Source organism: Lupinus angustifolius, chromosome LG19, assembly GCF_001865875.1.
Source record: "Lupinus angustifolius cultivar Tanjil chromosome LG19, LupAngTanjil_v1.0, whole genome shotgun sequence".
NCBI classification, from domain to species: Eukaryota; Viridiplantae; Streptophyta; class Magnoliopsida; order Fabales; family Fabaceae; genus Lupinus; species Lupinus angustifolius.
In genome coordinates this window covers 7,804,133-7,875,533 of record NC_032027.1, presented here as the reverse complement: position 1 = coordinate 7,875,533, position 71,401 = coordinate 7,804,133, and the positions used below count along the sequence as shown (strand labels likewise).

Here is a 71,401-nt window from a genome sequence, read left to right as displayed (position 1 = left end):
ATACCTTGTTCTTCAGCTTGCTTCGATAGCGTACGGTGTCGTCGTCCTCCGCCAATTTGATTGCTGTTGCCGCCGTTGAAGTGGACATAGAGGGAGGAAAGGTGAGTTAGGGATTTATTCCCTCTGTTCTTCGTGAAATGAAGGGGTAATACCCTTTTGCCTATTCCAAGTTTTATTATTTAACCCCTTTTTCATTTATTTGATTTGTTTGTATTTATAAAATTTCCATCGTCATTTTTTAGATTTCATTTTTTTCTTAACTGTTAACTAATGGTTGTATAGTGATCCTAAATTACATATAATATAAAGGCACGTGCTAACAATAAAAATAATAATTAGAGAATAATTTCCAACTATCTCATTAAAAAAGGAATTCTTATAGTAAGGTTATGGTTCGAGTTGTCTCTAACTTCTCCGAAAATGAGAAGAAAGTCTACGACCAACACCGTCTCTAAGCTATTAAATTTCTTAGATAAAAGTGATTCATAACAGTTGTATCACCTAATTTTATATAGTGTCCCTAACTATTTTATCACCAAATTAATCATGGAATTGTTATAGTAAGGTTATGGTTCGAGTTGTCTCTAACTTCTCCGAAAATGAGAAGAAAGTCTACGACCAACACCGTCTCTAAGCTATTAAATTTCTTATATAAAAGTGATTTACCAAACAAGTTTTACGAGACTTTTATAGTGAGGTTATGGTTCGAGTCGTCTCTAACTCCCATAGAAATGAGGAGAAGGTCTACGACCAACACCGTTCCTAAACTATTAGTCCCATTAAATCAAAACCAATATATATTTTAAACAATTTTAAATTAAACAAACTAATATTTATAAACTTGTCGATATTTTCCAAAGCACTAACAATTAACCAAATTAAATAAACAATTTTCAAACTAGAACTACGTAAGCCTTTATCCCCTTAATAGGGGTACGTAGGACCAAAGTCAATATTGTCAGGCTCAATAATAAAAATAAATAATTTTAAATGAATAATTGTTAAGGGTATAAAAGTCCATGATATTAGCGAGGGTACCGTTTTAATACGGGCGGACGGGGTGCTAATACCTTCCCCGATCCGTAATCGACTCCGAAGCTCAAAATCTCTACTTAAAGACCATATTATCCTAATTAGGCTTACTATAGAGTTTTCTACGTTTTAACCGCAAAAAACGTAGTGGCGACTCCAAATCAATTGGAAGGGGTGGAAATCGAGTTCGCCTCCTCCCAAGTCGTAGGGTCGGTCTTCCAACCGAAAATCGGGTCGCGACACCCGGAAAGTTTAAATCTAACGTCGAGGTACGTACCCGTAAAGTTTAATTTTCATGTCGAGGTACAAGACCAGGAAAGTTTAGATTGCACTTCGAGGCACAAGACCCAAAAAGCTTAAATTTGAATGCTCATTCAGGTATAGGACCCGGAAAGATTAAATTTCACATCGAGGTACAGGACCCGTAAAGCTTAGATTTCACATCGGGGTACAAGACCCAAAAATTTTAAATTTCACGTCGAGGTACAAGACCCAAAAAGTTTAAGCTGCTCGTCGAGGTACAGGACCCGGAAAGTTTAGATTGCACTTCGAAATAGAGGACGCAGAAAGTTTACATTTCACTTCGAGGTACAAGACCCGGAAATCTTAGATTGCGTTCGAGGTACCGGGCCCGAAAAGTTTAAGTTTCACATCAAGGTACATGACCCGTAAAGTTTAACTTTCACATCGACATTTAGGACCCGAAAAGTTTAGATTGCACTTTGAGGTACAAGACCCGCAAATTTTAAATTTCATATTGTGGTACACGATCCGAATTTTTTTAAATTTCACATCGAGGTACAGGACCCAGAAAGTTTTAAATTTTCACATCGAGGTACAAAACCTAGAAAGTTTAAGTTGTCCATCGAGGTACATGACCCGAAAATCTTAAGTGACACGTCGAGGTAAAAGACCTAGAAAGCTTAGATTTCTCGTCGAGATAAATGATCCAGGAAGTTTAAGTTTTCACGTCGAGGTACAGGACCCGAAAAGTTTAGATCTTGCATCGAAGTATAGGACCCGAAAAGTTTAGATTGCACTTTGAGGCATAAGACCCAAACAACTTAATTTTGAATGATCATCAAGGTACGAGACTCAGAATGCTTAAATTTCACGTCGAGGTACAGAACTTGGAAAGCTTAGATTTGATGTCGAGGTATAGGACCCAAAAAGTTTAAGTTTTATATTGAGGTATAAGACCCAACAAGCTTAGATTGCACTTCGAGGTACAAGACCCGGAAAGTTTGATTTTGATGAATGTAAAATAATAGGTGAATGTTTAAGAGTATATTATGTGTGCTATTTTTCATGCATGAATTGTGAATGTGATGAAATAAAGGGTATAAATTATGTACCAATGTTCTAGTGCGATCATGAATTATCTTTGATATATAAATTTGTCTCTTTTTGTTGAGTTTGACAGAAATGTGAACCCAGATTTTAACTATTGATGACTGAGATGATATATTGATGGCTAATTGTCCTAGTGAAGTATTGAGAAGAACAATTATCTCAAGAATGTTGTTCCAATATAAGTTGTTTAAAACTTCACCCTAGGGAGATTGAAGTGTGATTGCTTGTTTTCCTTCGGAAGAAATAATTTGATTGTCCCAATTTGCTTAAACTATAATGGACATTTGCATAAGGGTGTTCATTTAGCTTTCCCTAATTTTTGCCCAAAATACCTAATGTAGGTATCTGTCGGGAATTCTTCCTTTTTGTAATGATAATAAATCGCCTTTTCAGGTTTTCGACTTAGTATCGCTCTCCTTTTCTTAGGTCGCCCTTGCGGGCTTTCAACCTAACACTCTTTTTGTGTTGTTTTGAATTTGTTTTTTACACCCTTATATAAAATTTGCCCCAATTTTGTGCTCCACGAAACTTTTCGATTCGAGAGAAATGGGACCCACCCGAAAAAATTGCCCTAGTACGAGATATTGGGGGTTATCCTTCTATTCAAGTTGTCGTGCTAGGCTTTAACTCGAGATGTCGTCTACAATAATCATCACGAAAAAATTGCCCCAAATTGAGGGACTCCTCCTCATTTGATTTAGTGATTTTTACTTCATGCACAACCCTTTAAAAATAAATACTAAAACAATGATCATGCAAATTTAACTAAGTGTTTGAACTATGAGCGGTGATGAGAGAACTAAATTTGAAATTGAAATTGTATTAGGTGTTTGAGTATTGATGTTGTGATTATGATGGTGATCTTTAAGAGGGAATGTATTTCATGCATTAAATATGAGATATTTTTATCAAATGTTCAGTTTAGTGGAGTCAACGTTTCTTTACCATGGTGTGAATCATAGGCAAATCGATCCTTAACAAGGTCTTTTGTGGCATGGCTAAGGGTTTCCAAGAAAATATATAAGGCTCAAATATGTTTTTCTCGCCCCCAACTTTTTACTTTATCCAATCTCCTTTTGTCCTCTTTTTCAATAGTTTTCTCACAGGACATTCAATTACTAGGATTCTATTGGATTTTTGTAATGTAATAGGTCAATGTTGTGGCCTTACCCGATAGGTTGTGAATATTTCTTATGTCGATCTTTGACAGTGATTTTATTTGCCCTAACTTTTGCCTGAGATATTGAAGATTCTCAGCAAGCTTTTATTTTCTATAATTCATTTTGCACTATGACCAAATGAACAATTTTGTTTGACTTTGATTTTTTATCCTTTGGGTCAAATAGGGTGAATGATGTATGTAAAGTTTATTTATTTCCTCATAACTGAATGTCATGGAAAACTGATGAAAAGCTACAATCCCCAGGCTATCGATGTTTTATGGGACAATCACACAAAAAATATCCTTTCATAATGCCTATGAATCAAATGGGGTGACTAAAGATATTTTTTTAGTGTTTGGGAATTATCGAAGAAGCCTTGTGTCATCGTAAAAATCTGCTTAAGGATCCACACCACCTTGGTCTTGCATCATCCTAAAAAAACTTATATTTCAGTTTAATGCATGAATTTATTTTTATTTTTTTGTTTTTTGGGTGAATATGATTTGTGGGATGGATTATGTGATGGTAAATTTGCAATATCAGTCCACTAGTATATACTTGTTAAAAATAAATGCTATGAAAAATAACTTTTTTATTCATAAGAAGGAAACATGAGATCCGTTATTTTGTAACCCTAAAGCTTGGGTGGAGCCAAGATAGTGTATTATAATATAGTTCTAGAGAAATATCACTTGGTCGGGATGAGTTCCTCACGAATGGAGTATGTTCCATGCCTTCCTCAAATCAAAGCATCTCCTTGAAACTTTACCAACCCTTCATTAAGTTGGTCTCGTATCTTGCCCTTTAATTGATTGCAACACTCTATCGAATGTCCTATTATCTCTCCATGATACATACAATGAGCATTCGGATTGAAACCCTTTGGAGTTGGAGGCACCACATCCTTAAAGGGAATGGGAGTTAGCAAATTCCTCTAAACAAGTTGTGGCAACAACTCAGAGTAAGACATCGAGATCACATCATAAAGACTATTTCTCTCTCGTTTTCGAGATGGTCCTCCTTGACTGTGAGTCGAAATATAATGTTGTTGGAGATGATGATGTCGTTCAGGTTGGTTGAAGTTTTTGATGAATAATGAATCATCTTCAATCATTTCACCTACAGTTTGATCTCAAGTTATATATTGAGTTGGATCTTTCATACCTCTACCACTTCTCATGCGATTTTCTATCTTTTCCCCTATGGTCATTAGTTGACGGAATCCCAAAGATAAGCATCCCAACATTGTATCATAGAATGGTGATTGGAGAGTGTCGATGAACATTGAAACACTATCTTCATTAGATATCTTGGGCTTCACCTTAGCGACTACTTCTGCCCACTTTTGGACATACTCACTGAAAGTTTCATCATCTCTCTTGATTATATTTTTGAGTTGTGTCTTATCAGGAGCTATATCAATGTTATAATCATATTGCTTGAAAAAGACATCACATAAATCCTTGAAACACGAAATTTATGAACGTTTAAGTCGCAAGTACCAAGTGGTGGCAACTCCAGTTAGGCTTTCTTGCAAGAAATGGATCAACAACTTGTCATCTCTGATATAGAGAGTAATCTTCCTAGCATACATATTCAGGTGGTCTTTAGGACAAGAAGTTTCTTGATATTTTTCAAATACTGACACTTTGAACTTTAGTGGCACAACCTAACCCGAGACTAAACATATGTCACTAACGTCCTTCAAACCATATGAATCGGCTTCTTCCATGGCTCTGATTCTTATCTTTATGACATTTATTTCCTCTCGATCATTTGGAGTGGTAGAGTGATTGGGGTTTTCTCGGTCAACTGGGATCTCCATATGGAAAATAGGTTGCAAACTAGCTTATGAGGATGGTGTATCAATCTGGGACACTGATTTATTTCCTCTTTCTGGATCACTTCAGTTGAGTCCAATTATATCACCTTTGAAATCAATCTTAATTCAAGAGCATCTTTGGCAATGGATAAGGAATGCATGTCACAAGTTTGGGTATGAAGTGTATGGAGGAGTGGGAGGATGGTGCATCAATAATGTATGTATGTTGTTTTTTCTTGGATGAATGCATTTGATGTTGTTTGAATAAATTTTTCTGAATAATGTGTGGTGTATGCAATTTATGATGTAATGATGTATGAAGTGTAATGCTTGAAAGATTATTTTTTGTCTAAGTATATGAATGTATGAATTCGTGAATAAATGATGTATTTTTTATATATGAATGTCTAAATAATATATAATTTAGATAAATGCTTGAATGGTTCAAAAATTTAAATGAGTGCATGCTAGGGTGCATGAACATGAGTTAAACGATTAATCTTTAAACTTATTAAGATGATAGAAAAATTATTCATAGGGCGTTGAGCTCATCGAAGGGAAATGAGAAGTATCCCTAAGGCATTGAGCCCGTCGAAGGGAATATAATGAAGGTTGGTCATCCTGGTGACATAAGAATATTATGAAATAATGGTACTCTTATGCCACTCACGCCTATGATTTATCTAACTTATGGATGATAAATGATGTGTATGGATAAGGAGTAGACATGGTGTGCTTCCCCTGTCCTAGGTAAGGTATATCTTAAAAGGTTTTTCTAAGGATGACAACCATATGGTGAGGTACTAGATCATATTTAAAGTGGGCCAATAAAGGCTCTAGACTTCTAGGCCACCAAATTGCTTCAAATCTCGAAAGAAAGGAGTCCTAATATTGTAGGTTAGAAACAAGAGGAGTCAAGCCCCTCGAGCTCCTAACTCACAATACCAAAAATGTCCCTCTTATTTTAATCTTAATCTCTAACAACCCGATTATAGAGTGTGTATGTGTGTAACTCAAGTGTACTGTGAGTGTGTGAGGAAGCAAATTTTTTTTAAAGTAAACCCCCCACACCCAAAGCTACATAAAACATGATGAATATATTCAAATAATTAATTGACTTGAACAAAATAAATGAATAAATAATTAAATAAATAAACGAACAAAGATGTAGAAAAATGTTTATGTAAAAAGAAAAGAAAAAAAGTATTTAAAAACAAGCAAAAAGTTGCACCACGTCTCACTCTCTAAAAAATCCCCAGTAGAGTCGTTAGTTGTCGCGCCCCGATTTTCGGTTATGCGACCTCTTAGAGTCGCCATTCCATTTTATGGTAAAAAAATGTAGAAAAAATCTTTTAACCCAATCACATTGGGCTTTGGATTTTGATATTCAGATTCAGGAGTCGATTACGGATTGAGGAAGGTATTAGCACCTCGCCCGCAACGCATCCCATTTCAAAGATGTTTGAAAATGATAATAATTTTTTATTGTTAATATAGGAATTAATCGAGGGAAAAGAAACGTCGTACTGCGACTATTCAAGGATGATATGATGACAAGAAGTGTTACCACAACGTGCCTCCATCATTTTATTAATTCCCAAAACGTTATAATTTTTATAGACACTAATAATAATGTTATATGAAGGTATTTTTGAATAAAATAATTAAAAGCCATTTTAAAATAGTAAAGGGTTATGATTTTTCTAAATAATAAATTTTTTATTTAATTACAGAAAAAAGAATTAATTAATTGTTAAAAAATTATAAAAAAAGTTTGTTTGTTGTTAGCCATATTAAAGATTTTTTTTTGTTATTACTAGTTATCCATAAAAAATTGTTAACATTCATCTTTCAAAAATTATTTAATACTTTTTATTTCATGTTTATAAAAAAAAATTATGTGTTATTATTATATTTTATAAAAAGTTGCACTAGAAAAAGAAATAAGTAAGATAAACATACCTACATAGGGTGCTGATTGTATATGAAGAGGTGCAAAAATTTCCAATGATGTGTCACGCAGTTAATGGTTGAAAAATAATGCAACCAATATAGTGTCATGTGGCTGTCCGTGATAGGTTGCAGTTGCAGGTGCACCAAGCCTTGAATGCACTCGGCCACACTAAATTGAACGCTAGGTGAGGTGTTGATCCTCTATAGTCCCGTGTATACGCGATAGGTGCACTTGCCTGATTGTCGCGACGTGACTGGCTCCTGAAGCGGGTGCACCGTGACTGGTCTACACTTGACTGTAGCAAATTGAACACCAAGAGAGGGACCCTGGATCAGCTATAGACACATCTATGTAAATGAGGTTACACTCGTCTGTGTGAAGTAGATGGGGCACGCAGCTTCTGATGGACTCACCTGCACTGAATCACCTGTCCACTTTTGCTTTTCTCTTTCATTCAGCACAGATCCCAAGACACACTCTCCCTCCCTCTAACCCCTTTTCACTAACCATAATACACCCTATTTATACTAAATGGAATTAACCTAAACACCTAAAATTTGTCTAACTAAATTATTTTCTCCTTAATTAAGGGATAAGATCCCACCAAACTTCCTCGTCGCTGGATCAGGTTTTTTGTTTTTATTTTATTGTTTATTTGAAATTCAAAATTGGATATTTGAGATATTCTTTTTTTAATTACTTATTTATTTTAATAAATTTTAAATAAATCATAAAAATAAATAAAAAAATAGTTTCAATTATTTTTAATATTTAATATTATAATCTCAAAAAATTTAAAATAAATAAAATAATTTGTTAAATGTTTTTTTAGGAAAATGTATAGTTTCTAAGAACTTATTTTCTAATTTGATATTTTATTATTGCTTTTGATTTTTTTGAGAAAGTGAAATAGGTTTCTAGAACCACTTATTATCTTTAGAAAATCATTTGTGCAATTAATTTGAGAAAGTACTTATTATGAAAAAAAGGTTTTGGGCCGGACAAAAATGAGTATTCACACATTGATATACCTTGTAATCTTTGAATCACTTTCAAATGCTTAATTAAGTTTTTTGTTAAAGGATATAGTTAATAATTTATGTTATCTACTTTACTTCCCTTTTAGTTAGTTAAATTGTTTTTGTGTTTAGTTTGCTTGTTAAGGATAGAGCACAATGCGGAAGCACAAGATTGAATCAATTGAGAACAAAAGAGAAGCAAGTAAAGGATAAAGAAAATAACACACAAGATTTAACGTGGAAAAACCCCTCAGTGTGAGAGGAAAAAAACCACGGGCGATCAAGAGCAAAATTCCACTATGTAAAAAAGAAGAGTACAAGAAATCCTCTTATAATGATGAGGACAAATGACAATATTTTTCTCACAAATACTCTCTCAAATGGAACAAGAATTCTCACCAAGAATGCACTCACAATATATGTGTAAATGAAAGAGATGTTGTGTGTTGTGAAGATGATTTTGAAGCTCTCTATATGTGTCCTTTTATAGGCAAGCAAAGTCTTGGTATCTTGGATATGAAGCATTGGATGCTTGGAAACAAAGCCATAAAAGTGACACAAAATGTCTTTAGTGTTAGGCTAAATTTTCTATTATATTGCTTGTACAAAACTCATTGTTCTTGTGTAAATTCATTCAATTTTAATCAAGGAAATTTATTCTTGCTTTCTTCATTTATTCTCTGAAGTCTAATATGGTATCAAATCAAATTTTTGAACCATTGGTCTTGTTTCCCTCGTTTTCAAAGCATCATAATTGTTTGATCATCAACACATTGTGAGACTTCAAGTTCATGTGCAAGATTCCATGACCATGACAAAAAGTAAACACCTTTGCAAAGTTGATACATCAAACTTTCGATGGTTGCAGAATTATCCTTTTCCACAAGTTCATCTATTTTGCTTAGTTCCTCAAATTAACCTTCTTTCTTTTCATTTATTTGTTGCTCTATCTTTTTATCATTTTTTTTATAATCTTCATATTCTCTCTTTCTCCTAGTTCTTCTTTTTATTTTAAAGCAAATATTGTTCATATTTCATCATATTCTTCTCTTGTTATTCTTGAGCAAGTATTGCTCATATTTCATCATATTCTTCTCTTATTATTCTTGGGCAATAATATCATTTGATCTCATTTCTATTGTGTTGGTTTTTAATAAACAACATTATTACTTTCAATTTCTTCTATTCATTCTTCTAGCTTTCTAGTTCAATGTGCTATATATCTGGGAATAAAGTGTCTCTTAGTATGAGAAAATAATTTATCTCCTCAAACTCATTCAATTTTTGACACCTATTTTTTTTTTTGCTTTTGTTTTTGTATGATTATTAAAAATTACAAAAACTCCTACCCACATAACTTCACCTTCATCCTCTCTTGCGTCTTGGGTATATCAACTCACCTTATGAATTCACTTGTATATGCATTCACCTACTCTTATAAATCATAGGTTGTATATGCATTCACCTTCTCCCACACATCAAATCTCATTGTGAGCCTTCTGAAGAGGGCACAGTGGATACATTCCCCCAAACAGACATTGTTGATGTGGTGAGTATAGAACACTATATATTCTCAATTGGATCTCTTCTAAAGACTACACGATTTTTTGTCTTCTTCAACAACTGCTACTATAGTAGTTAATAGTATTCACTCTCATCTTAAGGGAATGTTAAAGGATATAATTAGTTAATTTAATTATCCATTTTACTTCCTTTTTAGTTAGTTAGTTTTTCAGTTTAGTTTGTTAGGTTAAGCTGCCTCTTATGTTGCTTGTATAAAAGTCATGGATCTTGTATAAATTGATTCAATTTTAATCTAAAAATTTTATTATTGTTTTTTTCATTTATTTTCTGAATTTCAATACTTCTGTCTTTGTTACTATGTTACAACAGTCAAGATTATGATATTAGCAAAGACTAATATGAGTTAGTTATTTTAATGAGAAGTCAACACCTCGTGGAGACTATGTTTATACTTCGATTAGTTTTGTGCCCTTGTAATAGATATTGTAAGGTGCTCTAATTATACAGTACAACAAATTTATAGATTCATAGGCACAAACATAATCATTTTATGGTGGTCAGATTTTTAAGGCCACGAGATTAAGTATTCTCTAGTAACATTCTTCATGTTTATCTCAAAATCTTAAATTCTTTAAAAAAAATCCCATATCTTCTAAGTCTATATACATGTTTATTTCGAATTCACGTTTTCTATTATAATTATTTTTGTTCTAATATTTGGACCGGTCAAACACCAATTGAATCATAGGGCTATAACCCATCATCGAGCAAATAAGATCCAACCTATGTGACTGCTAGAGAATTGAACATGTTATTTGAACACTGTGAACTACCTTCTTTCATGCGGCAAGGACATACATAATATACAACTACAAAAGCCTGGACATACGACAAAATAACATACTCTCAATAAAGCATGATGCTAGGTAGAGCATAGGCACATTACAGCCGCATGACACATATAAGGTAGTGTATGCCAATTTGTGCTCACGTGACATAACGACTTATCATGATTAATGCATCTTACTATGGAATATGTTAAACTCAACCTAGGGATGACAAAAATATGTCATCTGGATACCCACTAAAATACTTGTAACGAATACTACAAAAATAGTTTGAGTGAGAATAACTATTATAAAACTCACATATTTATTAATCTATTTTATAGCGAATTTTTGTGATTAAAACATAATGGTACGTTTAACACGCAGGCACACACATACATACATATATAAATTAAGAAACAAATGTATACAATAACAATGTATGAGTTTTATATAATGTTATTGTATCATCCACCACTGATATTTAATTATGGTTGATTTTTCAAAAAGGTAATCCAAAAGAATGGTAGATGATGGAGTGCATGTACATAAATCTTTACACTAAGAGTGTATATATTTTACACTCATATAAATTTTAGAGTAAATATTCATTTCAATCTCTGATGTTTTTCAATATTACCAATTTGGTCTCTCAAAAATTGAAAAATCCAAAATAGTCCTAAAATTTCAAATGTGAATCAAATTAATTATTTTTAGTATGGGTGGCAAATGGATGAATTTTGATTTGGATGCTAATAGATGGATGAAAAGTCATCTATTAATCAATATAAATTTATTTAAATTACATTTTAAGTTATCCAATTCATCCATATCCAATGAATTCCAATCCATCCAATTTATCCCTGACTCCCTTTTTATGAATTTGGATGGATGATTATCCAATCTATTTGATTTTTTTATTGGAACTAAAAAAATCTATTGAAAAAAATCATTATTTTAAAAAGTAATATTTCAACTAAACATTTTTTAAAATCACATTTTAAAAAAAAAACTTCTAAAATCATTTAGAAATCATTTTTTTATAAAAAGTGATTTTTTGAACTTTAATAGAATTTTTTTTTATAATTCTATGATCATGTGTCGTTTAAGGTTTTACGTGTAAACTATTTAACAAATACTTTTAGAATGTAATACATATGCACTGTCAGTATAAAGATTTATACATAATTACTATATTATTCACCATTTGTTTATATTACTTTTTTGAATAGTCAATGATAATTAAATATAAACGATGGATGATGTAGTAACAATGTATAAAACTTAAACATTGATAGTGCATACATTTTTATCATACATATATATGTTATGTACTTAAGAATAAAATTTTAATATTAACTACATACACATTTCCTATAATTAATATCAATTTAATAAAATATTAAAAGTGAGAGTGAGAATCATGAATGAATTTGCTTGAATTTAGTTTTCTTAAATATTAAATGAAATTGAAAATGCAAAGAAAATTATTTTTTTTATTTTTATTTTTGGATGGATTGGATATCCATCCAAATGGATATATCCATGGATATCCATTGGATATAATGGATGAATTTGAATTCATATATTATCAACACTAATGGGTTTGGATAAATTTGGATGAATTGTGGATAATTTTGTCATCTCTAATCTTTAGAGTCAAATTAGTCTCTATTAGGTGTTGTAAAATATGCTATAAAAAACTAATTTGATCGACATTTGAAATTTTTGTGGACCATTTTTGTTTTTTAGTTTTTGAGGACCAAACTAGTAAGTTCGAAAAACATGAGAGACTGAAATGAGTATTTAATTTAAATTTTATTATTCATGTCATAATTATTTTTTATATATTGATTATTATAAAATTTATAAAGATGTATTTAAAACTTAAAGAACCATTGGGCCCACCACTACCCACATGGGTACCCATAAATAATATGGGTATGAGAAATCACTACCCACGTTCGTTTCACACTGTTGTCATCTCTAACTCAACCTCTCTATAAATAGATGATTCTCCTCAGAAGAAACTTTATATTTATGCTCTCACAAATACTCTTAGCATTTATACTCTCATTACCTTCTCTTGACGTTTCTATTTATAGTGAGTATTAAATCTATGCACTGACAATGTAGTAAAAATGTATATACAGTCGGTGTATCATTTACCATTCATTTGGATTACTTTTTCTGAAAAGTCAATGAATATTGAAAATGAATGTTGGATAATGTAGTAACAGTGTAAAGAACTCTTACATTGTTAGTGTATACATTTTTTTCTCTATTATATTTTCAGATACCACCTAGACGTCCAAAATTAGTTATTACCGAATTTATTGGAATAGATCAACACTTCAACCCTACCTCCTCTACACAAAAGAACAATCACATAGAAGAACAGAATCTATTATGGCAAGAGATTCCAATTTCATGGCAGTGAATGTAAATGCAGTTTCATCAAAGTTGATTTAATTTAATGCCTTGACATATTTATCATATAAAGACATAATAATCAAACCAACTGAGACATTTCAAAACTGCAAAAAAAATGAAGGTCATGTGCAACATTTGCCACCATTATAAAATCATTTAAGGACAAACAAACTGAGACATTTCAAAACCTCACCCTAACCAAATTTTTGTCAAAGGGTATCAGAAAACAACATAAAGTCAGGTTGACGAATGAACAACTTGAAGAAGCAAAGCGGGTAGGGTACACTACTCAAGCATATAGCTGCACAATAACAATAATATAGAAAAGTGTGTGAAAGAGAAAGAGAGAAAAATGAAGAGAAAAGAAAGATGGTGAAGTGAGTGACAAAGCTTCAGAAATATTGAGCTTGATTTTTATGTTGGGTCAGCTTCACTTTGTATCATGTGGATGTGGAAGAGTGGTCAGATGGTGAGAGTACTTGATTATTTGATTATAGATTGAATATTCATTTTATTCCTTATAAATGTTTTTTGCATATACCAATTTTATTCTCAAAAAAATAAAAATCTAAATTTGTATTCAAATATTATGAATGTGAGCTAAAATAATATTTTTAAGAGGTCATATAAAATGTTAAAATGGATTAATCTCACACAGTTGATATTTTTGGGATTATTTGATGATTTCAATTTTCCAATAACTAAATTGATATTGTAAAATTTTGAGGAACTGAAAATTAATATTGTTAATTTGTTATGTAGATAGTTGTTAGTGTTACCTTACTTTATGTGAACTTCCACTTATATGTATAGTGATTGTATCAAACATTTTTTTTAGTCAAGATGCTCTATGATTTTTAAAAGCTCGAGATCCAAAACAAAACTTTATAATCTAGTCATGTTAATTCCTTTATACTGTCCTTTTTTTTCAAACAAAAAATCGTTCTATTTAACCGTTCTATTTAATTATGTATAACATACTATGCATTTGATATATGTTATAATCAATAATATAGGCTCATTTTATGGGTAAAAAATTAATCATTCCTTTTCATATATGTGGATTCCTTTCAATAATTGTCACTCATAGTAAGAATCAAAATTTGTCTTTTAGCTTATACTGTGATAAAGTAATAAGTTTATATACTACTAGACAAATTAAAAGAAGATATAAGATAGATGTGGAAATATAGAAGATGTAAAAAGAAATGTAATGTATTTTTATTGAATTGAATTAATTAGTACAAAGGGCTTATATTCTTATATACAAGTGGTAGCTTGTGACTCAAGCAATGAATGAGTCAAGAGGATATAACAAATTCGTAACCACTTTAATTAACTACCTACTTGCTAATAGCCTATGTGCTAAATGTGCCAAAATACTCTACTGATATCCAATCTTCCAGAAGTTGGTCTACGTGCTGATGTATACAGATGCACCAGGCCTTGGACGTCGGCCAGAACAGATGCACGAAGCCTTGGACGTCTTGGTCAGATTGGCTTGCCTGCATCAAGTTGTCTCGGTCAAAGTGTCTCAGCAGAATGGCTTGCCTGCATCAAGTTGTCTCGGTCAGGGTCAAAGTGTCCCTCGGTCAGAATGCCCTGCATATAATTAAACTTGCACCAAAACTAAACAAACCAAACTACAACGTAGTGTTAGAAAGATTTATTACCCCCTCAAGTTGGAGAGTACATATTGATTACTCCCAACTTCGGAAGAAAGTAATTAAAAATAGCAGGCTCAAGAGCTTTAGTAAGAATATCAACAACCTGTTCTTTTGTGTCAATAGGCACTAGATGATAAAGTTTGTTTTGCAAACGTTCACGAGCAACATGACAATCAATTTCAATGTGTTTCGTTCTTTCATGAAACACTAAATTAGCAGCTATATACCTTACAGAGTTGTTGTCACAATATAATAAGGCAGGGGTTTTGGAATTAATATGTAAATCAGATAAAAGATAAGTCAATCATTGCACCTCACAAGATGTAATAGCTAAGTCCCTATACTCAGTCTCAGATGAAGATCTAGACACTGTGTTTTGCTTCTTATCTTTCCAAGAAACCAAAGAATCTCCTAAGAACATGCAATAATCGGATATGGACTTTCTTGTATCGGGACAAGTAGCCCAATCAGAGTTAGTGAACCCTTTCATTTGGTTTATGGATTTAACAGAGAAGAAGAGCCCTGGGCTAGGGCTAGCTTTTAAGTATCTAAGAACTCTAGTCATTGCTTTATGATGAATGATAGTAGGACATGCCATAAACTGGCTTAATTGTTGAATGAAAAAACAAATATCAGGACATGTGTTGGTTAAATAAAGTAATCTCCCCACCAATTGCCTATAGAGGACAAGATCTTCATATGGTGCACTGTCATTTTGGCTAAGATGGTTAGTCTTAACCATAGGTGTGATGGCAGTTTTAGAGTGAAGGACACGGGTATCTAAGAGGAGATCCAATGTGTATTTACGTTGGCATAGGGTTATACCCTGGGAAGACCTAGCCACTTCAAGACCAAGGAAGTACTTTAGTGTTCCTAAGTCCTTAATTTTTAATTTTTTTGTCAAGATAGGCCTTAACCTTATTGCTCTCAGAAGGATCATCCCCTTCAAGAATTAAATCATCAACGTAAAAGAGTAAAGTTGTGAAGTTGTGGGCAGTTTTCTTGGTAAACAAGGAATGATCATTGTGAGATTGAGTGTAGCCTAGAGAGTATAGAGTAGTGGACAATTTAGAAAACCATTGGTGACTAGCTTTTTTTAGACCATATATGGATTTGTTAAGTTTGCAAACTTGGTTTGATAAATTTCAAATGATACCCTAAGGGATGGTCATATAGACTTATTTATCAAGGTCTCCATGCAGAAATGCGTTGTTGACATCAAGTTGTTGAAGGGTCGAGTTATGAATGGCTTCAAGGGCTAAGAGGAGCCTCACAGTGGCAAGCTTGACCACTGGTGCAAAGGTATCATAGAAGTCAAGGCCTTCGGTTTAGTTATAGCCATTGGCTACTAGTCTAGCCTTGTGTCTCTCAACACTTCCATCTGAATTAAATTTCAGTTTGTAGACCCATTTAGATCCAATAGCTTTCTTGTTGGATGGTAATGTAACAAGAGTCCACGTGTTATTTTGTTGGAGAGCCTTTAATCCATTGTTCATGGCTTGGATCCAATTAGGAGATTGGATGGCTTGTCTGAAAGTTTTAGGCTCTGTGTGAGTTGTAATGGAGAAGTGGTGGTGTTTGTGCATGGATGATAAGGTGTTGTAGCATAGGATATTGTGAAGGGGATGCCTGATGTTATTGCCATGGTGTGTGGAATTGGTCAAAATATTGTGATGGTAGTCTCTAAGGTATGTGGGGGTGGGAAGTCCTCTGAGATTTTCTAATGGGAGGATCAGTGGGTGGTAATGCATCATATGTGTTGGTTTGGAAGTCATTGGTACTAGAAGGTGGTGGTGAATTAAGATTGATACTAGTGAGGTTGGTTGATGGAGAGCAATGGGTGGATAGTCAAAGAGGAACCAAGATAAGGAATCCCCAGTGTTTGAACTAGGAGTAATGTGTTGACTTTTCTCATTATGGTAGGGAAAGTGAAATTCACAGAATGTTACATTTCTAGATATAAAGATTTCCCTAGAAGTTAAGTCAAAGAGGATGAATCCCTTTGTCCCATGTTGATAGCCCAAGAAGACACACTTCCTGGCCCTGGGATCAAGCTTGGTCCTATGAGCAGTGAGGGTGGAAGCATAGTAGAGGCAACCATACACCTTTAAGTTCATAACATCATGAATTTGTTTGTGTAATAGTTCAAAATGTGAATGATTTTCAAGGACAGGGGTAGGTAATCTGTTCATTAGGTGAACAACATGTTTAACAGTATATCCCCAAAAAAAATTAGGCAAGTTTGCTTGGAAAAGAAGAGATCTAGTTATGTTGAGGATTTGTCTATGCCTTTTTTCAACCACTGAGTTTTGTTGTGGTGTTTCCATACAAGAACTCTCGTGCACAATCCCATGTTCAGAGTATAATGTAGGGATTAAGAATTCTGAGCCATTATCAGTACGAATGGCTTTAATTCTTTGGTTAAATTGAGTCTTAACTATTTGATTGAAACTGTGGATCAAGGTTCTTGTTTCACCTTTTGACATCATGAGAAAAATCCAAGTATGTCTTGTGTAATCATCCACAATAGTGAGGAAATATTTGTGACCATGCATAGTAGGGATCCCAATTCCCAAGGGGTCCCCAAATGTCCATGTAGACTAGCTCAAAAACATTTTTAGTGCAAGTGGAACTAAGGGGAAAAGGCAGTTTACATTGCTTAGCAAGATGTCAATAATCATACACCTTATGTTTCTGAATTTTAACATGTGAATGAAGTTTATGCATATGAACAAGAACACTATGAGAAAGGTGGCCTAGTCTATAATGCTAGAGATCAAAAGAATCATCATTAGGCTTATTTAAAATGTTTACAATATGAGTATTATCCATTTGTGGCATAGCATTGTTTGTGAGGATATAGAGGTTATTGTGCCCTTTAGCATGGTCATCCTCAATGTAGTCGCATCCTGAATAAAACAAGAGTGTTCATCAAAGATGAGCTCGTAGTGGAGTGAGCAAGCTAGCCTACAAATAGATATGATGTTATATTTAATGCTTGGCATGTATAGAACATTGTAAAGGGTGACTAATTTAGATAACTTGACAGTGCCAAAATGCTTAGCTTTAATAGTTTGATTATTAGGCAAATTGATCCTGATAGGTTTAATGGAAATATAGCTAGAATAATTAGCAAGGTTGTTTGTCACATGATCAGAGGCCCCACTATCAAGTATCCAAGATCTATTGTCAAGAAGAGTACTTGATAGATTTGAAATAATGTTGTCCTCTTCTTGAATAACATGATCAATCAGATGCTCATGGTCTAAGCTAAGTTGAGCAATTTGCCTTTCTGGTTCATGACTGTTCTGCTTGGGTTATGGCCTTGAATTAATTTTACCAACATCCTCATCAGTGATTGTGTTAATTGTGCTTACAGGTCCATTCATTGCCATCTTTGATTTGAACTTGAAGTTTGGTGGGAAACCATGCTTGAAGTAGCATGTCTCAGTAGTATGTTCTTCTTCCCACAAAATGTGCAAATCTTGCTTGTTTCATATGATTTGTTAGAAGAGTTTGTGCCACTATGTCCTCCTTGCCTTCTAGGTTCTTTATTGTAGTCCAAGTTTCCTCTTTTTGTTCCTCTATTTGACTTATTTCTCCAAGATTGATTAGAATTTATGGAATTAATGGTTGATTTCCCATCACCTTGGTTCACTCCTTCTTGTTGTAAAACAAGTGAAAGAACCTTGTTGATGGATGGTAGGCGTTCCATCAATAGTATTCGCGTTCTAACAGTATATGCGTTCTAACAGTATCATACTGATCATTGAGGCCCTTTAAAAAACAAGTGACATATTCAGACTCTCTATACTCTTTGATGATCTTCAATAAGGAACAACAGCATCTGATTTTGCAAGAACAGCTTGGTATTGGCCTATATGAATCAAGCTCGTCCCATATAGTTTTTAAGTTAGTGAAGAACCTAGATACATTCCTTTCTCCCTGCTTGATAGAATGGATTTCCTTGAGCAAATCTGAGGTTTTGAAATGATCAGCTTTTGAGTATCTTTCTTTGAGATCCTTTCATAGTTCTTGAGCAACTTCTATGTAAACAATGTTTTGAGCAATTTGTTGTGTGAGTAACCTTGTGATCCATGAGATAATCATGGTGTTACATGTCTCCCATGAGTCAAAATTTGGGTCAGTTTCTTGTGGTGCTTGTATCGATCCATTGACAAATTTAAACTTGTTTTTGGATGATAGGGCCCTCCTCATGGATCTACTCCATGAGTGGTAATTATTTCCATCTAGTGGTGGTGTGACTAATGCAATCCCAGGATATTCTCCTGGATGAGGGTAGTAGGAATTTGTGGGGTTTTCTGAAGAATCTGTAGTCTGCAACTGCTGTTGTTGCTGGCTTGCGTTGGACTCAGCATCTATGGCTGATATAATTTGTAGAAAAGGAAGAATGGAATCAGTAGAGCTCTCAGATCGAGAGCTCTGATACCATAAAAGAAGATGTAAGATAGATGTGGAAATGTAGAAGATGTAAGAAGAAATGTAATGTATTTTTATTGAATTGAATTAATTAGTACAAAGGGCTTATGTTCTTATATACAAGTGGTAGCTTGTGACTCAAGCAATGAATGAGTCAAGAGGAAATAACAAATTCATAACCACTTTAACTAACTACCTACTTGCTAATAGCCCATGTGCTAAATGTGCCAAAATACTCTAATGATATCCAATCTTCCAGAAGTTGGTCTATGTGCTAATGTATACAAATGCACTAAGCCATGTACGCCTCGGTCAGAACAAATGCACCAAGCCTTGGACGTCTCGGTCAGAATAGCTTGCTTGCATCAAGTTGTCTCAGTCAAAGTGTCTCAGTCAAAATGGCTTGCCTGCATTAAGTTCTCTTGGTTAGGGTCAAAGTGTCTCTCGATCAGAATGCCCTACATATAATTAAAACTGCACCAAAATTAAACAAACCAAACTACAACGTAGCATTAGATAGATTTATTACAAATGTCTCCTTGATGATTAGTATCAAATATTTATGTTAACAATTGACACTTATATTATGGTCCACTCTATTTGTTTTACTGTTTTACAGCCGCCATTCCAAACGCACGACACAAAAATGCTCCAACGGTGGAAATTTTTGCAGGTTAAGTTAGAGTTTAAAATATGTGCACTGAAGTGTAAAGCTTTTTACATTGTTAACATATTATTTATCATTGATTTATTTGTATTACTTTTATTTAAGAGTTAATAATAGTTAATAAATTAATTGTAGATAATTTATTGACAGTATAAAAAATATTTACACTATCAATGTATACTTATTAAATTTATTAAGTTATCATTCTTACTTTTACTCTTAATGATTTGTGCATGTGGTTCAAGTTGAACATCAGGAACTATGAGGAAGCACCTCTTTGGTTTTAACTAAATTAAAAGTTTAATTGATTTATTTGTTTGCAATTTTTAAGTATTGGTCAAGAATGAATGATTTCCAAGCCATTGTGTTTCATGTGGTAATTTTCTTTCTCTACATGTTGGTAGTATTTCTTTTTAAATTATTTTTTGAATCATAGTTGGTTCTTTATGGAGACAAATCTAGTGAAGTTGGATAGGAATATTATAGATGACAAAGTTCTTCATATTAAATTTTTAATGTACTTACATAATACATTTTTATGGGCTCCATTTTTTTTAGATTTCTTGTTTAGGTACCTCCAATTCATTTGACACTAGATTATATTTTGTATTAGAAGGTTCAGTACAACATAAGATTATGATATGTGACTTTAAAAAAGTTTTATTGACATATATTTTACTTTTTTAAATAAAAATATTAGAAATGATAAAACCAATATAAACCTCACATTTTAGTAATGAATACAAGAAAGAATCTCAACTCAATTAATTTATTTCTGGCAGTTTAATTTTTATTATTTTGTTAGATAGTAGCGTCATCCTTCACTTTATATAAAAAAACAAATTAAAAGATGTCTATGTGCATGTTTTTGTACCAATTCATGGCATTTGTATTCTTTCCATTGAAAATATTGACACTTTTGTCTGCTTAGTTGAAAGTAACTACTCTTTATCCCTTAACGGTTCATTCACAAGGGAATGTTGCCCAATTTTTTCTTCTGCATATTTGATTAATTCAAAATACCAAATGTTCAACTTTCAGAAGCGATATTAAGACACACAATCACATACTTCAAGAGAGAACTTACCCATAAAGTAATAAAATACTTTTTCTTATACAAAAAAAAACTATTAATGAAATTGCCAAATGGTAAAATTGAAAGACAAAAAGTATTACATGGATGTGGTCATGACAAGTTGCCTTGTGAAAACTATAAATGGAAAAAGAAAAGGAAACCTGAGGCCAAGGAATGCCATTAAGAAAAGTAAGGACACATAACTTTATTAACTGAAATGACCAAAACCAACCAAGCATCCACTACAAAGAGCTTAAATCACATGAAATTCAACATATCTTGTTCCCTTTTACCTACTGTGCATTAAAGATTCCCATAGATGATACTTTGACAGATGAAGACAGTAAAATAAATTTACTGACCCATCTAATTTTTCCGGTAGAAAATTGATATTCACATACACTAAAACAAAAATAATATGTGTTATAAAGTAGTTTGTTCATTAATGATTAATTTAATGTAACATATATCAGTTTCTTATATTGAAGGAGAATTTATAGGAAAATATATTATTAAGATATATAGAGTTAAATTAGAGCAGATCCATCATTTAAATGATATATAGGGACATAAGTCATGTCTACTATTTGGGAGTACATCCTATCTTACACGCACAACTTGTGCTACTCAATGTGTTATCATATGATTGGTCATAAAATATTTAATAATTAAATTTTTAACTTAAATATATTTTTTCAACTAATCATAGCTGATTATACATAGGGTGTCACAAATTGTGGGACAAAAGATGTGTTACCTTATTTCATGCCCCTTGTGGTCTTGTTTCTGCCACTCAGCTCCTTTGGGGTGTTCTGGTTCTCCATAAATCTATCATAAGCTAAGACCCCTTCAAACACACAGAGGCAAGGAAAAGTTTTGGACTCATGAAATAGAAGGACTCTTGTCAACTTCAATTTGGTATTAGAACCAGAAGTTACTAGTCTCTACTTTCAACTTCTTTTTTGCCATATTGCAAGGGGGAAACTGCTTAGAATCAACATAAAGTTGGGTCTTTTGAGCTTCTGATTCCAGAAAAAGGTATATTCTTGTTTTCCAATTATGAAATATCATATCTCATTTTTCTTAATTGAGGAATTTCTTTATATATAGGCTGAACAATAGTTACACACTTCATAGGGTACAGGTACCTACCTCACTCACTTGTTAAGCAATTACTTATTTTTTATATTAATTTTACGAAATCTTCTTTTTTGATGAACCCGTTGCATGATACTTAGTACAATGATTTGATACACAACATGCAAGATAAATGATGTAATTATGTAACTATAGTTTTAGGTAAGTACATGGTATATACTATATAATTATATAGTTGGTCACTTTTTATATCATTATTATAAGACTTAACCAATACATAACATATGGTCATCGAACCCGTTATGGGATACATAAACTAAATAATGTAACCATGTCACTATGTGTTGATGTTCTCTCCCCAAGTCAGAACTCAACTTGTTACTCTTTTTCTTCTGTTTTTTTTACATTTATATTATAAAAATACAATCTGATTTTGGAGGAAACCAAATTTGAACCCAATCTATTCTTCTCTAAAGATTTTACTCTGATTTGGGATATGTAGGAAGTGATTAATGGAGGATAAATATAATATAGTTAAGCAACACAGTGAAATATGGAGATCCTTGAGAGATGGAGAGTTTGAAGAAGAAGAAGTTTGGTCTATTATAAAAGATAATATACCTAATTACAAGTCCAATGACAAAGATTACTCTCCTCTTTCTGTTCCTAGGACCCTTCCAAGTGCAGCAACAATGATTCCAAGGACTAGTACTAACAATAATAGTGCTTGTTCTTCTCATGAAATCAAGGTTCTTCAGCAATCAGTTCCTCTCAACATTCCTGAAAGGGCAATGATTTATAGGAATAATAAGCAAAACAAGGATGTTTCAAGGTTTGGTCATGATTATGATTTATATCATTGTTTTGATGGTGGAGAAGATAGTGATGATGAAGAAGAGGAATTACATAATGATAATGATGATGAGTATGGTCCTAAGGTTCCACCACATGAGTTTATTGCAAGAAGGCTTGCTATGAGTCAGATATCATCATTTTCAGTTTTTGAAGGTGTTGGGAGAACCCTCAAAGGTAGAGATCTTAGCAAAATGAGAAATGATGTTCTCTTAAGAACTGGTTTCCTTGAATCATTGTGAATTGTGATGTGTAGTAGGAGGGAGCCTTTAGTTTCATGGTTGTATTGTAAGGGTTTATTTGCAAATTAAATTTCAAATGAAAATAAAGATGAAGAAAACTTCCTGACAAATGTAATTCATGATTCTCAAATATTCTCTTTTTCTATCATCTTTTCAAAATTCAACTCGCAAATAGATCATCCTAAAATAGAAGAATCATTTAGCTATTTACCTTGGAAAAGCAATGAAACAACTTGGATGTAGAAAGTTAGTGATTTCAATCTGGTACTAAGTGAAATTTATGGTATATGATGTTGATTAGAGTATTTATACACATATATAATGATAGATGTGACAGGTTAAGTATTAAAATTGAATCATAAAGTCATAAATTGTTTAGACATATTTCTTATGAGTATATATATATATATATATTATAATAGTGTTATAGTCAGTGCATCATCTATCTTTTATTTGTATTACTTTTATTTAAGAGTTAATAATGATAAAATATAAATAGTAGATGATATTGTGACAATATATAAATCTCTTGCAACATATATATCCTTTTCTCATTCTTTATTTCCTCTATTTTGTTCAAATGCGTTAAAGTTTGAGACCAATTCTATAATGTCTTCCTCTGTTTTAGTTCCCTTCCTTCCAGTTTTCATGTTAGAAAATACAATTGAATAAAAGACATAACTTTCAACTTGTGCTCTATAAGATATTATTTGGAAACTATAAGAGTTCATTTAAATTTTAGATAATTTAATGCAAATTCAAATAAAATTATGTATGATTTAAAGTTTAAACATTGATTTCCAATTTGCTAGAAACGTGTAAAGTTATTTGCAAGAGTTCAGCTAAATTTCGATTATTTAATGTGAATTCAACTCTTAGAAACACTCTTTGATGATAGTCATATGTGAGTTTAAATGAAATTATGTATGATTCAAAGTGTAAACATTGTTCAGCAGTATGTTTCCAATTTAGTAGAAACATAAAAAAACTTATGGAAGAAAAATGTGCTAAAGTATTAATAGATGGGTAATGCCTGGTTTATAGTATGAAGAAGTACATTACCTCACACATTTCATACTTATGTGAATGGCAAAATTAGTGTTGATAGGTAGAAAACTGAGGTGTAAAAAGAATGAGGTGAGACCAATTGAAAATCACATTTGGAAATTGACATAGGCTACTCCATCTTAATACAATAAGTTAGAATTTATATTTAACCACGATCATTCAACATCATTTATTAGTAGAACGCTGTTAAATATAAGGCAGAAAAGAATCAACAAAGTTCGTTGAAACAAGTGATGTTCAATGTAATTGGTGGATACACATTCAACAACGTTTGATGCACCAAGCGCGATTAAAAGTTTGCCTCAGATTCAACATCCCCATTGAAGCAAGCAACTTTGATTTGCATAGATTCAATAACACTTTTTGTAGTGAGCGTCGTAGAAACTTGTGACTTTTCAAGATTTTGCATACTTTTTTAAGCAAAAAAGTAAATGAATATTAACATATATTTGTATGTATGAATGTCTAATTTATTTATTCAAAAAATAACAATCAACAATGCTCAGCGAAGCATATGATGTTAAATGTGTATTCACTTATTGCATTTAACAATGTTTGCTTCAACGAATGTTGTTAAATGTCATAGGCTGAAAAACATTCAACCGCACTTGTTGTACTAAGTATAATCAGTGTTTTATAGAATGGCTAAGAGATCACGTTGTAGATGAGTTGAATATAAATGCACATTGGATTTCCGAAAATTGAAATAGTTAGTCAATTGTCCAAGTATTCATGTCTTATCATACACCAATTATCTAATTAATGAATTCACATTTTATACGAAAAATAAGATGAATAAAGTAAAATACAAAATAGTGGTGTGACTATTATTGTTCAAGCTTTACATATGTCAAATGTAGAAACTCAACATATGCAAATATATCATACATTAGTTCATTGAACGAATATGAGAATTGAGTTGCCGAATTTTTTATGTATGTTAGTTGATAACAATAATGAATTTTGATTTGATGAGTTAGGGTTCCTATAGATGGATTTTAGTAGGTCAAGATATAAAGATGAGTCATTTATTCTAGTATCACAAGTTCAACATGTATTCTACGTTAGTGAGTCAACTAATATGAAATGATCAATTGATGACAAGAACATGAAGATATTGATTTGGAAGATGATCATTTTCTTGGGACATCACAGTCGCATGAGAGCGAGTCAATTACAGATGATGATTTATATAGAAGAGATGATCACGATTAGGGGATTTGGGTGAATCAATATGTTCGTCCAAACAAGGATAAGACAAGTCTCAAACGAGTAAAGAAAATGAAAAAGTAGATAAAAATGTGTTGATAGATGTCTTTTATAATTATATCTTAATTTTGTTTGTTTGTAATTTGCATATATTGTATTGATATTATTTGTCTGTAATTTGTACTCATGGATGTCTTTATAATTTTATCTTATTGTCATTGCCAAAACATAATTGTGGCATGATATTGTTTGTTTGTAATTTCTATTGTATTGATGTTAATACAAACTTTTGGATATCTACCGTTGAATATTCGTGTGTTGTTGATGAATGTATATATATGTCAATATTAATGTGTACAACAATCAATAGTGCTTGTTAAAGGGAGCTTTGGCAAGTGTTGTCTATAAAAGGAGTATTGGTGTGCGTATCATATATAACAACGCTCAATAGAGGAACATTGTTATAATTACAACATACATACAAAAATGTTGTGTATAACTAATGTTGTAATATGTATCATACATATAACATTGCTCACTAAAGGAAGCATTGTTGAATCATATCCGATATTCTACTATACTCACATAGACATTACCCAAAACGCTGTTGAATCCAAGAAATGAGCACCATTGAATAGTAAGTTTGGCGTAGTGATATCTTTAGGTATTATAGGAAAGAGTTATTTCTATCCAAAAAAAATGTATGGATCATTCATATCTAATCATTATTAACTCTTTTTAAAAAATATTCAAAATAAATGATAGATAATATAATAATCGTGTATAAATCTTTACATTAACAATATATAAATATTACACTATATTTCTATAATACTTAAAGAGAAATGTGTCTATTTATCTTCTAATTCTAGAACCAACTACTTAATGTTGATAAGAAGAGAAAGATTTATATCAACTTTTCAATCACTCTTCTAATCCTAGATCATGCTTTATATGTCTATTTATCACCATTTATCATTATTTGAAAAATGTATTTAAGTTAAAATTTAATAATTAAGTATTTTTAAATCAATCAGAAACAGTAATACATGAAATGATATACTTTTGTGAGATAGAAGATATTCACCCATTTCTAAGAAGGACTCTGTTGCTTACTCATCTCTTTATAATCATAATCAATTCTTGTATTCTAAAGCTCCAATTTGAGCCTTTTCTTCTTGTCCCTTCTTCCCGGATGGAAAATCAAGTTATGGATCTAATTATAGACCTTATGGAAAATCACAACTCAATCATGTATCTACTCGGTTGAATGATGAAAATTATGTATTGGTGTAGCGAAAGTGATTGTTGCGCAGCGTTGGCCACATGCAATCAAATAAAGACATGGAATAAATAGAAGAGAAGAAACAAAAGAATTTGTTAACGGGGTTCGGCCAATTATGTCTATGTCATTGGCAGCGCTGAACGACTACCAAGATATTGTTAGAGAATAAGGATTACAAACCCAAGCACATCCATGAGTCCACCTACCATAAGGTGTTTCTATTTGGTGCTTATATCTGGTGTACATTACAACAAGGGACCTGAGTCCAATATATAACATTGATATTCTACTCTATTCTAATACTATGTAATATGGGACTTCATATAATAACATATTTCAAACATCCCCAACAATCTCCACTTTGATTGAAATAGACGAATATCTTGCTCCTTAGGAAATCTACACAAGAATCTTCACCTTAGCGAATATATGACCCTACCTTGCTCAATGTCTAATTTTCTTTAACTGTTCCCCTACAACATAGACCTTCTAAGTATCATTGACGATGTTACCAAGAGCCTAGCTCTCCAAACTTGTAGTGCAACTTTCCGTACCGGCATCAAATGGAACATGCCGCCTAACCACCTATTGCTAGGAAGTCTTTCGATATATTGGAATCTCTACACAAAAGTTCACAACAATCGTCCTCTTCAATACTCAGTCAAACTGAACCTTGGAGCTTCTTTGGAAAGTCTCAATCGCTATCACCATTGTCTACTCCGACAATTAGTTCAAAAGAATTATCATACTCCACCATAAGGGGTATACACACAACACACACCTTGCGTCAATGCTAACTAATGTCTGTGTCACATCCTTGCATCCAAGCCAATACCCATTTTACACCCTTGCATCTCTACTAATGCTTGTGTTACAACTTGCATCAAAGCCAATGCTCATGTTACACCTTACATCAAAGTCAGTCAGTGCGCCTCTGTGCTTTTGTGGATCTGCTAATAATTAACATCCTTCACTATGACATCTTAGACACGTCATTAGGATATTGCACGTCTCATCTTAAATGAGAACATTCTCTCAACATCTAGAGAGATATTGTCAGCACCTATCTCTGGGTCAAACATAACACATGAGTCCCTATCTTCACCTTGATCATAATCCAATACATGAATTTCTAGAATTCTGGATCAACATATATCACCTCCACAACAGTTTCGCCATGTTTTGTTCTCCTTCAACTCATATACTCTATCTTTGCCACTACCTTTGACACACCTTGTCTAGCCATCACGCCTTCACCCTTTTTAGCCATTATTTACTATTTGGGTTAAGAGTCATCTACCAATTGGCTCTGATACCAATTGTTGGTGCATTGGAAGCGATCGTTGCACAATGTTGACCACAAGCAATCAAATAAATGCATAGAATAAATAGAAGAGAAGAAACAAGAAAATTTGTTAACGAGGTTCGGTCACTTGTGCATACGTTCCTGGGAGCGCTGAACGACTATCAAAATATTATTAAAGAATAATGATCATAAACCCTAACACACCCATGGGTCGCCCACGGGTCCATGAGGTGTTTATATTTGGTGCTTAGATCTGGTGCACATTACAACAAGGGACCTGAGTCCAATATATAACATTAATATTCTACTATATTATAATGCTAGACAATATGAAACTTCATATAATAACATATTTCAAACATCTCCAACATTATCGCACTTTGTTAAGCGAAGTGATGGGAGATCATGCTGAAATATGAAGATTCAAATGTAAAACTGTAAGAAGAGAAGATTAATCAAGTCATTATTAGTTTGTATCTTTCTTTTATAAGTTAGTAGTTCGTTACAAAGGGATAGTAGTTAGTTAGTTACAAAACCTTTCCTTTTTGGCTATATATTTTATCACGTTAGTTTGTATTCATTCATTCAATATTCTTTTTCAATAATATGAGGCATTTTTGGTTTTATCTTTTTTTCTATTATTGAATCTTTCCATTAATTTTATTGATGTTCTTGTCGCAAGATTGAGTCTATGATTTGGTTTAAGTAGACAATCATGAATGTAATAACCTATTTGAATTGGTGACGGATACTTTATGGAAGGTAATCTACTTAAACCTTTTAAAAAGTTATGTTTAAATTTTCTAAACTACTAGTACAAGTTAGACATAATTGTTCGAATGGCCACTAAATATTGTAATATTAATTGCTTTTAAAAATGTTAGAGAAATTAATTAATTGAAATTTGATATAGTATATGCATTAAAAAGTAAGGTAATCAAAGATTGGAAATTGATTTTCTTTCCTATTCACATAACATCTCTCACAGTTGAGAGTGAATAACAGGAGAGAAAATCTTGAACTATTTTAAAAAATATAAATCCTAAGAAAAATTACCCCTTGAGAAAATTTGTCACAAATTAAAGCATATTTGTTTTTCAACATCACTAATATATGTTAGGTAGAATTATTTGAATGAGAAATAAAAATTATAATATTAATTGTAAAAATATTCCGACATATTTGATTAATTAATTGAATGTTGTTAAGATTTGAAGATTGATTTATAACAATATTATGGATTAAACACAGTAGATAGGCAAGATTTGAATTATATTTATTTTCTTAGATGTACAATTGGCATATCTAAAGATTGAGAGTAAATGAAAGACAAGAAAATCCTCAATTTTTCTAACAATATAAATTCTGAGAAATATACGAAACTTGTAATAAATAGTATATATGGTTTATATGAATAAATTGATATGTATAGATGAATGGCTTCATTTATTGAATCTAGTCTCTAATAAACAAAACGTGTATCCAAATAGATTTTCTCTTTTATCACGATCCATACAAGACTGTAAGAAAAAGATTGAAAAATCTTATTGATCCTTACATATATATATAAACCAAAAGAGGCAAATAATATTACATCCTCTCCATATACACTTTCTTAATTTGCATTCGCTCTTTCATAGTATTTTCTTTTCCTAAGAGAGAAAAAGAAATGGATAGTTTTTACAAACGACCACTTCCATCACCTCCTGCAATTGATTTTGTCTCTGACCAAGGCAAGGTTAGTGTTGTTTCACTTCTTTTCTTGTTAATGCTATTATATTACCTTATTTTGAGTCTTAAACTCTTAATATATTGGTTGTTTGTGTTTTGGCTATGTAATGTGGATGTTAATTTGGCCTAATTCATTTTTGAATCGGTAAGTTTGAATTTTAATTATATAATTGTACATATGTGCCTATGAACATACAATATATTGATACATATAGTATGTTTATGAATGTAGTGATATAATTGTACATATGTGCCTATGAACATACAATATATTGATACATATAGTATGTTTATGAATGTAGTGACTCAAATGAGAACAAGTCTCATATAAAAGTTGTAAGAATAATAAATTCGGGTTTTACTACAATCATACATGAATGGTTAGAATTAAAAAGTTAGTTACTAGTTACATAATTATTTATTTTAACTTTGATCAAGTATAATTTAAATATTCATATTAATTATTCTTGTCATTTTTGTATACGTTACATGTATAATTCATAGAGAATGTGATACTTGTATATGCGTTAGAGAGATATGGGGAATGTTTTTTTTTTAAATTAATTATATCACAAAGTATTATTTTTCAAAGAAAACCAAGTCAGAGAATGTGTAACACGAAATTGACTCATTCTAAAGTGCTTATCACTTAGAAGTCTTAAAAATCTAAAACTCCATGAAAAATTGAAGACTCTTACAATAGTCAAAATTTCAAAACGTGTCCAATTACAATAGTAAAATTTCCAAAACGTGCCCAATTACAATAGTGTGTCCAACTTATTTGGCCTCAGGTGCAATAGTATTATTTTGACATACTTGCAGAATATATATTTAGTAATATTGAAATAATAGTAGAGAAATACGAGTGAATATTTCTGCTTGCTTATGGAATCATAAATTTTTGATTTGATTCAATTTAAAAAAAAAATCATTTAAAACCCGGTGTAAAAAGAGTAGTATAGTGAATTAAAATCTTTCTAAATAAAAGCATATGTTTTGTTATATCAAAAATTCACTTAAATACAACAAAATTCGAGTGGATATCATAAAATTATATCAACTCCCAAAGTACATAGATTAATTGAGGTTAATCAAATGGATAGAGATGTGCAACTAGTGATTATTCATGCCCATAAAGACATGTAGTAGAAATATGTGGATATAGTTTAACTATATATTTATAATAATTTGGAATTAATTATTACACATAAATTGGTTACTATAATTTACTTAATACTATTTATTTCCATCTTTTAAAATTTTCAATCCAATTTGATCTTTTAAAAATAAAAAATTATTTCTAAAAAATTTAAATATACATTTAATTTATTCCTTTTAGCATATTTTTACAATAAAATGGTAAAAACTAATTTAATTTTAAAAATTGTTAATTTGATTTTATTTAAGAACCATTTTAGGATTTTAAATTTACGAGAAAAGACAAAGTTCAAAAACACAGTGAGTTAAATGAAATGAATATTTTCTCTTATTTTTTTCTTTTTCTTTGTAAAAGCGATTAAATTAATATTAAAAAAAAAAAGACGCGATGATTCCCTCCGCTTCCTTATTCATTCTCTCCAGTGAAAGTGGTTTGGTGGCGACGGAATCAGATTATTACAATCCAAGAATCGTCGCCTTCTTTCAAACCCACTTTTTTATTCTCAATCCATTCTCTTCTCTTTTTCTTCTTCTTCTTCCCAATGGCTGCTGCCATGGCTGGGTTGTATCGTCGTTTACTAGCTTCTCCCCCTTCCATCGATTTCGCTTCTTCTCAAGGCAAGGTACCTTTCTTCTTTTTTTCTCACTCTTTATTCCACCGACACTGTATGAGTTTTATAAATCTTTATTCTGACTGTGTATAAATCTTTATAAATCTTTAAGCTCGTAAAACTAAAACTATCATGTAGCAAGTTGTTCATTAGAAATTACTCTATTATATGAATTATGATATTCAATTCAATGTCGTCGCCATAGTCAGCTTAGTTGGTAGAGTTGCGAGACATAAAAAAATAGAGTGAGTTCAGAACCACACAATTTCCCCTCTGCCATTCCCATCAAAAACTGTGTTTTTTTGAAAAGTATATTCAATTCAATGTCTATTTATTTATTTATGCTAAGTTGCTAACACTATTGTAGCTTACCTACCTTTGCTATTTAAATTCTTAGTTTCTTTAGGCTTTTACAAAATTGGTTTCGACAAAAGTGATTATTTGAGAAGCTGAAAATATAGCTTCTCCAGAAAAATTAATTTCAGAGTTTTTTGCAGCTTCATTTTTTTAATGCTTTTTAAATAAGATTAAAATAGCTTATTTTCATAAGCTAGAACAAGCCTATAGAAAGTGATAACTATTTTTCTAAGTTTATTCTCTATAAGTTCTTCCAAACACCACAGTAAGTAGAGGTCTCTTATGCTCTTTTTTCATGTGCTGCATAGTTCTATATTTTTAACCTACTTTTGTTTGAATGATCAGCAACTTTTCCTTGAAGCAATTCAGAATGGAACTATGGAAGGCTTTTATAGATTGGTATCTTATTTTCAAACACAATCGGAGCCTGCTTATTGTGGCCTTGCAAGCTTATCCATGGTCTTGAATGCTCTGGCCATTGATCCTGGCAGGAAATGGAAAGGTATGCTTACAATTTAGTATTGCTTTTATATATATGCACATTTGGTCATACATAAGTTTTCTTCCAAACCTGCTTTTTCCGATGAAATTTAGTATGGAAAGGAGCCTCTCAATGTAAAAGGAAATTTACCACCCTCTAGCAAGTGTACAAACTCATTGTTGCAGTAAGAATGATGTTTTTATGGATGAGTATACATACATGACAAGATAGGATTAGGAATGAATGCAATAGATAACAAGGGAGCACCCAATGATGAAAAGATAGGAATGAATTTTGGCAGTTGTCGGGTAGAACTTTGAACCCACATGCTTACGCTCAACAACATAATGATGCGTTAAGACTAGTCTTCAATGGCATATTATAATATATGTTAAAAATGCCTTTTCATAGACTGTGCGCTTTTGAAATCTCAGATTGTGAATTTATTTACAGGACCTTGGAGATGGTTTGATGAATCTATGTTGGACTGTTGTGAACCTCTAGAAAAGGTCAAAGCTAGAGGCATCTCATTTGGGAAATTAGTGTGTCTAGCTCATTGTGCTGGTGCACAAGTTGAAGCCTTTCATGCAAGCCATAGCAGCATTGATGATTTTCGTAAATATGTCAAGAAGTGTTCGACTTCGGATGAGTGTCATGTGATCTCATCATACCATAGAGCTGCTCTCAAGCAAGTATGTGTTATGGTTTATGGAACTCTGACATAGTAGGAAGTAAAAAAGCTTTCTTTTTTACTACCTTGCACTCTAAGTAGTTCATATAATTGTTCACTATTGAATCTGTTTCTTCATATAAATTGTACTTGGCTAGACAACATTCATGCATATATTTGCTTCTTGAAAAAATGGTTAAACTATATTTTCATGACAGACAGGAACTGGCCACTTTTCTCCAATTGGAGGTTATCACATTGGGAAGGACATGGCACTTATTTTGGATGTTGCACGTTTTAAGTATCCTCCTCATTGGGTCCCACTTACACTTCTTTGGGAAGGCATGAACTATGTTGATGAAACCACTGGACAATCCCGAGGGTAAGTTTTCTCTTATAAATTTTATGCTATTTTTCCATGATCTTTTAAGAGGGTGAGCCTCGGAGTAACGGTAAGGTTGTTGCTTAGTGACCAAGGGGCTGCGTTAGCCCCCCCACCCCAATGATCTTCTAGTCCACTACTCTAGTTAATCCTACTTGCAATGTTAGTGAAAGTTGAGATCAATGATGATCCATTAAACACATGGTTTTTCTTTTTCTTTTTTGGTTTATTTCATTTCTCATCTTTTTATGTTAATTATAAATGTAATTTTGGTAACTGTACTCTTCAGATTCATGCTTATATCAAGACCTCACAGGGAACCTGGGATGCTTTATACTCTGGTATGTTTCTTTCCATTATACAGTGAATAAAGACCCTAACACATACTTTAAACAATGTTGGTATGGGCGATGAGTTCTTGTACAGTTTCTTTATGTTTGCGCACTTGTTGGTGCTGAGATCTCTCTTTTTGTATTATAGTTCTCATATTGTTTTAAATAAAATACGGTGAACTAATTTAGAGGGGCATATTGATTTAAAATATGATTGAATATACACTTTGAACCATTTGCCTTATTGAATGTGTCTTTTATGTGTTAAAATATTGAAATCCCACATCTCTAAGAATATGAGCCAAGAGTGATTTATAAATAACTCGGGGATCCCTTCCACCATGAGCTAGCATTTGGAGTGGAGTATTCTAATAACATGTAATCCTCTCTTAATTTAACACAGTCTTATGAATTCTGCAATAATGTGAATGTAAAGTATTTACTATGTTTGCAGTATGTAATGCTTGTGTTTTATTGTTGTTCATGTCATGTACTTCTGATGATCTTGCAGAGCTGCAAACATGAGAGTTGGAATAGTATTGCAAAATTCCTAATAGATGATGTTCCTCTTCTATTAAAATCAGAGGATTTGAAAGACATTCATAAGGTTCTTTCAGTCGTAGTCTCATCTCTTCCATCTAATTTTGAAGAATTCATCAAGTGGGTCGCAGAGGTCAGGAGGCGAGAGGATGGCGGTCCAAGTTTAAGTGCAGAGGAGAAAGCAAGGCTTTCTATCAAGGTTTAATGTGTTTCATCTGAAATTGCCATAATTCTTGTATTATAAGTTATTTGTTTGGATTATTAGTATTTGTTTGGTAGTTAGTTATTGCAGGGGTTGAATAGGCAAAATGTGATAGGTTTCAAAATAACCCAACAACTTTTTCAAATATGCTTCAAACTTCTACTTTCTCTAAAAAAACACTTTTATTCTATAAAAACAGTCATCAGGTTTGCCAAACATATCAGATTAAATCTGAAATATATTTTTTTCAAGTAAAAAGTTGTTTCCTTTGGAAGTAGGGTTTCCTAAATATACTCCAAGAGTCTTATGTGGTAACCTTTTGTTGTACAGGAAGAGGTATTGAAACAGGTGCAAGAGATAGGGCTTTTCAAACATGTGGCCTCCTTTTTGTCACACTCTTGCAGCGTGCACTCACCAACTTCAGGTAATGGGAACACTTTACCGGACATTGCTGCAAGTGTTTGTTGCCAAGGAGCAGAAATTCTAAGTTGGAAACTTAGCTCATCAATGACGTATTGCTGCCAAGAAACATGTTTAGGCTCAAAATCTGAAGACGAGAAGCCAATAACAATGGTTAGTGGGACTGTTGTGAATGGTAACACCGAACACGGGGTTGATGTGCTGATTCCTTCATCACCTAGGAAGTTATGTTGCAATTGCACTTGTGCAAGTAAGAACATTAGTATGTATCCAGCTAGCACTGATGTGCTAACGGTGCTTCTATTATCATTACCGTCTACAACTTGGGATGGCATCAAAGATGAGCAGCTTTTGAGGGAAATAGATGGCCTGGTTTCAACTGAAAATCTTCCTGCATTGCTTCAAGAAGAGGTATATATCCTTCATTTAATAAAGCAAAACTATTTTTTAAACTTTGTTCTCTTTGCCCCCTATTTCTCATGTAAATATAATCTTTTCATATCATCTGAGTTTTAAGGGTACCCTTATCCTAGTCTTGAGGTAGTCTTAAGGCAGGTCTTAACTTCAGTCTACTGTCTCAAATGCATTGAGGTTGAGGGTATATGAAACTAAATTTGAGCGATGGAATTTCGACACGAGAATAAACTTAATGTAATAGAGATAAGAATATTGGGATGGATGAATTGACACACTAGATAAGATAGGATAATGAATGAATGCATCAGGGAGAAAATTGGGTAACTCCTATTGTAGAAAATATGGTAGAATCACGTCTTAGGTGTCTTGGGCATGTGCGAAGGACACAATTAGATCAAGGAAGAATAAATCAAAGATTTAGAGATCAATAATGTTCAATGAACATGATTTGTGATAAAACATAATGACATCGTTTGTTCCATATAGCTGACTCATCTAATAGGACTAAAGTTTGATTGTTGTTGCATAAGAGCACTAAGATTTCTTCTAATTCTAATCTATCTTGATTCTTCAAATTATTAACAATTTGCGTTTCAGGTTCTGCATTTAAGACGTCAGCTACACCTTCTCAAGAGATGTCAAGAGGGTAAGGTAGATGAAGATCTGGGTGCACCTTTGTCTTAGCATCTTCCTCATTTCTCAACACCAATGTCAAGGCTGGGTGTGTAAAAAGTGATTGGTCCAAAAAATTATAAATTTATAATTCATTACATATCCAATAACGTAATATAGTTTTTGCAATCACATTTTTTTGACATATTGAGGGACAAAAATCGTAGACACTGATGTTATTCTTGTAGGATAACTTAAACTAGGGAGCATTTTTGGATTTCTGACCACTGAAGAAATTCTGGTGTTACCTAATTTATAGAATTTTTAATTTATTGATTTATTTTAAAGATTCATCAGTCAAATTGCTTTGTTCTAAAAAATGTAAGATGGACTGTGCATATAAAAAGTGTCTTGAGGTGAAGAAAATGTATGAGATTGTTCAAAGTTGATGGATTGATACACAATTAAGTTCTTCAGCTTTCTAAAGACTTGGTGGTGTATTGTATAGTACGTTTCTTGTTTTTGGCATGGAAACAATCATATGATCCATGCTCAAAACCTAGTACAATGTCAGCAGTTGAATTGGTTTGGACAATGATTATAGTAAAACTTCAAGGATTTCAGGAACATTTCCTTAACCAATATATGACGACTCAAAAACGACGCTACAAGTCCTTACTCATAATGAAGAGATAGTATTTTGGCTTAACTTAACACATGCAAAGAAAGTTTTGGTAAATAAAAAGCGTAAATATGCACTTGAGTATTCATGTTTTTCACGAGCAACAAATTAGTCTTTAAAAATAAATTATCATTTCGATCCTCAATTTTTAAAAGGGATGTTCACTTACTCTCAGAGTTCCTAGCCATCAATATTAGAGAAATCTTAATGGTTTGAATTAATAAGTAAATCTAAAATATTAGATGTTAATAGAATTGATGACTAAGATGATGAATAAGTTTTTTAAACTTACTCTTGAAGTAAGTGGATCACCACTCATTTTTAAAACCCTAATACATGTTAATCCCTTTGTTAACCTGGGTTTATTAATGGTAATAGAATGAATGATGTGACATGGACATATGGTATCTGTATGGGTGGAGGGTGGAGATATGCCTCTTTTCACGGTTGAAAATTTTAGCAACTCAGTGAAACAATGTTTTTTTTTAAAATTAGTCATCTTAATATTTCTATAAATACCATATTAGTTTCTTGCTCTTCAAACTCAGCATCCTCTAGCTCATCCATGTGTCGATGCTAATTATTAATTTATCATTTGACCAAACAACTTTGAAATAACTGTGAAAGTAACACGACCAAACTAGTAAGCATCATTGACAATGCTATTAATTTATCATCATAACTGTTTGTGGTCTATACAAAACCATTTTGCCAAAGAGAATGCAAGAGCACACAAAAACATTTCTCAAATTTTCACGATTTTTTCAAGCAAGGGGGACTATTGTCTAGATCGAATAACAGTAACAAAATGTCGTGCATGTACACAGAAGATATACTTCTGAACTGAATAAATATTAAGGCATACCTTCTCTGCTGCATCTATAAGGTCATTGTAGTTCAGATTTCCATCTCGTGTAGAATTGGATTGATATATTCAAGTTTACTCTAAAGTGAAAATACTAGGATACCCAAAACTCAAGAAAATGTCGTGTCAATATTGAATATGTTTTAACTACATCTGTCGTGTCATTTTAAAGATTATATTGGAGTTTTTGTTTTAATCATATTTATATGACATTTTCAAAGTTTTACATATAATAATAAATAATTTTGTTATAAAAATACATTATTTATTAATATAACTAATAGAAAATAATCAGACTTAATTAGCATTTGTGTCCTCAACTTTTAAAACATAAGTTATATTAGTCCTTTTGTTATTCAAGTCTATTAACATTAAAAGAATTACTGACCTGAACTACAAACATGATGATTTTTGCAAAGTTAATGAATAATGTTGTTTTGATTTCTTTTGAAAGACACAAAATAATGTTATTTTGCATCATCTTCTTCCCTCTCATCGGCTCTAAGAAAAAACTTTTATTTTAGTCCCTACATAATTTCATTAATACCAAATTAGTTCCTAATAGTAAATGAAATTTTGAACCCTAAACCATATTTAATCCCTCAATAAAAGCTGGATAACAGGTATCGAATGAAAATTAAGTACAAATAATTAGAATTCATGCCATCATTTCATGAATCTTCTCCATATGGTAGCAAGAACTTTAAATCATGTCAAACTATAAAATTTAAGTGCTCTTTGACTCCATCTATATCTTAAACAACAAAATGTGCTCTAATAAGGAAGAAATGAGTTTTATCCCGAAATTATAACACATGAAAATGTAAGAAAAAGAACAACTTTTGTTATAAGTTGCATAGAATAAAAATAAAATATTCAACAAACGGAAATTGCACTTGATAAATTAATATAATTGAAAGATAACTTGATATGATGATTTGTGGTAAAGACTTATGGAGAAGGAACCTAGTTTAGGGTTCAAAGTTCCATTTATGGAGAAGAAGATGACAAAAAGCATGTAGTTTTGTGTATTATTTTTTTTTAAATTCGAAACGACCTCATTGAAATAACAAAAAAATTTAGCATACAATCATCACATGTATCATTAATATATCATGTCAATGATTCTATTACCATTGACAAGCATAAGATAATAGTGGGAATAATGTGTTAAGTTTTACAAGGTGTGGATCAAAGTAATAATTCAAATTTGTTAGGAAGGAATTTGGTTTAGACAGAAAACATGAGGAGTAATTAATCTTTTAATAAACATGTCTAAGCCTAACTATTGAGAAATTTAATAATAGAGAAAAAAATATATACGTTATAAGAGTTTTTGTATATAATTAGTATATTATCTAACATTTATTTTTAATTGTTAGTAAATTTTCAAATAAAGTAATCCAAATGAATGAAGGTGGATATGTAATCACTATATAAATCTTATACCATCACTATATAAATATTTCACTATTAATCATATTTGTTTCTAAGTAAAAGTTGACCAAAATTGTGGGTGTGCTGTATGAAACACGGATACTGATACGTGTGTCGGGTACGATACGTATCTGATATATCGACACACATTTTTTCCAAAATACAGGATACGATACGTTTAGGGTTACGCGTATAAAATAATAAAAACACATAAAATATGATAAAATTATAAGTGTAAATCAAAATATTCAAAGTAAAAAATATAATGGAAATTTAAAATCGTTGCCCTCCATAACAAATCTATCTTATCATATCTTAATAAAAACGAATCTATCCTAAAATGATTGCCCTCCATTAAGGGTGGAAACAGGCCAGGCCAGGCCAGGCTTTGCCTTAAACAGGCCCAACCTATATAGTATGTAGGAGCCTGGGCCTGGCCTGTTAGCCTGTTTAAAAAAAAGTTCAAAGCCTAGGCCTGGCCTGTTTAAAAGCCTGGCCTGGCCTGTTAGCCTGTTTAAAAGCCTGTTTTACTATATCATCTTGAAATAGGTCATCATATCTACATTTAGATAGGTTAATATTCCTACTTTTAATTAGACTCTTCTAACCCTAACAATTAAATTATATTTTTTATATTAATATTACATATGTATAATAATATTACTTATATTAAAATTGTATAATATGAACATATTACATAATATAATTAAATAGGCCGGCCTGTTAGGCTTAATAGGCCTTTTGGATGGCCTACAGCCTGGCCTATTTAACTAAATAGGCTTTTCAAAAAGCCTGTGCCTGGCCTGTTTACGAAGAAAGCCTGGCCTGGCCTGACCTGTTATAGGCCAGGTAATACGCCCCTGGTAGGCGGCCTGACCTGTTTCCACCCTTACCCTCCATAACAAATATATTTTATCCTATTTTAATGAAAACAAATCTATCTTATCCTGTTTTATTGGAAAAGAATCTATCTTATCCTATTTTATTGGAAACGAATCTATATATCATATACTTTACTGAAAACGAATTAATATATCCTATATTTTATTGAAAAAACGAATCAGATACGTGTCTTAATATTTATTTATTTATTTATTTTTTATTTTTTGGATACTCTATGAATACATATCCTTCGCAAATCCGAGCGTATCCGTGTCAGTGTCCGACACGTGAAGCTGTTTGATGAATCCGTGCTTCATAGTTTAAAATCACTAAAAAAACAATTCCAACAAAGGTTGACAAAGTCGAGTTAGATTCCATTTCCAAGAATAAAAAAACCACAAAATTGGACCATAAATCCATTAGCAAATATTGTACTCTCCTTTAACCAGACCAAGCTTTTCAAATCTTAAATAGAAGAACAACTACAAATCAAAGAGCAATAGTAATAGTATAAGAGTTTTGCATGTTTTAATGGCAAGCCCAAGTTTATACCGCAGAACTCTACCTTCTCCTCCTGCCATTGAGTTCAGTTCCCATGAAGGAAAGGTCAATTATCTACAACCCCATCTTATCAAAATCTCTAATTTCCAATTAAATGTCATCAATTTTGTATTTTTACTAATTTATTTGATGCATTTGTTTGTGCAGAAGATATTTGGTGAAGCTCTTTCTCAAGGCACTATGGAAGGGTTCTTTAAGTTAATATCATACTATCAGACCCAATCAGAGCCTGCTTATTGTGGACTTGCCACAGTTGCTCTTGTTCTTAATGCTCTTTCCATTGATCCTGGTAGGAAATGGAAAGGTATATTGTTTTCCTTTCTTTCTTTCAATCCTCATTTTAGTTTTATCATGTTGATGTTCCTTTTTGTAAGGGTTTAGATATAGGGGGTGTTTGTAAGAGCTTATTTGGGCTTATAACAATAACTTGTTTTTATAACTTTAAGGTCTGTTTGTGAGTTGAGTTTTGATGGGGAAAGAAGGGAAATAGAAGGCTTCATAACCATCTCGCAAGTGTATTTCATGCCTCTCAAACCTTCCATTCTTCTCCTCTAAGACTCAGCAACTCGCAAACAGTCCCTTAGGAAAGTAGTACCTATGACCTTCTTGTAGGCTCTTTGTAGCATATTTCAATAAAATCATGAGTGTGCCTTTTTCCAAAACCCGCCTTAAATTGTTTGCTCATAGAGATGATTATGATAGGATATTATGATGTTGTCATATCCAAGTAGTTGACTCACCTGGAGGGAAAATGCTTCATTGTTGTTATTATTGTTTTTCCCTTTTTATCTTGTGGCATAAAAAATGGTAAAAGAAAAAAGTTGCTTAATAGGCCCTTGGAGATGGTTTGATGATTCAATGTTGGATTGTTGTGAGCCTCTGGACATAATCAAAGAAAAAGGCATCACATTTGGAAAAGTTGCATGCTTGGCTCAATGCAATGGTGCTAAAGTTGGTGCTTTTCGGTCGAATGAAAGCACAATCGATAATTTTCGTAAGCATGTCATTTCGTGTTCTTCTTCTGAGGATTGTCATGTGATTGTATCTTACCACAGGGGAACCTTCAATCAGGTATTGTAAAGCTTATTCCTGTTATCTATTTGTTACTAATAGCATTAAATGTGCTGCTGCTTCCTATATTTGCATTCTTTCAGTTGAGTTTAGTTCATGATAAGTTACATTCCAAGGCCTGTTTTACTTTTAAAAGAGTTGGTAAATTAATGGATTTAATATGTTTATATAGACAGATATAGAGATTGTTGTGTATGAAATCGAAAGTAAAATAATCTTACAGAAATGATGGAAATCTGTCATTATTGCCTTTATTGGGTAACAGACTGGAACAGGCCATTTTTCACCAATCGGAGGATATCATGCTGAGAGGGATATGGTCCTCATATTGGACGTTGCTCGATTCAAATATCCTCCTCACTGGGTTCCGCTTACGCTTCTCTGGAATGCCATGAGTACCATTGATGAAGCAACTGGACATCACAGAGGGTATGGTCTTACATTGTTAATTGAAGTATAACAGTTAATTATTAGGGTGTTTCATACACTTTTGTCAAGTCTCCCAACCTTCACTGTTATTTCGTTCAACTATGTGGCAGTTTTCCTTTGGTTGAAACTAAATATTATCATATATTGTGAGTATTGAACAATAGCAATATCTAAGAAGTCGTAATAATTTCACCTTATGTGATGTTCTCTCTTTTATACAAGTTTGTAAAATTTTCAAGATTGTAGTTTTTCTTAGAATGCATGCTATGCTACAAATAATCCGTTTGTGGATTCCCTTTCTAATCGGGGTTTCATTATATCATGCTGTATTCCTTTATTTTGTGAAGGTAAAGTGTGGAATTCAAATGCTGTATCTCTATATTCTGTCCCCGAGTAGTATTCCTCTGCTGACATAATTTGGTTTTTCTTTAATAGCGAATTGAAAACTGTGCTACTTGAATGTATCAGTGTCAATAATGTCTGCTAATTTCTGTGATGAAAATGTTATGATTTTCATGAACTCAGTTTTTTGGCCCTGTTCAACCAGTCTTGTTTTTACATTTGGAAATTTGTATTTCAGGTACATGATTATTTCAAGGCTCGATAGGACACTATCAATATTATATACTTTGGTACTGTATTTTTGGTTGGCTCTTAGTTGTACCTTTGGAGATTGTAGATAAAATGTCTAAATTGTAGGATTTCAAATAGAGGGAAAAATAACCTGATTCACTCTATAACTATTATGCTAAAGTCAGCTACAAGATGATCTAGTTAAATATTTGGAGTGTCATTGGGAGATCTAACTTGGAGGAACTGTCGTACCCGACCATTTGTGTAATTCTAATATAATCGGAACATATTTTGATTGTTTATTCTGTTTGTGATTCATGTAAATCAACTGTCTTTGTAGATTACAGTACATTCTTGTCTGCAGAGTTGTAGGCATGAAGGTTGGAGCAGTGTTGCCAGATTCTTATCAGAAGATGTCCCTCTACTTCTGAAGTTTGAGGATTTAAAAGACATTCACGAAGTGCTGTCTTCTGTATTTAAATCTCCTCCTGATGAATTAAGAGGGTTCATCACGTGGGTTGCTGAAGTTCGCCGGAAAGAAGACGGTAATCTCACATTGAGTGAGAAGGAGATAGGAAGGCTAGCTATCAAGGTTTTGAATCTATTTTCCTTTTCTTTTTTGGAAAAGAATTTCACTCGAGTTTGATAAACGTGTCACAAGCATAATCTGAGACTTCATCTCATTGAACAAAATCAAGAATGATAATGTTAAGAGCTTTGAAATTTCAGGCAGACATACTGGAACAGATTCGGAAAACTGCACTCTTCAGACATGTGACAAGGTGGTTGGATTCGGAATATTCATGCTGCAATGCTAATGCAAACATTGCTGACAAAGATATGTTACCAGAACTTGCTGAAAGTGTTTGTTGCCAAGGGGCAGATCTTTTGACTGGTCGTGGTAGGCTAGGTGTGTCAGCTGTAAAATGCTGTAGTCAAATAGAAATAAAACATCTGAATGCCGATGGTAAAAATCCAGTATCATTGGTTTCCGGAATGGTTACACATGGTGGCAATAGTGAACAAGAAGTTGATGTGTTGGTCCCTTTGTGTCGAAGGGATCCGAGTAGTTTGTGTCATTCAAGTGAAGGTCCCTGCATTGGAATGCATCCATCTAGAGCTGATGCCTTAACAGTGCTTTTATTGGCCTTGCCATTCCATACATGGTCAGGCATTAAAGAAGAAAAGCTGCAGGTTGAAGTTATAAGCCTTCTAGAAACTGAAAATCTCCCGCCCTTACTTCAAGATGAGGTACTGCTACTTTCAAATTAATTCGAACCCTTTATCCAGTTTTCTTTTTAATATGGACTCTGAAAATTACTAGAAAAGAACAATTGATAAAAATATGGACAACATAGGAACAAAATGTGGCTATTCTTCTACCTTCATGTTAAATGTTTTGTTAGGAGTCCCTTTAAAGTAATTTACCCAATAAAATTCTCATGTCTACAGTAACTTACAATTTACCACTTCGAAATCTTGGTCGCAACTTGTTTAAAACTACAATTTATTTAATCAAGTCGTGAAAATGTACATTTCAGTCAGTAATGCTGGCATTATGCATAATGTAGTTTTAACTGACAATGGAAAGGTCATTTGCAATGTCATTGTTTTTGTGTGGCCAAAAACTCACTCTTATTCATTCATTATGTAGTTAAAATTGACAATGGAAAAAATGATCATTTTATCACTAAAACACCAGTGATTTTCGCGGGGGTAAAGCATAGTTTATACTTAACTCTTCATGCCTAAGGCACTTGCATGAAACCTTATACTTCTTGTTCCTTTTACAATTATCTGTTATTATGTAGTTTATAATACTCCAAAATGTTGTTGCTAAGGTGATAAGTTATACTTACTAGTCATTGGTGAAACAGGTTTGGTTCTTGAGAGAGCAACTCAACTTTCTCATGACTGATATTGGTGCTCCTTCTTCATTATGACACTCTTGGTTTATAGAAATAACAAATAATAAAAGTGTAATGTCTATACGTAAATAGCCACTTATCTGAGAGATAGAAATTATACATTCAGTTCTTGAAAGTATATCTCATCAATCAATTTAATCGTGATCGAAGAGATAAACTTATTGATGAGATACACTTTCGGGGATTAAACCTCTAATTTCTATCTCTGATGAACTAAAGTGATGAGTGGCTCACACTGAGGACCAAAATGACTATCTATTGTATAATTTTGTGGTTAATCACTTGTATGAATGGTTTGATGTTTTGTTTCTTCAACAGTTTAATAGATAGATACCGATGCAATACCCAATGAGATCAAGCTTGATTATGATAGTCTTGAAGGCATAAATAACCCTTGAAATGACATAGTCAAAGAATGCCATCATGATTGACTTACTTAGTTTTGATGAAGACAAGAAGTTTAATGAAAACTTGAAGATGTGGACATCACAACAAACAATATGGCCGACATTGTAGACATATGATTATTTTCTTATTCTAGAAGTCCTAAGATGTTTGCCTAGTGTTGAGTCTAGGTTAGGTAAACCCTAGATGGAAGTCTCACAAAAGTCTAAAATGAAATACATATATGTTGAGGCATCACATCTAAGTTTAAACATATGATAAGTAAGATTCATGCATTTGCATTAGGCATACATGATTTTTGTGCACAAAAAAATCATCTATTTCAAAATCATGTGTTGCATATTCTTTCATCATATAAAATGTTAACCATGCATTAGGAAAATCATTTTCATATATATATTAATCGATTAACATAATTGATATTTGATTATATATTGTTGAAATCTGTTAATCGATTAAGGATTGGTGTAATCGATTAAAAAGAGTTACAATAGCTAACCTCCCAGGATTTTTAACTTATTAATTGATTAAGTAGATTGATAATCAATTAAACCTTAACAGAAAAACTATTTTTCATCATCACATTAATCAATTAAGTATATTCATAAGGGAATAAAGTATGTGTTGGTGTGATGAGAGAAGTTATCTCCTAACACTCACTCATTAATAGACATTTGTGTTGTTTTACTTTTTGTTTTCTTATTTGTTTTAAAAAATAAGTAAAAAGTAACTATGTGTCATTATCTAACTGGTGTAAGGAGAAAAGTTATCTCTTCACACCATGAGATATTTCATTCTCTATTCATAATCGATTAACATCAGTTAAAATTAGTTTGATATAAAAGCTGTTATTTTAACTCGTGCATTTTTCACATACTTTCACTTTTTTACATTGAAAGAAAAAGAAAACCCAAGATTCTCATAGTTGCAATTTTCAAAGCATCTTGCTTATCTTTGGAATTTTTCTTGCATAAGTTTTCTAAGAGAGAAAAAAGAGAAATTATTTTCATAGTGCCATCATCTTTTCATTCATTTGAAAAACCCTGCATAAACTTCACATTTAGTTTAAGGCTATTGTGAGATTTCTGTAGAGAGTTATAGAGCCGAATTCACAATTTTATCTGCGCATTAAGTGTGCAATTAACTTGACTTATTTTGTGAATCACAAGGATTGTTCTCGTTGTGTGTGAGCATCATCAAATTAGAGAATTGATTATCTTCACGGAGCAGAAAGTATTGGATCGAGCGATACTTTAGCTGGGGCCAGATTCGCGAACGGTGTGGTATCCTAGTAGGCATTTAGATTGGTCAAATTGAGCTTTTAGGCTCAACAGACTCAAGAAGGGAGTATCTTGCTAGGTGTATTGGAAGAGTGCTTGTAACTAAATATCTTTTTGAACGGTGAAGAAAAATCTCCCAAGATCAGAAGGGGATGCCTGAATGTAGTTTGCAAGTGGACTCGCAAACGAACCAAGATAAAAATTCTTGAGCACTTTCCCTATTTCTTTTACGATTTCGTCTTTGTTGATTTCTAGGCTAATTGGATTATGTGATTTGAGCAAAGTATTAATAATCATAGTATAATCAAGAATAAATTTAGGATAGTAAAGACTAGTAATCATCACTGTTTCATTACAAGAAAATCTGTTTTCCAAAAATATCAAGATTCGGCATAATTGATTAAAGCTGAACGTAATTGATTAATACAACTGTGCATAATCGATTAAACTTGATAATAATTGATTAACTGCAACAACTATCAGATTTGTGCATAAATCGGAAAAACGAGATTAGTGATCCGCTACACCTATTCACCCTCATCTATGTGTGTTTTATCTTGCTGGTTCCCAACAAGTGGTATCAGAGTTAGTACGAATGTGTTAGTTTGACCGTTTTATTCGTTGATCCTAGAGATTTTCACTACGGGTTCTTAAACCCTTTCGGTGGTGATGGCGCATCCATGAATCACCATCTGATATTTAGTAGCGAGGGGTGCGCCTACTGGAAAGTGCATATGAGGATCTTTATTGAGGCAACCGACACAGAGATTTGGGAATCCATTGTCAATGGGCCTTTTACTCCACTACCCATGGTATAACACCCTAATTTTCATAATAAAAGTATTAATAATACAATATGCGAAAACTTAAAAGTTACCAAATTATAAAGAAAATATCTCTTGAAATTTCATTAAATACTAAATAAAGTACATTATAAAGATGCATGTAATTTTCATAATAACAATGAACACTAAACTAAAATGGTATAACATAGTCTACACGACATCTTCAACTTAACACAATCCTCTAAAATAACTTATGCACTAAAAACAAATAAGAAAGTCAAGTGCATGATCGCGTTATTCAATATAGTTGAAACTCAAACTTGTTAGGCGTCTAACCTAGAAATGTCAGAAAAACCCCAAATATAGTGAGATAAAAATCTCAGTAACAGTAATTCAAAAACTTTGAAACAATGACATTCCTAGCTGTCACGAGTACGAAAAATCTCTATAAAGAATAGTAGTAGAGATTAATATTCATAGTACATCATATTATAATATCAGTAATAACTTACAACTTATTCAAGATCAATTAGAAGACAAGTCACACACAAACAATAACATATGAAATTTGCATACGTAGTACTAATTGCCTCAAACCGATAGTCCATGATTAAAAGTTTGCAACAACATACCTACTGGAGGTGCCTACCCCTACCCGATGCCCCGAGTTTATAGGAATGTCTTACCCCTTTTCCAGGAGTAAGTCCGTCTTCATGCAACGGTGAATTTGTTTGCTTGTGTCCAAGCCAGTCAACGGATCATAAAATCCTCTCAACAATCAGCATAATTGGGTAATGAACCCCTTCAACAATTAACATAATTAGATAATAGACCCCAAAGCTTCATAAAAACCTTATAATTTCATAATTATATACAAGGCACATAACTAAAGATTATATAACAACTAAACACACTCATTATACCACATAAATTAAACAACTAATCCTTACATTTACATATATAGTTAATAATTTATATATATATACACATTCAAACACTACACTCTAATTACAATATGAATATAAGAGTGCCCTCATCATCACACAATATATTTATAGATTAGGAATCTCTGCATATAAACAGTACACTGCATCTCACATCAAAATAAAATTGGAAATAATGTATAAAGAGTCACTATGCATTTAGCAATTGCATATTGAATTGAAGAAGGCGTATTATAAGTATATTGTAGTTAGGGTTACACCATACATCGAACAAATCTTCATACATATATATGTATATAATAATTTAACTATAAATATATATAATCAATTAATAATATTGAACGTGAAGAACAACCATTATCAATTGTTTCGTCTTTCAATGATGTATATTTACCATATGACAATATTTATTTACAGAGTTGTTATTTGTATTATGTTACTATGAATTTTTTATTCCTAATTCTCACTCATCATACATAGTAAAGGAAAACACTTTTCCTTGGATCAATCCATGATTTAGTAAGAAATGAATTTCAAGTATGAAGATGATAAGAAATTAATTGAATAGTGACAATAATATCAATCTATAAATTCTGTAATAATTTCTTCATGGAGTTTGAATGCGTTTTAGTGTTATCTATGATTGATGCATAAATCTTTATTCCCTTCATTTGTTTCTTCTCATCTCATCCTTTGTCTTTCCTCCATTCCTGGTTGCTAGTGACTGCTAGGTCTAGGTTTTAGTTTTATGGTTGGAATTTGGAAACTAAAAGCTAAGTGTGAGATTCCTTTGTTATTAACTAATATAATTCTCATTAACCAACTATTTTCTTATTTTTATTTAGGATAAGATCTTCTATTCTAATTAATCTAAATTTTGATAGCAAATTGTAATATTTTAAACATTACCACAAATTAAATAATTAATCAATCATTTAATGACAATTATCAATTCGTATTATTTTGTAGGTTTAAATGAATTATACAAATTATATAAAGAAAACATATAATTATAACAATAAAATAAAATAGTCTAGACATAAATAGTATCGTGTAAAATCAAACAATATCTTAACAAACATAATTGTATGAAAATAATAACAATAAAAATATAATAACAATACAATTCTATTATATTTCTTATATTAATGTTGATATACTTTCTTAAAATAAATTGATTAGATCATTGTACATATTTTATCATATAATAAAACTATAATATGAGGTTCAAAAATTTATTTCTAAAATATAGTAATTTTTTGGATGTTACACATGGTGGATGGTGAGCATAAATAAAAACCTAAAGGCTTATGGACTGACAAAGAAAAACGAAAAGTCTAGCACAACCTTAAGGCCAAGAACATCATTATTTCTGCCTTATCATATGACGAGTTCTTTAGGGTCTCATAGTGCCTTTAATAAATGTAGGATACTTTGCAAGTAACCCACGAAGGCACAAGCAAAGTTAAGCACGCAAAACTAAACGCGTTAACACACAAATTTGAGTTATTTCAAATGTTTCAAAATGAATTGATAAGTGAAATGTAGAAAAGATTCACTCATATAGTCATTTGGTTAATTTAGATAAAAGTTTTGCTAAGGGTGAACTAACTAACAAAGTATTGCGTTGTCTTAACAAGAAATGACAGTCCAAAGTCACGACAATCATGGAATCAAAAGATCTAGATTCAACGCCTCTAGCTACTCTTTTTGGGAAACTCCAAGAGCATGAAATGAAGTTGGGACGCTTAACCATGCACGAAGATACAGACATAAAGAAAAATGGAATCTCTCTCAAAGCCACAATGTCACAAGAACAAGAAGATAGAGATGACAAAGATTCCGATTTTGATTTGGATGACGAAACCTTGACACTCCTAGTCCATAAGTTTGATAAATTTCTCAAGAAGAAAGGAGGGTTCAAGTGGTTTCAGAAGAAATAGGCGAATGACTCAACTAGAAAAGGCAAGGTTCTCAAAGATTGCCTAACTTGCCATGAGTGTGGTAAACCGAGACACATGCACTACCAGTGCTTGAGCTACCTCAAGAAAGTTGAGAATAATAAGAGTAATCCCCGAGAATTCGAGTCCAAGAAAGCCTATATAGTTTGGGACGTTCCGGAGGATGAAACATCATCTAGCATATCCGAGGGGGAGGAAACCGCCATGTTATGCTTAATGGAAAACACTCAAGAAATTGGCAATTCAAGTGATTAGGATGATACATATGAGGTACAATATTCTGATACTTCTTCATGTTCTGAAGAGTCTCCTACATATGATGAAATTTATAGTGCTTTTGTTGAGTTACATGAGGAGTTAAAAAAACTAGCTAAGATAAATATAGATAGGAAAAAAGTCATCATGTTGCATGAAAATAAGCTGTTAAAATGCAAGAAGAATTGAATGAACTAAAATTAGAAAATGAGATTCTAGACCTTATTTACTCTTGTGCCTCATGTACTTGCTCTACTAAGTTAATTGAGACTCCTATATATGAATAGTGTAATGTTTTGAATGCTGAAATCTATGAGTTGAAAGATAAATTAGCTAAGTTCACGTATAGTAGTCAAAACCTAAATAACTTACTTGCTACATCGAGAAATATAGGTAATCAAGGAGGTCTAGGCTACAAACCTAAGAATAGAAGAAAATCATATAAAAAACAAGTAGCACACATGCATACTAGATATAATCATAACATGCCTACTTGCTTTTATTGTGGTACATATGGTCATACATATATATCTTGCTATATTCGAAAACATGGTGTGTCAAGTGGAAAATATGTATGGGTGAAAAAAGGACTAGATTCTTTAGTTACTAACAAGAAGGGACCCAATATAACTTGGGTACCTAAACAAACCAAGTAAATTGTTTTGCATGTATGCCTTCTGACACATGGACAACACTGATATTTGGATAGTGAATGTTCGAGGCATATGACGGGTGATCGATCAAAGTTCTTGGATCTTTCAATCAAAGGTAAAGGTTATGTCACTTACAGAGACAACAATCGAGGAAGGATACTAGGTATTGGAAGGATTGGTAATGCTTCACAAGCCATTATTGAAAACGTGTTGTATGTTGAAGGGCTAGAGCATCTGAGCATTAGCCAGCTGTGCGATAAAGTTAATAAGGTATCATTTGACTCTAATTTTTGCATCATTCGTGACGGGTTAGATAATAATGTTAAGTTTGTAGGGCAACGAATAAACAACATCTATAAGATTGATTTGGATGATGTCACCACTCTATTTTCAAAATATTTTATCTCTAAAGAGAGTGACATATGGCTGTGGCACAGACAAGTAGCACATGTCCATTTAAAGCATGTAGCTAAGGTATCTTAGCATGATTTAGTTGTAGGACTACCAAAGCTTGACTTTAAATCAAAAGACTCTTGTAACACTTGTCAAAAGTGTAAACTAGTAAAAAGTTTATTTTCGTCCACAAATGTGATATCCACAACAAGACCTTTGGAGCTACTCCATATGGATTTGTTTGGACCATAACAAATTATGAGCTTCGCCGGTAGCTACTATGTGTTGATCTTTGTTGATAACTTCTCTAGATATGCATGGACTTTGTTTCTTGCTCTGAAAAGTGACGCTTTTAAGTCTTTCAAAAATTTGGCCAAACAACTCCAAAACCAATTTGATCACATGATTGTTTATATTCGTAGTGATCATGGTGGGGAATTTGAGAACCACCTATTTGACAAATTTTGTGAGAAGCATGGGATCCTACATTAGTATTCGAATCCTCGAACCCCTCAACAAAATGGAGTTATTGAGAGGAAAAATCGAGTTTTAGAGGAGCTATCTAGGTTAATGCTAAATGAAAGCAAGACTGCTAAGTATTTTTGGACTGATGTAGTGCATACTGCTTGCTATGTAATAAATCGAGTACTTCTTAGACCTACACTACTTAAAATGCCATATGAATTATTGAAAGGCCGAAAGCCTAATATTTCACACTTGCATGCTTTTGGATGTAAATGCTATATATTGAATAATGGCAAAAGACTTTTTGGAAAAATTTGATTCAAAAGCTAATGATGAAATATTTTTGGGGTACTCTATTCATAATAAAGCATATTGAGTCTTTAATAAATATACAATGCAAGTTGAAGAGTCTATCCATGTACATTTTGATGATTCCTCTATAAAAGAGAAGATGAATGTTTTATGTGATGATATTTTAGGTGCCTTGGAGAACGCATACACAAAGGACATGGAAATCGAGAAGGAAGTTCAAGATGACCAGGAAAGGAGTTCAGATCATCAAGATATGGCAATGATGTGGAAGACTAAGAAAGACCACCCGCTCGACAAGGTTATATGTAATATCTCAACAGGAGTGGTAACCTGTAACTCTCTACGTACTTTTTGTAACTTTGTAGCTTTCATATCTCAAGTTGAGCCTAAGACCATAGATGGGCCCATAGAGGATGAGCACTGGGGAATAGCTATGCAAGAAGAGTTAAATCAGTTTGAGTGTAATAACGTGTGGGACTTGGTCCCTAAATCTAAAGATCACCCTATAATCGGCACGAAATGGGTCTTTAGAAATAAAATGGACAAATCTGGTTTGATTATATGAAACAAGGCGCGTCTGGTTGCCATAGGACATAATCAAGATGAAGGCATCAAATATGATGAAACCTACACCCATGTGGCGAGGTTCGAGGCTATTAGAATGTTATTGGCATTTGCATCGATAATGAACTTTAAACTCTTTCAAATGGATGTGAAGAGTGTCTTCTTGAATGACTATATTCAAGAGAAAGAATATGTCAATCAACCGCCTGACTTTGAAAGCTTTAAATACCTTAATCATGTCTATAAACTCAAAAAATGTTATATGGTTTAAAACAAGCTCCTAGAGCTTGGTATGATAGATTGAGTAGTTTTCTTCTAGGCCTTGTTTGGGAGACTTATTTTAAAGGGGAAGGGAAGGAAGGGGAGGGCTTAGGATGAGATTCCCTTGTTTGGGAGTTTGGTTAGAGAAGGGGGAGGGTTTTGGAGAATTTTTAAAACCCTCCAAAGCCCTCCTTATACCATTTTTTGGTGTCCCCCCAAATTGGGGTTTTTTTAGGAGGAAAACAATGTTAAATACATAATTACCCTTACTAATATTTTCTAATTGTATTTATGCACATTTTTTTACATTATATAATACATAACATACTATTGATTTTTTAAAGGGATGGTAAAATAATATTTTGTATTACATTAACCCTCCATCCACCTCCTATCTAAATTTCATACTTCCAAACAAGGGAGGGACTTACCTGATTTTGCCTTCCCTTTTCTTTCCCTTCCTCCCCTCTCATTACATTCTCATCTCTCTCCTTCCCTTTCCCTCCTAACTCCCAAACAAAGCCTTAGAAATGGGTTTGTAAGGGGCAAAGTTGATATAATACTCTTTATATTGAAATCAGAAAATAATATCTTGTTAGTACACATTCATGTTGATAATATAATATTTGGTGCTACTAACGATTTACTGTGTAAAGAGTTTTCTGATATAATATAAGGTGAGTTTGAAATGTCAATGATGAGAGAGCTGCCATTCTTCATATGACTACAAATAAAGTAGATGAGCAGCGATATATTCATTCACCAAACGAAATATTGCAGGAATTGTTGAGAAAGTTTGAGATGGATAAGTGCAAAGAAGCAACAACACCTATGGCATCATCTTGCTATCTCGACAAGGATGATAAAGGTAAAGCTATGGAGGTAAGAAAATATCGAGGCATAATTAGTTCATTGCTTTATCTAATTGCAGGTCGCCCTGATATCATGTTTAGTGTATGCATGTGCATGAGATACCAAGCTTCACCTAAGGAATCTCACTTTAGTGCTGTAAAACGTATTATGAAGTATCTTAAAGGAACATTATCTATGAGATTGTGGTATCCTGGGGATGCCTGATTGTCCTTGATAGAATATTCCGACTCCGACTTCGCGAGATGTAAGTTGGATCAGAAAAGTACTAGTGGAACTTGCCATCTATTGGACATCTCCTTAGTATCTTGGCATAGTAAGAAGCAATCATGTGTTGCTTTGTCTACCACCAAAACAGAATATATTGCTGTTGGCGTGTGTTGCATTCAAATATTATGGATGAAGCAAAAACTATTAGACTTTGGTTTAAAACTTGTAAAAATACTGATAAAAATGTGATAACACTAGTACCATAAATCTATCAAAGAACCTCACTATGAATTCTAGAATTAAGCATATTGAGATTAAACATCACTTTTTAAGAGATCATGTTTAAAAAGGTGATTGTGTGTTTGAATTTGTTGAAACCTCAAAACAATTGGCAGATATTTTCACCAAGCCCCTTCCACGAGATACATTCTTTGTATTACACAGAGAACTTGGTATACTTGATGAAAATATCTTAACTAATTTGCTTTGAGGTGTTATATTCTTTTCTTGATCTATTAAATATGCTTATATGTTGATTGTATAATATCCACTACAACACACAACTCAAGTTTCACGGTCATAATTTAAGGGGAGAGAAAATTGAAAAAGTGAAGTTGTGGATACCATCCACAACACTAGGAGAGAGAAAAAGTGAAATTGTGGATGATGTCCACGATTTTAAAAGGAAAAAAGTCACGTGCATCCTAACCACAATTTCAATGAAAAGTGCACTACTCCGATAATATTTTAAAAAGTTACACCAGAACCGTAATAAAAAAGTCAAAATACACTACTTATGATACAAATTTTCTGTAGAACACCCTCTTTGCCTTACGAAGAATGAAATACAATGGATTAAAACATAAATAATTAACTTTAAAAAATGTTTGAAAATATGGTATTGTTACCTTCATTTGAGACTACATACTAGCTCTACCATTTTCATAAATTTCACTAGAATCATTCCTTCTATGTTTTGAATTTGTATAATTGACAATTTGGCATATATAAGCACTATATATTTTATGTTGATGGTATATATAGTTTTTACTTATATTGGGTTTATAAACTAAGTTTTTTCCGGCAAGCTTACTTTATGAAGAAAACTTTTAAACCAAGACAAGAAAAGGAAGGATAATTTCACCTCTTCATTTATAATCTCACATGTTATAGTTTTAAATAAATTTAATCAAATCTAAAACACAATCTATACAAAACACGTGATTTAAAAACGATCAATCCTAAATTATTATAAGTGAGAATTTCATATAAATTTTTTTCGTGAACTGGAAGTTATAAAATAATTAAAAATACAGATTATTATTAAATGATCATGACTCCTCAATAAATCTTAAAAGCAAAATAATTCATCTAAATGGAATCTGTGCTGCATACTGTGAATACTCACTTTTGTCTGGTCCAACGTTCAACATTTAAAATGAACTCCAGTGTATATTTATTAGAGTTATTTTGTGAAGAATTTTGGCATTTAAGTTTAATTATCAACTCATTGCACTATTCAGGTACATATATTAACATTATAGGTTTATTTTTATTTATTTTTGCAATAAGATTTAGTATTTTTATAAAATACCCATAAACTAATTTTTATTTTAATTATATATATATATATATATATATAAATATTTAAATCCGAAAATAGGAAATAATGAAATAAATTTTTTGAAATGAAGGTGCTCCCTCAAATTTCTCAGCCACTATATGAGTGGGAGTTAGTTACCCAGTTTTAAGGAAAGAGGGTTATACTTCTATCCTTTTTTAAGTAGGTTAATACTAATTCTTTTTTAAGTAGGAAAGAGGGGACACCGAACAACAAAAGAGAGAGGGATCAGAGAAAAATATTGGTAAAGGGAGAAAAAGAGAAAACATTTAGCAAAGAAAAATATAGATGAAGGCACACGAAAAAGTAGAGGTAAAACATAAAAGTACACTGGAAAGGAGAATAGTGCAGTAGCTTCCATAAAAGGTTAGTATCTTTCTGTCAATTCATACATTGCCTTTGTGTTTATTGTATAATATTTGTATATACTTTTATTATCATTCACATCTAAAACATTAAAGTTCATCTTTTGTTTATAAGCAGTGATAATTTGCTGTAGTTTATAGCAGTTATAACAATTCCCATATAACATCATACTTTATATATCCATGACATTCACAATACCTGCATCTTCATGTCACATCTTTATTTGTTGTTATGCTATTAATTTATATACTTCATCACTGGAAACTCATAAACATTATGTTATCTCTCATGAACAAACAGAAAACAACACATAAATTGAATCAATTAACATCATTTTAACATTTAATACAGAATCACCTCCAATAATTAAAACATACGTAATATAGGACCATCAACCAGCAAATTAATTCAATAATAGTGGTCATCACTTTAACTTAAAAAACTAAAACCCCCAATCTATTATCCATCGCGTTCCATTTCGGTAAATTGTGAACCAAAAGAAAAGAAGAAGACATCAACCTGCTTCGGCATTTTTTTTGACCGCCGCGAGATCGCCATTTGGGGTTTTGAAATTACGTCGATAGAACAACCAAAGAAGAAGAAAAAAAAGGAGGTGGCGGTTCAAGGTTTCATCCTCATCACCTTACCGCCAGAATCACGAATGGCACCTCCACTATCGCCAAACCGTGTCCAGGAGCGGGTCACCTTCTAATAACCGTTGGACGGTGCTCCGACACCCACCGCTACCTCTGGATGGCCACCGTAAAAGGAGGAAGAGAGTCCAATAGCCCTGTTGCTTCGATTCGTCACTGGCGTCACCACTACAAGCATTCCTAGCCGCAACTGAGAGTGGAACTCCTTTAGGGATTTCATTCTTTTTCATTCCTTTGTTTCTGTTAAAAGATGGAAGCCTTTCTTATTTTTTTTATTTTTTATTTTTTACCTACTTTCTTTTATTCTTTTGTTGTCCTTGCTTTCTAAATTTTTTAGCTAATTGGTGGCCCATGTAAAACCCCGTAGCCTTTCATCCTTAGTAATTAGGATAGCAAGATCCTCATTCTTTAGTATAGGACGTTTTCGGCTTTAGTTTATTTATAAATTAATTACCATAGTTTTATATATAACTTAATTGAATGATACTCTTTTAAATTATTATTGTTATTCCTTTCTTCCTCTAAAAAGTAGTAATAGTTGTACAAAAATATTTTAATTGGGATATAATGGCGATGTTACAACTCGTATTATATCTTTCTCTTCACTTCGAGCCGAGAACCGATTGTGGTCACTTGTACTGCGTCTGCTATCTATCAAAGTGGAAAGAGGGTAAGCAATCAATGTTGACTCTATGTCTATTAATTTCACTTCAATTAAATTCAAACAAATTTCTAAGCTTTACTTTATAAAAATAATAACAAGTTTTAATTGTTTAAGGATTCAATAGCGAGGTTACAACTCGTATTGCATCTTTCTCTTCGCTTCGAGCCGAGAACCGGTCGCGGTCACTTGTACTGCGTCTGCTATCTATCGAAGTGGGAAGAGAGTAAGCAATCAATGTTGACTCTTTGTCTATTAATTCCACTTCAATTAAATTCAAACCAATTTCTAAATCTTTTAATCAAGCCTAATTAATTTTTATAAGAACTACGTAGTCTTGATTTCCCTATTGCACCTGGAGATACGTGGGAGCAATATGAACTTGTCAGACACAAATAAAAATATAAAAAATATTTTGTTTAAGCAATTTAATTCAAATAAACTAAGGGTATTCAATGTATGCAATTAGTTAGGGTACCGTTTTATTACGGGCGAATGACGTGCTAATACATTCCCCAATTCGTAATCGACTCCCGAACCTGGATATCAAAAATCCAAAAGCCCAATGTGATTTGGGCTTTAAAGATTTTTCTACATTTTTAACCATAAAATGTAGTGGCGACTCTAAGAGGTCGCGTAACCAAAAATCGTGGCGCGACACATACCAATTGGCATTAGATATGGTCAAATGGGTCGCCCATCCTGTTAAGTCTGCGTCTGCCAATGCTCACAAAAATTTAAGCTGGTGCGGGCATGCCTGCATTGATTTAATGGACAATTTTAGTGCTCTGCCCGTTTTAAAATGGACTAACGGATTTGCGGGCGGCCCGTCGACATTATTGAAATTAAATTAAATAAAGTAGTTGAAGATAAAAAATTAACAATTTTTTTGATATTTTAAAAATCATATTACATCATAACTTATTTAAAATTTTCTTACTTTTTACTTAAATTATATTTATGGGTCGTCCTAGGGCCGCCCGCATGCCAAATGGAAATGCCCGTGAACTTGGCAAGCAAAACGGGCTAGGCAAAACAAGCAAATGGACAAAAATTGTATGCCCTGTCTGCAAAAAAATGCGGGCGCACCGACGGGCAATGCCCATTTTGCCATCTCTACCTATGGCTAGGGCAATAGAAAAGGGGGGCTCAAAATCCCCTTGGACAACTCATAGGATTGATCCATGATGGTGAGCCAAAGTTAGCTCAAGGGGGGTGCAAAGATGCTCAATTGGATTTTGGTCCATGGTTCTGATCAAGCCAATGATGAACTAAGCCATGCGCATGAGACAGGCCAAGGCACACATGATCGAGCAAGATTCTTGACGTACCAAGTGCTGAGCCAAGTGCTGGGCCAATCTGGCCTAGCCAAGATTTATGATCGACGTGCATGCGCCTAGCTTGCTGCATTAGGCGCTAGGTGTAGTCTGACTGAGTCAGGCCTAGCCAACATGTTTGGTGTGTAACATTTTTATTTTATTAATAATTGTATGGGCTAAGTTTTGACCAACACTTTATATTTTTAATTTTAGAGTTTATTTACTAAATCTGTCCAAAAATAATGCATAATTTGAAAAATGACTCGTGTGACTTAAAACAAGCCTAAAAGTGTAATTGACACTTTAAAGCTTGGACTAACTTTTATTTTTCATGAACCAATGACACTCTAACTTTGTATATTGTTATTTGGCAGGTGAATAAAGACTAATATGGTTGTTGGAGGAGAAATGCCCGAGGGATTAATGGATTTCACCGAAGATGGCTTAAAAGGAGCATTAATAGTACTTTAACACCTTGTTTGGACTGTTGGGGCATATTTCAGTTGGGCGCAACTCATCAATCAACATCCTAATTTATTTTCAGAGCTTTTGGAGGAAGCTTGCTCGAGGGAATTTCCAAGTGCACGTTGGAAGTCCTAAAATGTGCATTACTGGTGGTTTAAGATCACATTTTAGTTGTTGGAGGCTTGGCTTGCTGGACACACACAACACAATGGTATCCTATGCTATTTAACTCACAAAATAGCTTCACTTAGCCGAGGGAATTCTATCCTTGATCAAAAGGCATCCTATGCCATTTATGCAAGCACCCGTGTGCCATTATTGAGCCAATAACTCCTAATTTCACCATGTGCTATATTTTGGACCAAGCCTTCAAAGAATTGTGGAATCCTATGAAGACCCTCAAGTATTTCCGTGGAGCATTATGAAGGCATTAAGTTTCATTTACCACGTGACTTAATATGGAGCCGTGAACTTAATGAAGAATGAGATCATATGTTTCCCAAGGTTCAATTGTGGCAACAATAGAATTCTAGGCCCAAGTCTTAATGTTTCTCCTTCAATGTAATAAAGCAAGAGAATAATATGTGCTATACAATTTGTTCACCGAATTTAGCCTAGTTTAGGAGTAGATTCATAAGCCCAAGGGGATCCAATGTTGGGCTACCTTTACTAAGACATTTAAGTTGTGTTTTTACTCTTGATTTCTGTGGGGGGGCAAGCTGGGCTCAACACTATATATATATATGTGCAATTCACAATGAAATAAACAAGTTAAGTTGAGTGTAATTCATATTAAATCAAGGATTAATTCCTTGTGAGAGCATTGTGCATTCTCCAAACCTTCTCGGTTGAACCATGATTAGAAGTTCTTATCAAGAACCAAGTTTTTGTGTCGAGCATCACCTTAGTTTATCAACACCTTAATTGTTGTGGTGCATATCACCTCAAGTCTAATCTATCTTCTTTTATCTTCATTATTCAAATTCCGCTGCTTACTCACCACTAAAAGCTCAACCTAACCGTGAGCTTGGCCAAACACCAACCAAGATAGATCGTGCGAAAAGCCTTTCCCAAAGGGGTTCACATCAAGTCTTTTGCTTGGTGCTTATCTTTCTTTCTTGGTTGTGAGTCTAGTCTTTTCTTTCTTCTTTACAAAGTATCAAAGTCCAAAATAAAAAATCAAAAAGTGTCAAAATCAAAAGTATCAAAAGTGATTCTACAAAAGTTCAAAGGAATGAAAAAGTGTCAAAAGTGTCCAAAAAGTATTCAACAAGTGCCAAATTTCTTTCTTTGAGGTATAACTCAAGTCACAACATATCCATCTTGAAAAGTTGGGGTGATTTTCTTTCATAATTTTCTTAGTTCCATACTTGATTTACTTAAGAAGGCCATGGAGGATAGAGTGTTGAGTGATACAATAAATTTTACATTTACCACAAACAAAAAGTGAGAGATACACATGAGTTGGAGTGAAAATGTCTAACCATTCCAACCATTCCAATCTTGAAGTGATAGTTCTTCATTGTCTCATAGGACAGCAACCCTACATGTTATGATGACAACATAATTTCAAACTCTCTAGATAAATGGAGAAAATGAGATTGGAGTATGATAGGAGGCTTGATTATCGTCCATAAAGGCAATGAAGTGATTCAGATGATGAAGGAGGTAGGGGAAGAGAAAAGAGGGAGGCAAGAAGGGGAAGAAGAAGGGAGGATGATACATTAGAAGGGATCAAAATAAAGGTGTCAACCTTTACTAGAAAGAATGGTATGGAGGCTTAATTTGAGTGAGAATTGAAAATTGAACAAGTGTTTGATTGCAATTCTTACAACGAGGAAAAGGAGGTTAAGGTGGAAGCCTTAGAGTTCAAGGAGTATACCTTGATTTGGTGGGATCAAATTCAAAAGGAGAGGATGAGGATTGGTGATGAACAAATGGATACATGGGATGAAATGATGCTAATCATGAGGAAAAGGTTTGTTCTTAACTCCCATAAAAGATATTCATAACAACATTCAAAGATTCATACAAGGGTCTAAGAGTGTTGATGAGTATTTTAAGGAAATGGAATTAGCCTTGCTAAGGTCTAATTTTCAAGAGGACAAAGAAGCCACTATGGTTATGTTCTTACATGTTTAAACCAAGACATTCAAGATATTGTTGAGTTACAACACTATGTTGAGTTGGATGACTTGGTTCAACAAGCTATCAAAGTAGAAGAGCAATTGAGGAGGAAAAAGCCCAAATTTTCCTCAGGGTCTAGTTCCAAATATCAATCATCATACTAGGTAGACAAATTCAATAAGGATGGGCCATCAAAAGATGTTACAACTAGTGCCAAGGAAACTGTGACTACAAGTCAATGTAAACAACCTATGGTGGCTAATCAAAGGAGCAGAGATGTAAAATGCTTCAAGTGTTTAGGCCTTGGACATATTGATTCTCAATGTCCTACAAGGAAGATCATGATCATGATGAATAGTGAGGTGGAGTCTCAATCTGAGGCTTCAAGTGACGAAGAAGATAATCATGATGAAGGTGATGCTATTATTCCTAAAGGAGACTTACTAATAGTGAGGAGACTCTTTGGAAGTCGAATCAAGGACCATAAAGTGGATCAAAGAGGGAACATCTTCCATACAAGATGTTTAGTTGGTCATAAGGTTTGTTGATTGAATATTGCTATTGGAAGTTGTACAAATGTGGTTAGAGATTGGTTTTAAAACTCAATCTTGAGACTAAATCACATCTCACTCCATACTGGTTATAATGGTTGGGTGAGGTGGGAGAAATACTTGTGGACAAGCAAGCTAAATTTTCTTTCTCTATTGGGAACTATGAAGATTCAATACTATGTGACATTGTGGATATGGAGGTTAGTCATTGTGATATGGATGATTTAGTACTATAGGGTTTGAAAGTGTAAGTTTGTTGATAGGATGATTAATTTAATTTGCTTTAGTAGCTTCTTTTCTTCATCAAATTCATTGGACAAATCGGAAAGGTATAAAACAATGCTCAAAATACACACTTGGTCATATTATAAAATAAACAATCAAGAGTAAGAGTAGTAGCCTACGGTTTTAGTAGCTGCATTGAGAGTTACCGCTGTTCAGTGGTAGTTAGTGACCATTATTTTCTGTCTCTAATTAGGTTATCCTGTTTTACTTACATTAGTCAGAGAATGTAAGCTTGAATATAGGTTTGATGAGTGCACCTTCTTAGGGTATTCTACCATTCATAAGGGTTATAAGTGCCTATCTAAAGATGACAGGTTATACATCTAAAATGATGTCACCTTTAATCATCATATCTTCTCTTATGCATCATCAGTTTAATCTCATTATCGAACCTTGGTTTACGAGTTTCCTCCATCTAATCCTTCATCTTCTTCCAGTCCAAACACTACACCTTACTCATCTTCCTCTTGTGGTAATTCAACTCCTCTTGTGTTAACTTCCTTACTTGCTATTGTTTGATGGTTATCCGGTTGGTCGGATCTGGGTATCCAAGTGGTATAGCCTTCTTCTGGATTGATATCTATAGAATCTGGACCCGCTGGGGGAGGTACCTGAAAAGATTCTCCGATGCTCAAGTTAGTAAGTGGCTTAGAGAGATTGTTGGAGAATAAGTTATGGTAAATGCTAGCAATAAATGAGAACATGAATTATTTATGAGAGTGTGAGTAAGTATTTAATGAATGAGAGAATGAAAATATATGAGATACTTCTTGATGGGGACACCCCCTATTTATAGTAGTTGGGGTGGCTGGCGTGGCATTTGTCCAATGGTTGATAATGATTGGTATTAGGTATCATAGGTGTGCAACAGGTCTGTTCTCGCTGTATAGTAGGTTTATCTCTAACTGTACTGTCAGAGGGACATGTTGGATTTGAAGCAGCATGACAGAGTTTAATTGGGGACACATTAAATGAGGTGTTAGGAGTAGTGGTGCTTGATGGGAGGTGAGGCAAGCCTCTAAGTTGGATTTGTTTGGCTTAGAGGGACATATTGGATTTGCAAGCGACATGGTAGAACCCAATTGGGGAGGCATTAAATGAGGTGTCAAGTGTGATGATGCTTAGATGGAAGTGACGCATGACTCCAAGTTGGACTTGCCGACTCCTAGTTGGGCCTTGCAGGGGGTCCATCATTCATTTGGCTCCATTTTGCTTTCTCAAATTATGGCTTTCCTGAATTCTTTTCCTACCGAGCAACTTGTTTTCACCCGACATTTTCTATCCTCCTCTCAGCTTCTTGCTATTCAGTAATTTCATTTATCCTTTTCTTGCTATTTTATTATTTGTCTTTGATTTATGAATATCCCTTTCGAGCATGCCTAGAGATCTGACGAAGTGGAGGTCTTGCCCGAACCTCCACCCAATTCTTCCTCCTTGTCAACCCACCACCGCCGACATATGAGTCTTGCCTATGCCCGATGATACAGTCGGAGTGGCATTTCCCTCTCGTTGTTGTTAGGTAGTCGGATTCTGATGCTTCTTCTGGTGACAGGTTGACAATGAGGAGAAATTTTGCTGACCGAGCTGATCAACATATGATCCTGGAGGCCCTAGTTCATCCAGATTCAAAATATTGGTAGGTATACCAAGAGGTGATCGACATACCTAGCTCCTATATAGGTCTTGCTTGGTTGAATTTGGATGTCCTGGTGAATCTAGTGAATGATATCGGTTGGTATGCCCCCGAGGCTAATGATAGGGTCGGCCTAGACATTCTGGCTGAGAAGGGAAATAGGTGGAGCTTCTACATGTACGAGTATATCACGCATAGAATTAGTGTGAATATTCCTCTGGACGGTTGGTACTCGTCGTGTTCAGTCACCTCTAAGTGGCCCCCTTCTAGTGGCATCCAAATGCTTGGGGGTTCATCTAGGCCTTCAAGATCTTTTGTGAGGTGCCAGAGTTGCCTTGTACAATGCAACTCTTTTTCTAGATGTTCAGGGTGACTCACACCAACAAAAAAGATGAAAACCGGAGTGGCCGCTGAGGATGGCGGTGTTTGCAGTCCAAGAACAAACACGCTTTGTTTCACTCTTTTGAGGGTTCAGTGAAGAACTTAAAAGCCAATTTTTACCGAGTTGAAGCATGCGGGACCTGTCATATATGGTCCTACGGACCGAGGGAGCCATTGTTCCCTTTATCTTTAGATGGTGGTATTCACCAAAAACCTGCTGACAAGCACACCAACTCCTTTGACGACCTAGACGCTTTGGAGGCTGCGGCGGCTGAGGAGATGTTGGATTGGGTAGAGAAATGGAGATTTTTGGAATGTTATGTCTTGGGGCAGAGCGACTTCGCTTTTGAGGAATTGGTCGGTACATTTTTTATCGGAGATTACATTGAGTGCAATCGCTTCTTCTTCCTTTTTTTTGATATCTGACCAATCTTCACTTTTTGCAACAGCTACGATGAGTGACCGGGTAGATCAGAGTAGGTTGTTCAAGCGTGTTGCTCTAATGAATCGTGTGCACGCCTCTGGTGCCTCCAAACGGGCCCCAGTGTGCTTGTTGACTCCCTCTACTGATCAATCTGGTGAGATTTCCACTCCTCGGTGAGAATTGGAGATTCCTCCTCCTTTTGGGAAAGGTTCGGGCCAGGCTACTCTGGTTGGCCCACCATCTAATCAAACTAGACTGGCGGTCACCCTCACTGATGCAAATTTAACTGGGCTAAATGCTACTTCAACTGATGAAGAGGCCTCCGCCCCGACCCGCTTAGGACTCGGGAATGGGAAGTCCAATGCTCATTCGAGTGAGGGAAGGGGAAGTCTTTTGTCCGCTATACCTATGTCATCCGAGAGGAGGTGGACGACAACTTGATGAGTCCAAACATCAAGGAGGTGATGGACGACATCCCCCTATAGAATTTGCTAGAGCGGTTGCAATATACCAAAATTATGGCTTCCTCGGTTGCCAAGTACTTTGAAACTTGGGAGTTCTGGCCGCTCGGGTGGACAAAGGACTTCATGTTGCTGACCAGCTAAGGCTGTCAAAAGGGCGAGAGGCTTCTGCCTAGGCTGCGGTTTCTCGTCTGGCTTGGGAGGTGGCCTCTCTAAGGGCAGAGCGAAAGTAGCTGGATGCTGATGCTGATGATGCTACCTATGCCGGCTAGGACAACACTCTGGCCCATGTGTGGCTAGTGTACCCATGCTAGGATTGGTCTTTGGACTCACCTGGATGCCCGATTTACGAGTGAGGGGGAGCTGGTTGCCGAGGAGAACGAGATCCTGGTTAAGCTGCATGTGTCGTGCAAGGATGGTGGGGTAGCATAAGCATCTTTGCTTTTCATTGTTTTTGCTTTTATGTAATAGATATAGGGCATGTATCTAATGACCAGAAACATGAATTGTAAACGAATGATGATCATTGTCTGGAATTGAATAGTAAAACGAAGTAAATCTTATTTGGGTCTGGCGAACAACAGATAAAAGAATAAGTGATTAATTGAGTGACCTTTGTCTAGAGTTGGGTAAATAATTGAACAGATTATTGTGAAACCAAGTGACCATTGATTGCATCTGGGTGAACAATATCAAATGAACTCCTAATATGATGGAGTAACCTTTGCTCAGGTATTTGAATGAAACTATTGTCAAAGTAGGACAAGGTATACACATGTGAATGGTGTTGTTGAGTACCGACCAGGGGGGACTAGGTCCTCCCGCTTAGGTGATTGAAATAAAACTGTCGTCAAAGTAGGACAAGGTCCACACCTTTGAGTAGTGTTGTTGAGTACCGGCCACGGGGACATAGTCCTTACCTTGGGGTGTTTAAAATAAAATCGTCGTCAAAGTAGGACAAGGTCCATGCCTTTGAGGGGTATTACTGAGTACCGGCTAGGGGGGACTTGGTCTTTGCTCAAAGGTGATTGAAATAAGACCAGCGTCAAAGTAGGACAAGGTCCACGCCTTTGAGGGGTGTTTCTAATTACCGGCCATGTGGGACTTAGTCTTTGCCCTGGGGTGCTATTTTCTATGTCGGAGAAGGGAGATCTACAAAAATAGATTATGAATAATACTTCATTAACAAATACGAGTTTGTTTTTTTATGATTACACGGGTTTTTCCGACCACAATTAGGATTAACATTACATTTCATTATAATTGTGCTAAGAATAAAAAAACTCAGAGGTTCGCAACATTCCATGTTCTGGGGATTTCCTTTCCGTCTAGGTCTGCCAACTTGTAGGCGCCCTTACTGATTTTACTAATCACCTGGTAAGGCCCTTCCCAGTTTGGTGCTAATTTTCCCTTAACCCGACCAATATTTGCTCTGCGGAGGACTAGATTTCCTTCTTCAAAGCTATTTGGAACTACAGAGGTGTTGTATTTGTCTGTCGTCCGTTTCTTCAAGGCCACCTCCCTATTCTAGGCGTGGTGCCTTCTTTCCTCAATCCAATCCAGATTATGCCTTAGGGGAGTTGGATTAGTTTCTTCATCAAACTAAATGGTCCTCCAAGTGGGCTCGCCTATCTCAACCGGGATCATAGCTTCGACTCCGTATGTGAGGTTGAATGATGACTCACTAGTAATGGAATGGGGAGTCTTTCTCAAACAAAATACATTAGAGATCTTCTTAAAAAGACTAATATGGATACTACAAAACCTAGCTTAACTCCTATAGGTAGTGGCTGCAAATTAACCAAGGACTATTCTAGTCAATTTGAGAATCCTTCCTTGTACGAGTATGTAGTTGGTGCTCTTTAGTACACTACAATAACTAGACCTAACTTAAACTATAGTGTGAACAAAGTGTGTCAATTTATGAGAATCCCATTGAACAACATTGGGTTGCAATCAAGAGGTTTCTCAAGTACCTACAAGGGACTACTGCCTTTGGCATTTAGCTCAAACCAGCATTTCCATCCATTACTTTTCTCTAACAACATTATGTGAGGTTGCTTGTTTGTTAGACCAATCATTGTTACTTAGTAGTCCAATAAACAATAGACAATTTCTAGGTCTAATACAGAAGCAACAGAGTATATAAGTTTAGGTTTGGCTTCTCAAGAAATGATTTGGATTGAGTCATTGCTATAAGAACTCAAAATTCCTCATCAAACTCCTCTCATTTTATGTGGTAATTTTAGTATTGTTGTTATGACTCATAATCGTGTCCTCCACAATAGGACAAAGCACATTGAGTTGGATTTTTTCTTTGTCAGAGATAGAATCCAAGCAAAGAGATTACAAGTGAAGCACATCCCATATGAATTAAACAACTAATGTTCTCACAATGCTTTTAGGCACAACAAGATTCTTATCACTCAGAAAGCAACTCAAAGTAGTTGTGTTAACCTCACTAACCCACTAGCCTAAGTTTCAAGGGGTATATTAGAGAATCAAGAATGAAGGGTAGTAGCCTAGGGTTTTAGTAACAATAGTGACAATAGTCTCGAGTTTTAGCAATAACTAACAACAATTACCACTTATCACTGATGTTATTTTCTATCTCTAACCTATTGAACAAGTTACCTTTGATTGTATTTATATTAATTAGAGAATGCAACATGCTTAGCATATTACATCCTTGTAGTTTCTTTTGTAAGCTTTCCAAACCTATATATTTGGAAAGGCTTAACTATTGTGATTATTGAATTCATTTCTTCAAATCAATAAAAACATTATTCATTTTTCTTTCTTTGTTTGTCTTATTTTCTTAGTCTAGATTTGAGTTTTTATAGGTCATTACAATCAAAATGCAAAACAAAATAATAAAAAAGTGGACCCTGTAGATTTGCAGCAAAAACTAAAACAACACTTTTCTGAATGGGGCAATTGATTATAAAAACATTTTTAGAAACATTTGTAAATTCTCAAACCTATTAAAAGAAATGTACAAAATGGTTCATTTTCATCATCTAAACAGTATTTGTCTAATGATGGAGGTCAATAACGTTGGTGGTATTGACAACCACATGTAGTGAAGGGATGATTAAAACAAGAACATCATATATGTTAATAGAGGAAAAAGAGCTGATTTCCCTGCAACATATATGTTGAGTTTGAAGAGTGAGGGACTAATATGTTAGTTATGGAAATTTTGAGAGAATTAAGTATATTTTTATATTATGAGATAGATTATCTCATTCAACAATTAAAATTATGATGTGTCCTATTTTTTTGGTATAATAAAAAATGACATATGCCATAATTTTAACGGTCAGAGAAAATAACTTTACTCATAATGTGGGTCATAGTTTTGAAGAGTAAGGACTGGAATGTAATTTACTAGAAACTAATTTGGTGCTGACATAAATCATGAAGAACTCAAATAATAATTACTCAAATCGCAATAAAGAATCTGTTATTGTAAAAGAATAAAGACCATTATTCGATCTTGAGAATAGTATATGACGGAAAGGATCACAGATTACCAAAGCAACTACTTCATTTGTTATCAAATATAAGCAAAATTTGAGTATTCTAATCTTATGAAATGTAAGCAAAATTATGCTAAACTTATCCTTATTAAGTTATTACACTGTTCTTTTTTTAATGTGTAGTTAATCCTGTTTTCAAATGGCTTTTCTTACGCAATTATTATGCATAAATATCATCAAGGGTGTTGCTACCCTTAAAATTGGGTGTTTAGAGAGGGTATTTTGGCAATTCTAATAATTTTTGAAATTATTTTTAGATAATTGAATAATATTTTAAAAACGTGTGCGTAACTATTTTTTATTTATATACAACAGAAATAATTATGTATAAGGAAAAACCTGCCAATAAAACTTTCTTTTAAGGATGGTAAAGAATGAAATACAAGATGATGCTAAAAGAATTCACCAAAATTAACATGTGTAGCATTGCTCTTCATTTAAAAAAAATAGTGTTATAATCTAAATTTAAGATGTCATAAAACAAAAATTTAAAATGAAAATATTTTATTATCAAGATTTGTCACCAATTAGAAACAAATATCTTATTAAAAAAATTATATTATTTATTTTAATGGAATTATTTTTTTAACAAGTTGGTTATTTCTTATTTGTAACAAATATAGAATATTTCTCTTCTTAAATTTGAACTTATATTGTTACAAGTAAGGCTAAAAATGAGCTGAACCAGGTCGAACTAAAGTTCAGCTCAATAAAGATTTGTTTAGTTTGAAACTCGATAAGTTATTTTTTAACTCTAGTTTGGCTCAGTTAAAGTTCCTGAATTATTTAGCTCGCCTCGAATTGATTTATTTAGATAACTTAAACAATTAATTCATTTAAAAAATATTTCACAAAATTATATAAATATTGCAACAATAATCATAAAAATAATATAGAGTCATTATATAATAGTAATGAACATTAAAGATTAGGCTATATATATATATATATATATATACAAACAAATTAAACTGTATCAAACTCAAGTTTGACTCGTTTATTTAATAAGTTCAATTTCTAGCTCAAGTTCGATTCATTTGGTTCATGAATTATGTTTATCGAACTAAATAATAGTCAAATTTCAAAAAAATATTGAGTTGATTCAGATTATTATTAGTCTCAATTACAATTACAAGTGTTATCATATTAAGTAAAAGGAAATCCTATTTTAATTGATAAAGTAGTGATTAAAACTAGTTAAAAATAAAATTTTATCTATCTTAAGATTTATTTTTAATATTTATAATACATAAATATTAAATTCCTTTAAATCATTACAAAAATAAAACCGGTTAAAAAACATCGACAAACAATCAGGTCATGACTTAACTCATTTGATTTGGTAGAAACAGTAGAAAAGAAATGTTTCTATATATTTCTAATTGACTTATGCTATTATTTAAACTAACCATTACATTAAAAGAAAAAACCAACCTAACAAGTTAAGATGTTGATTCTTTTTAATTATCATTATACTTAATAGTTTTATGTAACCAATAAGGTGTTCTTCTAGTTGTTATGTAAAACTTCATTGGATTATCGAACATACTAAAAAATCAAACTTTTGATTTATGTGAGTGTCACTTATTAAGAAGGGATTGACACATACAAAATGAATTAATTCTTTAGCGTGACAAGATACCATTAATTATACAAACAAAATCATTTTTAAGATTTTAATCATATTTATATGACATTTTCAAAGTTTTACATATAATAATAAATAAATTTGTTATAAAAATACTCTTATTTATTAAAATAAATTTAATAGAAATAATAAATAATAATAATACTTTTATGTTTTTCGTAGGAACCAATTTAGTCCATAATAAATTTAAATGACCATTTTGGTAACGAACGAAGTTGTTTTGATTTTTTTAAAAGACACAAACCATCATCTTCTTCTCTCTCATCAACTCCAAGAAAAAACATTCAGTGTACAAAGATTTTCATAAGTACCTTATTAATCCTAATAATAATAAACTTTTGAACCCTAAATCATATTTTTGCCCCCAAAAAGTCAGATAATCAGTATAGAACAAAAATTAAGTACATTAAAGAATAAACAATTAGAATTCATGCTATCATTTCATGAATTTTCTCCAAGTATATGGTAATCCTTGATGAACTTTAAATCATATCAAACTATAAAATTTAAATGCTCTTTGACTCCATCTATATCTTAAAAAAACAAAATGTGCTCTAATGATAAAAAATGAGTTTTATCCCAAAATTATAACACATCAAAATGCAAGAAAAGAACAACTTTTGTTACAAATTACATGGAACAGAAACAAAAACAAAATATTCAAAAGCAAAGAGAAATTGCACATGATAAATTAATAAAATTGAACGATAACTTGATACAAATAAGGATAATTTGAGGTAAAAACTTGGATGAAGATACTTGATTTAGGGTTTAAAGTTTCACTTACTAGTAGGCATTAATATGGTATTTACGAAAATTTTCATAGTATAAAATCAGTGTTTTTTCTTAGAGCTACTAATGGGAAGAAGATGACATTATTTTTCTTGAGTTAACAAAATATTTCACCATGCAATTGCCACATGGGTCGTTAACGTGTTGTAATGTCAACTATCTTGTTTACGTTAATCGACATATGATAATAGAGGGATTAATATGCTATGTTTTAAAAGTTGTGGATCAAAATAATAATGAGAAAAATAAGTATATATTAGTGTAAGAATTTTTTTATATTGTTACTGGATTATTTACTATTCATTTTTAATCATTATTGACTTTTAAAAAAATTAATCCAAATAAAAGAGAATAATATAGTGACTATATATTATTGGTGCATAGATATTCCACTTACTAATAATTAGAAAACATGAGTTGTAATTAATCTTTTAATAAACACTAGCAGTGTACCCACGCACTTGCACGGGTCACTTCTTTGTTTATGCATAATGCAAATATAATATACATATACTTTATAATATCAATAAATCATGTATTGAAACATTATATTTCTCATTCATATAGGTGCAATATTAACATTGATTTTTGAGTGTATATGTAGAATATTAACAATTATAAATGTGTTTGTATAAGCATTTATTTGTTGAAAGTGTGATTATAGAAAATATTTGATTCTTAAATAACTCAATAAATAAAATTCAAATTGTATTGGATAATATCTCACCTCTATATTC

At 33.0% G+C, this 71,401-nt stretch overlaps 4 protein-coding genes across 8 annotated transcripts; 3 read left to right on the top strand and 1 right to left on the bottom strand.

Annotated features, from left to right (window-relative positions):
• On the bottom strand, positions 18,821 to 19,860 carry LOC109333961. Its single transcript, XM_019569539.1, has 3 exons — positions 19,852 to 19,860; positions 19,642 to 19,692; positions 18,821 to 19,237 (listed from the first exon to the last, which is right to left on the bottom strand). Exons 1-3 carry the CDS (start codon positions 19,858 to 19,860, stop codon positions 18,821 to 18,823), a joined length of 477 nt encoding a protein of 158 aa, XP_019425084.1.
• Positions 21,770 to 23,291, top strand: LOC109334053. 2 transcript variants are annotated; one of them, XM_019569629.1, is made up of 2 exons: positions 21,770 to 22,014; positions 22,577 to 23,291. In XM_019569629.1, the coding sequence occupies exon 2, from the start codon at positions 22,587 to 22,589 to the stop codon at positions 23,166 to 23,168; it is 582 nt and encodes a 193-aa protein (XP_019425174.1). In that variant the 5' UTR covers positions 21,770 to 22,014; positions 22,577 to 22,586; the 3' UTR covers positions 23,169 to 23,291. The 2 variants fall into 2 exon arrangements, with proteins under 2 accessions (XP_019425174.1, XP_019425173.1); XM_019569628.1 differs by having other exon boundaries at positions 21,771 to 21,910; positions 22,577 to 23,289.
• LOC109333647 (glutathione gamma-glutamylcysteinyltransferase 1-like) lies at positions 31,318 to 36,261 on the top strand. 2 transcript variants are annotated; one of them, XM_019569177.1, is made up of 8 exons: positions 31,318 to 31,548; positions 32,239 to 32,395; positions 32,828 to 33,066; positions 33,263 to 33,426; positions 33,716 to 33,767; positions 34,270 to 34,497; positions 34,831 to 35,331; positions 35,935 to 36,261. In XM_019569177.1, exons 1-8 carry the CDS (start codon positions 31,468 to 31,470, stop codon positions 36,019 to 36,021), a joined length of 1,509 nt encoding a protein of 502 aa, XP_019424722.1. In that variant the 5' UTR covers positions 31,318 to 31,467; the 3' UTR covers positions 36,022 to 36,261. The 2 variants fall into 2 exon arrangements, with proteins under 2 accessions (XP_019424722.1, XP_019424723.1); XM_019569178.1 differs by having other exon boundaries at positions 31,318 to 31,543; positions 35,935 to 36,260.
• Positions 40,236 to 44,642, top strand: LOC109334562 (glutathione gamma-glutamylcysteinyltransferase 3-like). Of its 3 annotated transcripts, none has more exons than XM_019570401.1 (8): positions 40,236 to 40,421; positions 40,527 to 40,680; positions 41,209 to 41,447; positions 41,713 to 41,876; positions 42,457 to 42,508; positions 42,814 to 43,041; positions 43,179 to 43,700; positions 44,327 to 44,642. In XM_019570401.1, the coding sequence occupies exons 1-8, from the start codon at positions 40,347 to 40,349 to the stop codon at positions 44,390 to 44,392; spliced, it is 1,500 nt and encodes a 499-aa protein (XP_019425946.1). In that variant the 5' UTR covers positions 40,236 to 40,346; the 3' UTR covers positions 44,393 to 44,642. The 3 variants fall into 3 exon arrangements, with proteins under 3 accessions (XP_019425946.1, XP_019425945.1, XP_019425947.1); XM_019570400.1 differs by having other exon boundaries at positions 40,238 to 40,421; positions 40,524 to 40,680; positions 44,327 to 44,636; XM_019570402.1 differs by having other exon boundaries at positions 40,289 to 40,416; positions 40,524 to 40,680; positions 44,327 to 44,641.

Bases quoted from the DNA above. Each gene is read 5' to 3' on its own strand.
- LOC109334053 (XM_019569629.1), top strand. From the start codon at position 22,587: ATGGAGGATAAATATAATATAGTTAAGCAACACAGTGAAATATGGAGA.
- LOC109333961 (XM_019569539.1), bottom strand. The intron at 19,238-19,641 runs GCAAGCCATTTT...TTATGGTATCAG, and splicing joins ACCAAGAGAACTTAATGCAG to AGCTCTCGATCTGAGAGCTC.
- LOC109333647 (XM_019569177.1), top strand. From the start codon at position 31,468: ATGGCTGCTGCCATGGCTGGGTTGTATCGTCGTTTACTAGCTTCTCCC. The intron at 32,396-32,827 runs GTATGCTTACAA...ATTTATTTACAG, and splicing joins TCCTGGCAGGAAATGGAAAG to GACCTTGGAGATGGTTTGAT. The intron at 33,067-33,262 runs GTATGTGTTATG...TTTTCATGACAG, and splicing joins ATAGAGCTGCTCTCAAGCAA to ACAGGAACTGGCCACTTTTC.
- LOC109334562 (XM_019570400.1), top strand. From the start codon at position 40,347: ATGGCAAGCCCAAGTTTATACCGCAGAACTCTACCTTCTCCTCCTGCC. The intron at 40,422-40,523 runs GTCAATTATCTA...TTGTTTGTGCAG, and splicing joins TCAGTTCCCATGAAGGAAAG to AAGATATTTGGTGAAGCTCT. The intron at 43,701-44,326 runs GTACTGCTACTT...TTGGTGAAACAG, and splicing joins CGCCCTTACTTCAAGATGAG to GTTTGGTTCTTGAGAGAGCA.